This window comes from Amblyraja radiata, chromosome 9, assembly GCF_010909765.2.
Source record: "Amblyraja radiata isolate CabotCenter1 chromosome 9, sAmbRad1.1.pri, whole genome shotgun sequence".
NCBI lineage: Eukaryota > Metazoa > Chordata > Chondrichthyes > Rajiformes > Rajidae > Amblyraja > Amblyraja radiata.
Window position 1 is genome coordinate 37581276 of NC_045964.1, and position 72089 is coordinate 37653364.

Below are 72089 nucleotides of genomic sequence, written 5' to 3' on the forward strand. Positions count from 1 at the left end.
GCAGAACGATCTCTTTATTTATTTTCCTTCTAGTGAAGAACATTCTCCATATTCCAATTAGTCATTCCCTTCTTCACTGTTTCCATATCGTTTAACTATTGTTTCTACGTAGTCTATTCCTATTACAGATTTTAGTCCACCCAGTGGCCAAAGTTCGTTTCTCAAAACTCCATTTAATTCTCCAGATAATCCTCTTAATCTGTTTGCTTCATGTGGAAGCTTCTCGCAAATTATTCTTATCGGGCTTCCAGGTCAATATGATAAGTCCTTCTCTGAGACATTCCCCATTTTCTGCACAATAGTTACAATACAAAATAAAATTGCAGACACTAACACCTATTCAAACTCACTCCGAAGTTCTATCTACACAGAATTCGAATTCTACCGTACGGGCAGAACTTCAATGTGAAATTCTGTATTTGGAAATTTGATTCTGCAAATCTAGACTCGTTCTCGGACTCCTAGTTTTGGTGCGTACCACTCCACATACACGGGCTCTCGAATTCAAACTAAATTTCCCAATTAAATTTCGAATGGACTAGAGTATTCTCAGCCAATCTATACTCTATCCACCGAGCCCAGTACCTTTACGAGATTCCTCGTCCATCACTCCAGGGGGGGACAGATAGCTTCACGCAGACACCCCTCTCTGCTGGGCACTGAGGGTTCAGCACCTAGCCTCTTCACACTGGCAGTCGATGCCGATTTTCGGAACGCACCTTTCCAGTCAGCGGTCCCGGCAAAGATAGATCAATACGTAGACCGGACCTGTGTTTCAATACCCCAACATTTGGATATCAAATCTGGACAGTGGGCCACCCCTCGCCCAATGAAGCGCGTCAGGCTCTCGTTAAGCAGCTGCAGTCTGCCAACTTCAACCAAGTTTTGGGCCACTCCACGCCCTCTTTTATGGGCCCCTAACCCAAAGGAGTGCTAACCACCCCCACCCCCCCCCCCCCCGTGCTTGCTAGACTCTATTCTAATGATCTCGCTTGGACTCTTTCCCAAGTCCGCGAATGATTGATCCGCTCTGACTAGCGGAGTGCCGAAAACCAATGCGAAAACAGCACAGTGGGCCCAAGGTACACAAAATTGCTGGGGAAACTCAGTGGGTGCAGCAGCATCTATGGAGCGAAGGATATTCGATATTCCAGCATCTGCAGTTCCCTTTTGAACACAGTGGGCCCAATTTCTGCACTCGCGATCGAAACAGCTCAACACCCTTGATCGCAAACTTATGTTTGGGGGTCCGTTGAGATCCCGGACGAGCCCCCAATGTAAATAGCTTGTTCTAGGCTTCCCCCCAGTCTAATTTCAGTCAAAAGTCACTGAGTCAAGCACTTGCGCATCTAAACTTTATTGTGACAAAACACAATTACAGTTGAACTACTATACCTAACCACCGCGGGTTCGATCCTCGTATCTGCGTGATCAAGCCCTCTTGGCCTCGCTCAAACCGAGACACTCCAGAAGGTCACGCAGTCCTAAGCGCTCTCCCGAAGACCAACACAGGACCTCGTGGTAGTGGACTTTTATAGGTCCCCGGACCTCGAGGGGCCGAACCACATGGGGGTGGTCCCTTTACAATCCAATAACAAATATCGTTTAACCCCATACATGACTGACATTTCCCTAACCCAATAACACAGTGGCTAATACATTGTATTCAAACAGTGTTTCTCAGAGGAAATTAACATTGCAACATGTGCCCTGATATGCAAGAAAACCAGAAAAGGCTCAATACTTAATCCAATCAACATCCAGCAAAGTAAAGCCTTGCAACATTATTTACAATGTGTATGTATGGTTTGCATTTGTCCAATCCATTCTATGCATTTTGCACCTAATTGTCAGGGTCTGCAGATGTTCCCATTCTCTTCCTGCAGCTCGGCTCTAGACAAACTGGCACCATTCTGCAGCTTGTCCCATTTCTACAGAAAGCACTTTTTAAACAGACCAAATGGCCTAGCAGCCCAGAAGCCTTTACTCAATTTTAGGGTCCTAGCCTCTCCAATTTGGCCAGGATTAACACAGGAATTTTGAGAGAAAATAAACTACTGGTGGATATCAGCAGATCAGACAGCATCTGTGGAGGGAAATGAACAGACAACATTTTGGATCAGGATCCTTCTTCAATTTTATTCTTATACTGTGCTCAAATATTTTACAAGCCTGAAGCCACTTTGCATCATTACTATTCACAGTTCCATTTATTTCATATCAGTAAATTTTAGAATATTATGTTTGGTCCCATCAGCTAAATAGACAATCTGAAGAAGGGTCTCGACCCGAAATGTCACCCATTCCTTCTCTTAAGAGATGCTCCCTGTCCCGCTGGGTTACTCCAGCATTTTGTGTCTACCAGCTAAATAGACAATATGGTTTGTGAATAATTGGGGGCTAATTACTGATTCTGGCAACCCATTTGTCACAATCATCAAATGTAATATTCTAATTTTAAGTAATTACTAAAGCATGTTAATATATTGCCAACTATTCCATGTATTCACCAACTCTTCTGTGGGCTCTTATGAAAAACCTTAAAAAATCCAAACATATGATATCCACTATAGGACAGAAAGTGTTGCAGTAACTCAGTTGGTCAAGCAACATCTCTGGAGAACATGGATAGCTGATAGTCAGGACTCTTCAGATTTCGGTGTGAAGAATGGTTCTGACCGGAAATGGTGGCTATCCATGTTTTCCAGAAATGCTGCCGGACCTGCTGAATTACTCCAGCACCTCCTGTCCTCTTGTAAACCAGCATCTGCGGTTCCTTGTTTTGACAGCATCCACTAGATTACTCCTCATCTACTCTATTAGATACATCTTCAAGGAAGTCCAAGATTTGTCAAACATGATTTTCTTTTCATACATCCATCTTGACCTTAATGGATGTATTTTTGTCTTCTAAGTTATTATCAGTTTATGATTGTGACGTGCAAAATATTTTGCTTTGTGAAAAAAAGTAACAGAATGCAGAATTACAGCTGCAGAGAAAGTGCAGGTAAAAGAATGCAAGGGCAGCAACGAGGTAGATTGAGAGATCAGGAATTCATGCTTAACATAAAGAGTCTGATAACACTGGGGAAGAATCTGTCCTTGAATCTGGTGGTAAGTGTTTTCAAGCTTTTATATCTCCGGCCAACGGGATAGGGGATGGATAAAAGCGAATGACTGGGGTGTGAGTGTCCTTTAGTTATGTTAACCTCTTTTCCAAGGCTGCATGAAGCGCAGATGCAGGTGATGGGTGAGACGCTGATTGGCGTGATGGACTGGGCTTCATTCATAACTCTCTACGAGAGGGAAAGTACAAAGATGTGCGGCCAAGTTTTAATATTGAGAATATAATGAACATGTTAAACATTGAACTTCAGTGAGTAAAGTGCATGTTACTCATTGGAGGGAGCATATCCGAGATGAGATGTGAAGGGAGGTTTGCAGCCCACCTGAAGCCGAGGGAGAGATGCCGCTTCTCGATGTCGGGCCGCGCTGATGCAGCGGAGCAACTCGCCCGGTGTCATGGTAACGGTGGCAGCGCGGCATTGTGGGGTAGCCCGCCCGGTGTCATGGCGACCGTGGCTGAGCAGGCCGCGCTTCTGCAGCTGGATGGGGCGGTGGGCGAGAGTGTGCGCTCTGTGCTTAGTTCGCTCGGCCAATTCCATCAGCAGGTCTGTCGATTGCATCTTGTTTTTTCCCCCCTCTGACTCGGATTTGAAAAGACAGCTGAAGTTTCGGTCATGTGGGCCCAGGGCTGGAGCCTGGGGCTGAGGTAGCAGCTTCCTCCAGACATTGGGTTAAGTGAACGCGGTTTGAAAATGTCCCAGACAAACGTTTCTCTGAATTAATTAGCCGAGAGTGCACTGCCTGGTGCGAGGTTTCCAGGATTTATGTTTACAGTCACCGGGGATGGCAAATAAATCTGCCAACTAAGAGAAATCAACAAAACACAAAGTGCTGGAGGAACTCAGTGAGCAGTATCTGTGAAGGCAAGGATATAGTTACCGTTTTGGGTTGAGAATCTGGATCAGGACTCTGATGGTGTATCTTGACTCTATCTGTACGGATGCTGCTTGATCTATTGAGTTACTCCAGAGGTTTTGTTGATTTTTTTGTCCCCAACTCAAGATCTGAAAGCTATCCAAGATGGGCATTTGTCTGGATTAGTATGAACAATAAGACGTGGGAATTTAAGATTAAAATAAATTGGCCAGGTAGTATCTGTGAAGCCATGCTCCCATTTTAATGTATTTTTTAAATGTTCTTAATTTATTTAAACCATTAAGCATGGTTTCTAATTAAAATGTATGATTATGTATTGAAGCACTCTGGGACTGGTTGCACCTCAAGAGAGAGAAAGAAGAGTTACCTTTCACTGTACATTTCACCAAAATAAGTGTACAACATGACATTTCGACATCAATACTGTTTGCTAAGTAAATCTTCATGCACCACTTTAGTTTAGAGATACAGCACGGACACAGGCCCTTCAGCTCACTGATACCAACACAATCCTACACACACTCGGAACAATTTCCAATTTTACGAAGCCAATTAGCCTACAAACCTGTACGTCTTTGGAGTGTGGGAGGAAACTGGAGCTCCCGGAAAAAACCCACAGTAGCCACAGGGAGAACGTACAAAACTCCGTACAGATAGCACCCGTAGTCAGGATCGGACCTGGGCCTCTGGTGCTGTAAGGCAGCAACACTACTGTTTTTAGAAAATCTTGTCGTCAAGTTGGTGATCCAAAGTTATCCATTTTTAAAAGTGACTTACAATTTGTTTTAAATTGTCCTAATAAATATAATGGGGGGGGGGGGGTTGAGGGCACTCTCTCTGTCTCTGTCCCCGTCTTTCCGCCTCCGCCTCGCCCCCTCCCCATCCCCCTCTCCCTCTCCCTTTCTCCCTCGATGGCAGCATGCAGCATTCTCCTCCCCCCGCGGCGACCAGCGTTGATGGAAGGCCTCCAGTGTCCCCGTGGACACCCCGCTTTCCTCTACAGGTACACGTGAGCACGGACGTAGGCCCGGAAAAGGGGCAGGCAGCCGACTGGTGTGACCATCGATCGCCCGCTGCCTGGACCCGCGAATGCAACCAGAACTTGAGGAGCAGCCCCTTTAGATATTGGTACAGGGTCAGCAACCTCATGCTGTGGCTACCGTTGGCTACGTCCCATTGTGATGTCATTGTGGTACTCGGCAGCTTGAGAGCCCATTGTGATTGGTGCACTGTGAGTTGCATTGTGACATCATCGGTGGAACCTCCTGGGGTAAAAAGGATGTGAGAAGCTGCGGTTACCGTTCGCAACATTGTGATGTCATTGTGGCACCGTGGCTGTTTGTGAGAACCGTTTTTTTCCTTTTTTAAAAACTTGAATCATCGATAACTTGTGAAATATAGGATGAAATCTTAAGTGAACCTGAGGACAGGAAAAATGTGTTAGAATATGTAAATATTTAAGCGCTAGCGCATAGCGTTTGGAGGAAGATACGAAACACACACACACACACACACACACACACACACACATACGCGCGCGCGCGCATACACGCACACAAGATGAGACTTTTATAGGTATAAAGATGAATCAATTGCTTCATTTGTAACAATGATGACAAAGAAACTGTACCTGCTGGCAATCTGAATTAAAACCAGAAAATGCTGGAACCACTCAGCAGGTTAAGTGTCATTTGTGGAAAGAGAAACAGTTAAGACTCCAGGTCTAGGATCCTTCATCAAAACTGAGAACGAGAGAAAAATAATCAAAAAATGAAGGGCACTGTACCTGAAACTAACTTGTATAGTGCCTCTAAGTGTCTAGGTATTTCAGGCCATTGTAATTAGAGACAATTTGGCAGAATCAAAGGAGTGAATGGATGACAAAATATGTCAGGTTTTACAGAGAAGAGAGCATTTAAGTGAAGAAATTACAGGTTGGAATTTACAAAAAACTAGTGGGGAATGAACATGACAAGGGAAGTGTGGAGCAGGTGAATCGTAGGACTGGGGATGTTTACAGAAAGTAGATTCAGATTTGTTTAAGGGGGTGTCCCACTTGGGCGACCTAATCCACGAGTTCTGGCGAGTTTGCCCTCGACTCATACTCGCAGCATGGTCGAAACAAGGTCGTAGGAGGTCTTTGTAACTTTCCTTCATGCTCGAGAGTAGTCCCCGTGTACTCGAGGCCTCAGCTAGGTTGCGGCGTATTTTTCAACATGTTGAAAAATGCCCGCGAGTAAAAAAAGGTCGCCATGGAAAAAAATGATACTTTTTTTACTCGTAGCTTTAGTCGTAGTAGGTCAGCATGTTAGTCGTAGGTAATCGAGTGTAGTCAAAGGTAGTCGTAGAAGTCTTCATCATAGTCGAAGTGAGGTAGAAGGAGATCGAAGGAGGTCGTCTTCACTCCCCACTATTCGGTGCCCAATTTTCCCGAAGTTAGTCGTAGCTAGTTGAAGCTCGTCTTCAACATAGTCGAAGGAGGTGGAAGGAGGTCTTCTACATAGTCGAAGGAGGTCTTCAACATTTTTTCACACACTCCTAACCTCTTCTAAACTCGCCAATTAGGTCGCCCAAGTGGGACAGCCCCTTTATTGTCTTTTATGTTGGGGTGCAATGAGGTCCTTTGTTCATCTGAAGCTCATGGTGTAAACACCATATGTGTTGTGGGTCAGAGTGGAGGAAATGTGGAGGAACAATTCTAACTAACTGAATGAAATCTGCCAGTCAGGAAGTCCAGAAGCCAATTGCAGATGGAGGCCCAGGGTCAAGGTACAGAGGTTTAGGGATGACCTTATTCGGTATTATGTTGTAGAAGGCTGCGTTGTAGTCAATGAATAACAGTCTGACATTGGTGTGTATCAAGTGCTAAATTTTTCCTGCACACAAATTGCAAGCCGTTTAGATCATCCAGAAGATTCGAGCAGATGTGGGCCATTTCAATATTTGAAATGTTTCATTTTGGTTGATGTTACTATGATGATGTTACTGTGCAATAGTCATTGAGGCAACTCACTTTATTTTTCTTGTGGACGAGAGATTTCCTGGAAGCAGATTGGGACAATGTGTTACTGAAATGAGAGGTTGAAGAAGTCAGTGGAGTCTGTAGCCAGTTGATTGGCAGAGGTATTTGGAGATTTGAACATTGATATGTTTTTTTTCTCAAGAGGCTGCTGAGACTGGAAGCCAGTGTATGTTAGCAAGCACTGTGGTGACTAAACAGAAATTGGTGCTATTTAGGGTGCAAGTAGTAAAGATCAGAATGAGCTTGTGTCTATGGAAAGTAGTGGATGGGAGATGGTTACAAGAAAACACTAGAGAAGTTAATCAGTAGTTTGCTGGTTGTGATATGCAGTGGCTGTAAGTGCTCCATTTAATGAAACTTTTATTGTATTCCATTATTGCCTTGAGCATCACTTCGTGCAAGTGTTTGTAATTAAAGTATGATTTGTACAATTAGCCACATTGCCAAAAAATTAACTTTTTTTTCATCAAGAACAGTGAAGAAAATGACTTGGAAATTTCTGAAAGCAATTTCGTTATGGTGCGTGAGTGGGGTAGTAGTAAGGGTAAATAAGCATAGATGGCGATATTTTGCAATTTGAAGTATAGACTGATTTCAAATGTAAGAATTATTGTAAAATTACCTGTTTTCTTGAGATAGCCTAATTTGTGGATCACATTAAGTCAGTTGCACAATTTTGAGTAATCCAGAATTCGAATCCAAATCATGAAGCTTGTTGTAATATCTTGTATCTTTTCTTTTAAAGCTTAATGTTGGAGATGATGTTCTAAACGTTACTGTTGATTTATGCAAGCTTCAATGTCTGCCATATGACCTGGACCATTTTAGCAACTTGCTCCAACAGCATATACTTGAGTTACAGGTGAGGTTTTTTATGAACCTACTGAGGAAATTGCATGATAACCCTGTTGTGATGAAGCTTAGGAAATTTATTACTAAAATGAACCTGAATATTAATGTTTGCATCCATAGTCTTGTATGTGGAATGTGGTCTTGGTGAATGTGGAGTGGTGTATTTAAGCTTTGAGAAGTAGCAAAATTCTAGCGTTAATGTATGCAGAAGCTTTCCTGTTAGATGCTGGAAACTGGCTTGTGACAACAGCAGAAACTCCATATGAATGTTTTGTTTAGTTAAGAGATACAGTGCGGAAACAGGCCCTTCGGCCCAACGAGTCCGCACCAACCAGCGATCCCCGCACTACGGACAATTTACACTTGTATCAAACCAATTAGCCTAAAAATCTGTGCGTCTTTGGAATGCGGGAAAAAAACGAAGATCTCGGAGAAAACCCACGCGGTCACGGGGAAAACGTACCGGGGAAAATCCATACAGACAGCACCCGTAGTCAGGATATAACCCTGGTCCACTGCCGCTGTAAGGCAGCAACCCTACCGCTGCACCACCTTGCCACCCTTAAATGATTAGCATCGTGTTTTCACCATGCTGAGGGAAGATATTCATTGAAAGACAGAGATTTGGATCAAAAGCTTCTGGAGGATTCTATCTTTTAACTGACCAGGAAGTGACCTGGAATAAGTTCCGGTAACAAATGGACTTTGGATGTAGCTAAACTCCTGAATAACAGTGAAGGATGACAGTTTCCAATTTTATGTTGAATTACACAGGTTGGCAGCTGTCCCTGATGAACGCTTTTCAACTGTCATCATTATGGTTATTGGATGAGCAGTTCAGAGATGCAGTATGAAGATCCTGATTTCAAATTTCGCCATGACAGCTAGGGTATTGAAATTCAGATTGTTTGGGTTAAAGTAACCTGCAATTTAAAAAAAAAGTAGTATCAGTAAAGATGATCATGAAAATCCATTTGAACCTCTAGGAAAATAAATCTACCCCTCTTATCTGGTATGGACTATATGTAGTTGCATGCACTCTGAAATGGCCACCAATGTTTCAACTGCACTGTACTTTCACCACAAGAACTACATTTATTCAAAGAGGTTAATTGCCACCACGTTCTAAAGGCTCTTTGGCAATAAATGTTGATAACCATAATCCCTTGACAGTATAAAAATAATTCAATCTCATATGTTATTGTTGGCAGTTTTTTTCCTCGCCTATCCTGGAACCAAATAGCTCTGTAAGGGTACAGAACAAAATTAGTTGTTCAGTATCAATTCAAGATTCAAGAGAGTTTTTTTGTCATGTGTCCCTGATAGGACAATAAAATTCTTGCTTTGCTTCAGCACAACAGAACATAGTAGGCATGACCAGAACAGATTAGTGTGTCCATATACCATTGTATAAATATACAATTATACCATTGAATAAATAAACTGATAAAGTGCAAATAACAGATAATTGGTTATTAATGTTCAGAGTTTTGTCTGAGCCAAGTTTAATAACCTGATGGCTGTGGGGAAGTAGCTATTCCTGAACCTGGTCGTTGCAGTCATCAGGCTCCTGTACGTTCTACATGAAGATAGCAGGGTGATGAGTGTGTGGCCAGGATGAAGTGGGTCCTTAATGATGCTGCCAGCCTTTTTGAGGCAGCGACTGTGGTAGATTCCCTCGATGGATGGGAGGTCAGAGCCGATGATGGACTGGGCAGTGTTTACTACTTTTTGTAGTCTTTTCCTCTCCAGGGTGCTCAAGTTGCCGAACCAAGCCACGATGCAACCGGTCAGCATGCTCTCTACTGTGTACCTGTAGAAGTTTGAGAGAGTCCTCCGTGAGAATCCGACTTTCCATAATCTTCTCAGGAAGTAAAGGCGCTGATGTGCTTTCTTAATAATAGCATCAGTCTTCTCGGACCAGGAAAGATCTTCAGAGTTGTGCACGCCCAGGAATTTGAAGCTCTTGACCCTTTCAACCATCGACCCGTTGATATAAACGGGACTGTGGGTCCCCATCCTACTCCTTCCAAAGTCCACAATCAGTTCCTTGGTTTTTCTGGTGTTGAGGGCCAGGTTATTGTGCTGGCATAATATGGACAGTCGCTCGAACTTTCTTCCATACTCTGACTCATCCCCATCAGTGATACGTCCCACAACAGTGGTGTCGTCAGCGATCTTGATGATGGAGTTCGCACTATGACCGGCTACGCAGTCATGAGTATAGAGTGAGTACAGCAGGGGGCTGAGCACGCAGCCTTGAGGTGTTCCCGTGCTGATTGTTTCAAGGCTGACACATTTCCACCAATATGAACAGACTGTGGTCTGTGAATGAGGAAGTCGAGGATCCAATTGCAGAGGGATGCAGAGACCCAGTTCTGCGAGTTTGGTAACCAGCTTGTAGGGGATGATTGTGTTAAATGCCGAGCTGTAATCAATGAATAACAGCCTGACATATGAGTTTTTGTTGTCCAAGTGGTTCAGAGCGGAGTGGAGGGCCAGCGAGATCGCATCCACCGTTGATCTGTTGTGGCGGTAAGCGAACTGCAGTGGGTCCAGGTTTTTGTCGAGTTAGGAGTTGATTTGCTCCATGATCAACCTCTCAAAGCACTTCATCACCACAGGCGTTAGTGCCATTGGTCGATAGTCATTGAGGCACGTCACCTTACTCTTCTTGGGCACTGGCATAATTGATGCCCTTTTAAAGCCGATGGGGACCTCAGAAGCGAGAGGTTGAAAATGTCCATAAAAACTCCAGCCAGTTGGTCCGCACAGGTTTTTAGAACACGCCCGGGTATACCATCAGGTCCAGGTGCTTTTCGAGGGTTCACCCCTCTGAAGGATTTCCTGACTTCGGCCTCTGTGACTGAGACTTAAATACCATCACAGAGAATGGGGGCTCGGGAAGGCACATCAGTATTCTCCCTATCAAAGCATGCGTAAAAAGCATTGAGCTCGTCAGGGAGTGATGTTTCGCCGACATTCCAGCTGCCTCCTGGTTTCACCTTGTAGGTGATTGCATTCAGGCCCTGCCACAGCTGCTGAACATCTGTCTCATCCTCCAGTTTGGAGCAAAAATCCCTTTTGGCCTTTTTGATGGCCTTACCAAGGTCGTATCTGGACTTCTTGTCAGATTCTGGCTAATGTATAGAGTTTGGAAGAGAAGATTGCTTTGTTAAGAATTTTGAAAACTCCCCATAATCCTGCAAGCCAGTTTCTTATTGGTGGGAGCACAGACTATAGCACCAATTTCTATCTCTATAAAATCTTCTAAATTAATTGTAATCATAAGTGAACTAAAGTCAGTGACTCTCCAGGCCAACATCCCAACCAATAAGGCCATAATCGTACTTGCCAGCTTCTACATTGTTGATATACCAGACACAGAATCCCAAAACACAAACTATTTTCTGTGCTCCATATTGGGAAGAGATTTCAAGCATGTTTTCAATTAAGAAGCCCTGTGTAAATAGAATAAAGAGCACACAACTTGTTAACGTAGCCACCTGCCCACCCCGTGAGGCACTCCTGTGGAAGAATCTGTAATTCCCCTTTTTGTATCAAGTCTGAAGAAGGGTCCCGACATGAAACGTTACCCATTCCTTCTCTCCAGAGATGCTGCCTGTCCTGCTGAGTTACTCCAGGTTTTTGTGTCTATCTTTTGTTTCAAAAGTCACTTTAAAACCGGAGTGCCCTAGGATTTTTGAGCATTTGTAACCATTTGTGCATAAACCCAAAAATTGAGAAATTGGTATGTAGGCTAAGAATGGATGATTTATATTGAGCCAGAGGAACTTGATTTCTGTTTAGTAGCCTAGTATCAAGACTTACAAATGGTGATTGAATTTCCACATGTTGAGGCATTTACCTGAGCAAAAATACTGAAGTGGTAACTGAATATTGAAGTTGTAACTACTTTACATTAATCATGCCATATCCTCAATTTGTTCTTCAAATTGTTTAGGAACATATTATTGATAGTGTGTTTCAGATAAGCTGAAGTTATTGGTAAGAAATGACACATCTGGGACAAGAAATTCAGGAGAAAAGTTTCTCTCCACAAAACCTGATAATGACTTGAACTCAACAGCAACTGGCGATAAGCACATTTTGAATGAATCAAGTAATCCAAGAACAAAAATGTTCCAAATTGCTCAATGCAAGTCTGAAGGACAGGATGAACCAATTACACAAACAAGAACAGAATTGGTTCAGATCAAGGCAGGCAAAGATGAAGTAAGATTTAATTTAACATTTCCACTTTTCCAGTGATAAAATGACGTAGAAATTGTTGTATTCGAACCTTAATATGTTAAGCTTTCTCCAATGTCACCTTATTTGTTATTCAGATTGAAAGAAGAATTTTGGCATTCATCGAGAGAAAACAGGCAGAGATCAATGAAAATAATATCCGTGAATTCTGTAATGTTATTAATTGTAATCTAGGTTAGTTTTCAATTAATAATGAACCATATCTGTGTTGTTTTTGAACTGAAAATAGAAATGACAGTTTAAATTGAGCGCTCATTTATTTTATAAATGTGAGGATAAATCTATTTTCATATTTGATTTTGCATTTCCACATGGTAACATTTCTGATTAGGAATAAAATGCATTGGTTTTGTTCCATCAACCTTTAACTATTTCATAATTAGTAATGTAAATATTTTTTTTATCATATTGACTTTCTGATTAGCCTTACTTGTCTAATAATTTTATTCTAAACTAGAAAACAGCTGTGCTAGAACAGATGCCGTTTTTACACCACATCCGGGTTTTAAAAGTCATATAAAAGGTTTGTTTATCTCTGTACCTTTTTTCTATTCTTCTGAAACTGAGAATTCATCCAGAAGATTAATTAAGTACACATTTGTATGACATAACTGTATATTAAATGATCTTGGGTACGTGGAAAACCTATGTAGCTATGACTGAAATTTCACTCCTCGGGGTGTTTAATTGAAATTATTACAGTATTTTAAGTTCCAGTTTTTCGTGTATGTATTTGGCTAAAATAAACAAGAAATCGATACTTCTCAGTTCATTTTCATAGAATTACTTAGAATGTGATGTCTATTTTCCCAAATAATAGATCCATATCCGTGTTTACGCCCCAACTCTTTCCAAACCTCTCCAATGAACTATTTTACCATAATCCAGTTAGCTTCACCGTTTTATATGTCATTCAGTTCAACTATTCCTGCTAGTTAGTCGAGGAAAATAAATTTCACCTGGATTCTCAATATTTTTAAAGACCGTAAATTTATGGCGCCTAGATGTGGACATAACACCTAATAAAGTTATTCCTTTCATCGCCAATAAGATTTTGTTCTTCTAAAGACAGGATGCTCTAAAATGCTTGTACTGTTCCAAGTATATTAACATCAGCTCTCTGCAAAATAGACTTTGAGGTTCATGTTTAAAAATGGAAAATCTTAAATGCTCACCACATCAGGTAGCATCTCTGGAGAGGGTGATGTTTTTAACATTTCAGAATAATAATTTCGCATCATTTTTGATTCAATAAATTGCCAGGTTATTGTAAAAATCTGCCCAACATGTTTGCAGATCAAGTGCTGTAAGGATGGAGGTGCATAGCTTATCTTTGACCGATGCAGACAAAGTACCCAACTACCCATGATGTAAATCATAGCAGCACGGTGGTGCAGCGGTATAGTTGCTGCCTTACAGCACTTGCAGCGCCGTAGACCTGGGTTTGATCCTGTCTACGGGTGCTGCCTTTACGGAGTTTATACTTTCTCCCCGTGACTTGCGTGGGTTTTCTCCGAGATCTTCGGTTTCCTCCTACACTCCAAAGACGCCCAGGTATGTAGGTAAATTGGCTTGGTAAATGTAAAAATTGTTCCTAGTGTGTGCAGGATAGTGTTAATGTGCAGGGATCGGCGGGCCGAAGGGCCTGTTTCCACACTGTATCTCCAAACTAAAACTAAACTAAATCATCTATAATTCTGTTCATCAGCAGCCTTTCCTCAAATAGGTAATACCCTAATGTCAACAGAATATATAAAGGAATGGTTTGTACCCAAATTATATCGTTTTCTACAGTTCTCATGGCAATGTGCAATTTATAACCCATTATAAGCATATTTTCTACTTTATTATGGTAAATCTTCCATCTTTAAATCCATTTACATTGGGCTGGTTACAGAATCTCACTTGCAGTTGTCACTCACTACAATATTGAAGAATATTATTAATACCAGTATGTTTAAAATAATCCATAAAGCATATTGCAAGGTATACAGAGAGAACATTTAATTGCCTTGTTGTTTAAGGCTCCTTACTGGTCACCGATCACCTAAGTATTTACATTAATTTAATTAGATTGACGTTAATTTTGATATCTTCACCAAAATTTATATTTAATCTTTGCATGGATTCAGAATAACTTGCTCAGCCACAATTGGTCTGTATATTCTACTGTTTAATTAATTATTTGTCAAAATATGTATTTTCCTGGTATTTTGTTATTATTTACCCCAATTTGCCAATTACCATTATTTTCAAATAAATCATTTGTTCAGCCATTTAAGAGAATATTGAATTAAATGTGTTATTAGAGTTATTTATAATAGCAGTCTGATGGAAGTGTTGGTTTCTTTCCCTGCATGTTATTGCGGAACAAGGTGGGTATTTACAACAATTTATCAACTTTCCTGTTTTCTTTTTCTTTTTTGGCTTTGGCTCTCGACTTGCCAGGCTTATTGGATTTCAGGATTATACAATTATTGTAAACTAAGAATAAGGTTTGTGTTTTTAATTTTTTTAAATATATATTCCTTTCGTTCCAGCCTTCAAACTAAAATTATCCTAAATGTTGCAGCGAGGCAATTGGGCAAAGACAATGCATTATTTTTAAAAAGTATCTTGCAGGTCTTTAACTTGAGCCAAGGCTATGTTTTTTTGACAATTAAGGAAACGAACAAGAGTTCATGAAAAATTATGTCTTCAAGGGATGATTTCAAATAGATTTTGAAATGCATTTCACAGATTAGTTATTTGGTTGTACTATATGAAATTCATTCCTTTCACAGACCAAAAACGAAACCTAAATATTTTGTATTTTTCAAATTTTTTTTAATGCAGTCTCGAGAGTTGTGAATATATATGGGCCTCAAACACGAACTGAAAGTGATGGGGAATCTGCCCCAAAGCCGAATACTATGACACAAAGCTGCGGTAACCCAGCTATTGAAGAGAGGCTTCAAAATATGGAAGCTCATTTGAAGCTTTCAGCAGGTGCGTAGTATACTTTGTAATCTTTCACGGGGTATCATCATATAGTTATTAAAGCTCTGATCTTGTACGTGTCTGTGTATATGTGGTTGTGAAAATCTTCGTGAAAATACTACGTGGTAACGATAATATTTTTACATATTCCGGTTGCCATTTTTCCCGGCGAGGCCGGGATCACCTTATGTGAACATTTCATGCTTTATTTATTGACATTACTGATTAATGTTTAAAAATGTCAAAAGACTGAATTTTAAATTATTTTTGTCGTTAAAATCATTCCTCACATCTTCCAACACACTTCAATTCAAAGTTGCAAGTCAGGAACACTGAACTTTTCACCTCAATGGCATATCACAGCAAGTGCACCCGACATTTGCAACAATGGTGCCATCATAGCTCCTGGCAGGACAGGAGGTGGAGGGTCAATTGGTATTGCAATTGGGGAAGTGCAATTGGGGGTGACCAGTGCTGGGGGAGGCTGAGGAGTGCTGGAATCTTACGTTCGGCAACGGGTTGAGTTGGAGGACCAAGTCTCCCGTGGGGGCTACGGGTAGGGAACGGGTGCGTTGGGGGAGCAGACCCAACGGGTCTGCGCTTGGTCCAAAATCGAATACTATGACACACAGCTGCGGTAACCCAGCTATTGAAGAGTGGCTTCAAAATATGGAAGCTCGTTTGAAGCTTTTAGCAGGTGCATAGTTTACTTTGTAATCTTTCACGGGGTATCATCATATCATATACTTATTAAAACTCTGATCTTGTAAGTGTCTGTATATATGTGGGTATCTTTGTAACTTCGCAAAAGAACTATGCGATAACGATAACATTTTTACATATTCCGGTTGACATTTTTCCCGTCCAGGCAGTGATCAGGTTCACAAGATTTGATCCTAAATTTCACAAGCTATTTGCGATTAAAGCTTTAAAAATGCCAACTTTCACAAGATTTTTACTGTTAAAATCATTCCTCACTGCTTCCAACCCACTTCGATACAAAGTTGCAAGACATGAACACTGAACTTTTCACCTCAATGGGATATCACAGCAAGTGCACCCGACATTTGCAATAATGTTGCCATCATAGCTCCTGGCAGGACAGGAGGGGGAGGGTCAATTGGTATTGCAATTGGGATTTTTTTTCAAGTCCAGGCACAGGAGTGCTGGAATCTTACGTTCGGCAACGGGTTGAGTTGGGGGACCACATCTCCAGTGGGGGCTACGGGTTAGTGGTGCAATATTGCATTTGGGAACGGGTTACATTGGGGGACCAAGCCTCCCGTGTGACAGGGACCCAACGGGTCCCAGTTGGTCTAGTATCACAAAGTTCACAATAGAATGATTGTAAATCAATTTAATGATATTCATAGAATTAGATAAACAAGAAGGAACGCATGGTCTCTTTACCATGTATCTAAACTTTAGAATTGATTCTCTTAACTTTAACTTTTTATTGTTTCATATAATTAACAGAAAAAAATTGCACAGAAGGTGACCGTTTGTCTACTTGAATCAGTGTACTGGCTTGATGCAAGATTCAAACTGCCTGCCTTCTCGCCATGGTTCTGCAAATTATTTTTCTCTTTGGTCAGTGGACTGCAGGTTTTTCCCTGCCATGTCCATGTATCTACCTTCTGAGTATTTTATTCTGAAGCAAAGCAAGTTAACTTCTATAGACAAAAAATTGCTAATTTTCTAGTATATGCATCAATAGGATAAGACATGATCATGCTTTCCTGCAGTCGCAGCTGTGTCGTAACACGTTGTTTTAAATACCGAGCGGGGCTCGGTGGTAGGTAACAGGGCTTCTTTATTTGCAGTTTACCAGTATTACAGTTTCAGAACAAAAGTTAAATAAACTACAGAGCAAAACTGCAAAGCAAAGCTACAGCACAAAACTACTGAACTTACAGAACAAAGAAATGAAAAACAGGTTTTCTTTTGTTCACACGTCATTGGTCTTTAATGGTCTCCATATGTTTGTGACATCCTTCAGTACTTATGATGGGTAAGCCTTAATAAATCTACGTTTCACTAGATATAGGAAACTCTTTTGTGGTGCAAGAAGGAGCGGCTAGAACCTTGAAGAGGTCTAATGTTAGCCAGGGCTTTTCCATTTGTATGCAAAAACACTTTAGATTAGATTAGATTAAACTTTATTAATCCCCTTATTCAGGGGAAATTCTGATGTCCTTGCAGCACACTAATAAAAATACAACATAGCATTCAAAAAGAAGTTCAACACAAAAACATCCCCCCACAGTGATTCCCACTGTGGGGGAAGGCACAAAGTCCAGTCCCCATCCTCTTGTCCACCCAAAGTCGGGCCTATTGAGGCCTCCACAGTCGCCGCCACGGCGCCCGATGTTCTCGCCGGGTGATGGTGCTCCGGCGTCGGGAGAACCCCCAGCGGCTTGGGGTGCCAGGAACGGCCACCTTCCCACCGGAGACCGCGGCTTCCAAGCCAACAGACTGCGCCGCACGGAGCTCCGCACACTGGCGATCTCAGCAAGAGATCCCAGGCTCCGGGATGTAACGTTCAGCGTCGCAGCTGGCCGCTCCACAGAACCGCGGCTCCACGATGTTCTCATCGGCGGTCCCAGCATACTGGAGTTCCAGCGCGGCGACCCAGGAAAGGCATCGCCCGTTCCGCAATAGCGCTCCAGCGCTGCGCCGCCGCCAAAGCCGATGTTCTGCGCCGCCGCCAAAGCCGATGTTCTGGCCAGGTCCCCTCAGGGAAATGTCGCTCCAGGACCCGCTGGTAGGCCGCAAGGACAGGTCGAAGTCGCTGCTCAGAGGAAGGCAACCCCTCCGACCAGGTAGGGACTCGAAAAGCAGTTTCCCCCTTCCCCCCCACCACCCCCCACACATAAAAAGATTAGGCCCCCTGACTGTACACTCAACGTATTAAAAATAATAAAAAAGAAGGGAAAAGAAACGGACAGCTGCAGGACAGGCAGCCGTTCAGGACAGCGCCTCCTCCGGTAATAAGAAACAGAGATTAAACATGAATGGTTTGGACATATTGGGAAATAATAATTGTCCTTTCAGCTGATGGGAGTCTTAATCTCGTGATGCATGTTTCACGTGAGAGGTGTGCATCCAGGCCTTTTTCCCTTGCACCTTAACTGCTGCTTGAGTGGTCAGTAGCACCTGGAAAGGTCCTTCCCACTTAGCGCCGAATGGTTCTTTTTGTATTTTTTCACGTAGATCCAAACTCTGGGGACCATGTCAGTGTCCTCCTCGTAGGTCACCCCTAGCTGCCACTACCTACCAGTTGGGAAGCAGAACTAACAGCTTTTGTTCGATCGTGACAATATTTTAATAAAGCATCGATCATCAGATAACGATCAGCCTTTCACAAATCAGTAGGCCCAGGTAAGGACTTGGGTCGACCGATAGCTATCTCAAATGGGCTCAGACCCATGATTGTGGGTAATGAAGGCTGTGCAAGTCCCAAGACGTGCAATTCTAGACGACACACTTCCAAGCAAAGCTCCCACCAACTTTTCTCGGAATTGCGCTGTCATTTGCTGCAGGGCAATATGATCCCACGGGTGAATTTGTTGGACAAAGAATGGCATTAATGCCTGTGGTGCGACTGGGTTTTCCATGTCTCTGTCTCCAGATACCATCCTTGCGTAACTTAATGCCTGCTTCACTCCTTGTCCATTTTTCTTATCTTTGATGAATCGCTTTGCGATCGGGTATCAGGGGTCATAGAGAGAAGGCAGGAGAATGGGGTTAGGAGGGAGAGATAGATCAGCCATGATTAAATGGCGGAGTAGACTTAATTCAATTCAATTCAATTCAATTCAGGCCGAATGGTCTAATTCTGCTCCTATCACTTATGAACATCTACTATAGGTCTTGTTCTATGTTGCTCGTCTTCAGGGTGTACACTTACAGTTCAGTACTGATGCTTATATCTTTTGATGCTGCTTCCTTAGCTGCCTGGTCAGCTAATGCATTCTTCTGTGCCTCTCACGTATTTTCTCTCGTATGGGGTTTGCACTTTAAAATATCCACTTCTCATATAGTATCCAATGTCTTGAACTTATTTTCCATTTTGAATAGGTGTACCAAGCCAGTGAGAAATCTTCTTTTCTTTCAGAAGTTCACTTAGCGGTTGAGTCAATTGTGTAAAAGAGTCAATCCACTGTCAGTTAAAATTGCATAAGCCTAAGAAGGATCTAAGCTCTTTAATAGTAGTGGATTGTTTAGCTGTTTAGATAGCTGTAGTCGTGTCTTGGATAAGCTCCCTCTTCCATTGGGAATTTTTTTTATCCCACGTACGAAACCTCTTGGGCAATTTGCGCTTTGTCAATGCTGGCCTTGCGGCCCTCTGATGGAGGTGGGCGAGCAGGTAATGAAGATCTTGTTTGTATTGTTCTGTGTCTGAAGCCAGTAGGATATACGGTACAATAGAACTTTATTTATCCCTGGAGGGAAATTGATCTGCCAACAATCATAAAAACACAAAATACATGAAACATGAAATTAAAGCGACGAGTGTAAAGGATTGGGGATGAGCACAGATTGGGGGGGGGGGGGGGGGGGGGGGGGGGGAATCGTTCATGTACTGAATAAACAGAATGCATATGAGGTAATTCACGCAAATGGTTTTGTTAGGCCATGTAGAAAATGATAGGACTATTATGGAAACCGTGTGGGAGTTCTGTCCAGGTACAGTATATTGCTGTTGGTGAATAGTGAAGGCAAACCATGGTCGGATCTCAAGTGCAAGTGGCACTGACCAGAACCGGTTAGCCATATCAATAAAGGAGAATCATTGGTGTGCTGGAGTAAAGGCAGTAACATTCGTAGCATGTCTGATTCATGCTATTCTGGTAAATGCCATTAGCTCCATTTGCAGGAGCCACAATCATTCTTATCTCCATATTGGGTGGTTCTGTAATTCTTCTTTAGCCTTCAAATATACCAGGTCACATGACCATTTCAAAAATGCTGCAAGGATTTCAGCGGATTGAGGACGTCCATTTCTAAAACGGCTTGTCCCACGGGACCTATCCAGACCAGTTGTCGCCTGTCCATCCGGAGGAAGAAAATCCCCAAACTTTAGAGCATGCCATTTCAGCTCCTGTATCCAGGAGAAGATCTATGAGATGACTGCCGACCCTCACTGTTACGTATACTCCGTCCCTGAGTTGATTAACAAATGTCAAGAGCGGACTGGGAGTGCGAGGGTGGGCCCCATTCATTTTTTCAGCAGCTCGTAGTTTTCCTTTTGCTTAGGGTCGAGTTGCATAAACTGTTTCCATTCCTCTTATTCAGTGGCAGTAGAAACTTTCTAGAGGGGTGGTTTGCCAGAGAAATCCTTGGCCTATTGTTCGACCGGCACACCTTAACTCAACGCCCCTCTTTTCTGCAATAATGGCACCTGGAGGTCACCTGTCTGGTGCTTCCATTGTCCCAGGTTGGCTTGGTTAATCATCCTGCATGCAGAGCCAGAAGTTTCGCCCCATATTTCTGTTCAGCTGCAGGCAACAGGCCACTACCATGGAAAATGATATATCGTTATTCTCCCAGTGGGGCCATGTTACCTTTAGCATTTTGGACAGTTCTGGCTTTATCCCCGCCACAAAGGCTGATTTCAGGGAACTGAAAGGGCTGGAGTCCATCTTTTCCGATTCGATGTCTGCCCCCAAGTGTTTCTGCAAAACAACCTGAACCGTTTATTGTAGTCAGAAATGTCTACTGTTGTTTTCAGTTGGCAGGCCGTTAAATTTCCCCAGGCGATTTGAGCAGGTCTCTAGGCCCTAAGCCACATCTTTATCTTCTTCCATCCTTCGTCCAGGATCAGCTCCTGTGCTCCCATACTCTATTGTACCACCGTTTTGAGCCTCTGAGAGTCTCTGCGGGCGCCATAGCCGTCAAGATCTGTATTCCATCCTATGGATGTAGATGGTATATCCCTCGCAATCAGTCCAGTTGTTCCCATGTCTTCATTGCTCCTTTTTGGGGTATTTTCTAAGTCAATCATTTGTTGGTCTGCAGCTATGTGTTTCCACCGTAGATCGTAATCTGATCATGATCGTAGTCTTGGGAAATGTGAGGTAATATTCATAGAATCAAACAGCACGGAAACAGGCCCTACAGCTCAACGTGTTCATGCTGACCAAGATGCCCCATCTAATCTAGTTCCATTGCCCAAGTTTGGCCCATATCTCTCTCAACCTTTCCTTTCCAGGCACTTGTCCAAGTATCTTTTAAATCTTGTGATAATATCTGCCTCGACTACCTCTAGCAGCTTGTTCCATTTCCCCACCACCCTCTGAAGCGAAAAGGTTGCCTTGCAAGTTTCTATTAAATCTTATCTCTCTCATCTTAAACATATTTCCCTGCTCTGGGTAAAAGACCAGGCATTCACCCTATCTATTCCCCTGAGTTTAATGTAATTATACATTACAGTGATTTTAATTTATTTTATATGCAAAATGACCTTATTTTGTTTTAATGTTCATGAGCATGATGTTGTTCCATGAGTTGAACTATGAATGTAATTTTTCAAGTAAGTAAGTAAGTTTATTGGCCAAGTATTCACATACAAGGAATTTGCCTTGGTACTCTGCCCACAAGTAACAACATGACATACAGTGACAGTTACGAATGACTCCGAAAACACTAAACATTAATAATAATAAAACATTAATGAAAAAACACCATTGATCAAGCACGCGAACCAACAAAATATCAGATCAAAGGGAGGCTACAGATTTTTGGCTGTTGAGTAGAGCAACTACTCGTGGATAAAAACAGTTTTTATGTCTGGCTGTGACAACTTTGACAGTCTGGAGTCGCCTTCCAGAGGGAAGTGATTCAAAGAGTTTGTGGCCAGGGTGAGAGGGGTCAGAGATGATCTTGCCCGCTCTCTTCCTGGCCCTTGCAGTGTACAGTTCATCAATGGAGGGAAGGTTGCAGTCAATAACCTTCTCTGCTGATCGGATGATTCGCTGCAGCCTCCAGGTGTCGTGCTTGGTGGCTGAGCCAAACCAGACCATGATGGAAAAGGTGAGGGCAGACTCTACGATGGCCGTGTAGAATTGGACCATCATTGCCTGTGGCAGATTGTGCTTCCTCAGCTGCTGCAGGAAGTACATCCTCTGTTGTGCCTTTTTGACTGTGGAGTCGATGGTAGTCCCCCACTTAAGGTCCTTGGATGGTTCCCAGGAACTTAAAAGACTCCACAGATGTGACTGTGGTATTGTTGATGGTGAGTGGGGTGAGGGGAGGGGGAGCTCTCCTAAATCTACAATCAATTCCACTGTCTTAAGAGCATTGAGCTGTAGGTTGTTGTGACGGGACCAGGACGTCTGCTGTGACACTTCCTGTCTGTAGGCAGATTCCTCCCCATCCTGGATCAGTTCAATCAGGGTTGTGTCATCCGCAAACTTGAGAAGCTTGACAGAGGTGTCTGTGGAGGTGCAGTCGTTGGTGTAGAGAGAGTAGAGGAGAGGAGAGAGTACGCAGCCTTGCGGAGCTCCTATGCTGAGTGTTTGCGGGTTCGAGATGTGCTTTCTCAGCCTCACATGCTGCTTCCTGTCTGTCAGGAAGCTGGTGATCCCTGACAGAGGGGTTCAGGCACAGTCAACTCGGAAAGTTTGGAGTGTAGTAGCTCTGGTACAATGGTGTTGAATGCAGAGCTAAAATCAACAAACAGGATCCTCGCATGGGTCTCCTGGCGGTCTAGGTGTAGGATGAAGTGCAGGCTCAGGTTGACTGCATCATCCACAGATCTATTGGCCCGATATGCAAACTGCAGAGGGTCCAGCAGGGGGTTTGTGATATTTTTCAGCTTGGCCAGCACAAGTCTTTCGAGTGTCTTCATGACTACAGAGGTCAGTGCGACAGGCCTGTAGTCATTAAGACAAGTAATCCTTGCCTTTTTGGGTACAGGGACAATAGTGGTGGCTTTGAAGCAGGCAGGGACAGTACATGTTTGTAGGGACTGGTTAAAAATGTCTGTATAGCCAGCTGTTTGGCACAGAACTTAAGAGTAGATAGGGAAACATTGTCAGGTCCTGGAGATTCCAGCTTTTTTGTCCTCTGAAAAGCCTCTCCACCTCCTTTATTTTTATTGTTGATATTGGATAAATGATGTTTTGCAGCACAGAGGGTGTGGGTGATTGGGTGTGAAGTGGTGATTGGAGGGGGGTGGGTGTAGAAGGGCCCAGTCTTTGCAGACTGAGGTCAGGCTGTGAGTGGGTGTGAAGTGTTGGTTGGGGTGGGAAATGGTCCAGTCTTTTCATACTGGAGTCTTGCCTTAAGTAGGTGTGAATTGGTTAATGGGAAGGAGAGGGTGCGGGGTCCATTCTTTGTAGACTGGGGTTTGACTTTGTTGGTTGGGGATGGGTACCAGGGTTACGTTTCTGATTTTCAAACCTGCAGTAAAACTCATTCAGGTCGTTGGTCAGCTGACGATTGTCCAAAGAGCGGGGGGCTTTCCTCTTGTAGCTGGTAATTTCTTGCAAGCCCTTCCAAACTGAAGAAGAGTCACTAGCTGAGAACTTGCTCCTCAACTTCCTTGGCAGCTCCTCAACTACCTTTCCTTGGCAGCTCTGATTCCTCTTCTCAGCTTGTACTTGGCCTGCCTGTAGAGGTCTGCATCCCCGCTCCTGTAGGCCTCCACTTTAGACCATCGGAGCTGTCTGAGTCCTGCAGTGAATCAGGGCTTGTTGTTGTTGAACCATGTCCGGGTCTTAGTTGGAATGCAACTGTCCTCGCAAAAGCTGACATATGATGATACAGTGTCCTTGTACTCATCGAGGCTTGTGGTTGCTTCCCTGAACACATTCCAATCCGTGCAGTCAAAGCAGGATTGTAGGTTCTCAATGCCCTCGTTTGTCCACCTTTTCGTTGTTCTGACCACAGGCTTAGCAGCTTTTAGTTTCTGCCTGTAGGTTGGAATAAGGTGAACTAGACAATGATCAGAGAGACCCAGACCCACCCGGGGAATAGAGCAATATGCGTTCTTGATTGTCGTATAACAACGATCGAGTGTTCTCTCCCCTCTGGTGGGGCAGGTAACATGAAGTCTGTATTTTGGAAGGACACGGCTGAGGTTAGCTTTGTTAAAGTCCCCCCAAAACAATGACCATGGAGTCCGGCAAGTCACTCTCTATTCTCATTACCTGGTCAGCGAGTTTGAGAGCATTTACATTGTTGGAGAGTTAACCTTTTGTATTGTGTAAAATACTTACCAACCAATGAAAGATTCATTTTTTATTTATAGGTGGTCCTGTTCCAATTGACATTTACCAAAGGATCAAAAAACTTGAAGACAGAATTCTGCATTTGGAAGGTCTTTCTCCGGAATATTTTCAACATGTGGTAGGTTTTTTACTCAACCAATGTGTTCTTAAATCTAACTTTTTATAAAATATGACTCTGGCTTTGTCATATGGTCTATTAGTACAGTGTGGTTTGTGGAATGAGTTATCCACTTTCTTCAAATTTTTTTCAACGATTTAAATTATTTACTTCCCAATAAAAAAGCTTTAATTAATTCTACATTCAATGACTCAATAAACATATGTAGAAGTGTCAAAGGCATCATAATTTAAAGCTCATGCCAAATTATGTTACAGTGCCCTCCGTAATGTTTGGGACAAAAACCCGTCATTTATTTAATTTTTATCTCTGTACTCCACAATTTGAGATTTGTAATAGGAAAAAATCACATGTGGTTAAATTGCACTGTCAGATTTTAATAAAGGCTGTATTTATACATTTTGGTTTACCATGTAGAAATTCCAGCAGTGTTTATACATAGTCCCTCCATTTCAGGGCACCATAATGTTTGGGACACATCAATGTCATGTAAATGAAAGTAGTCATGGTCAAGAATTAACCATTTTATAGCTTTGAAAAACTCCTTTGTTGCTTTAACAGTATGTTTGGGATCATTGTCTTGCTGTAGAATGAACCGCTAGCCAATGAATTGAGGCATTTGTTTTAACCTGAGCAGAAATAATGTGTCTATACACTTCAGAATTCATTACTACTACCATCAGCAGTTATATTATCAATGAAGATAAGTGAAACAGTACCTTCAGCAGCCATACATGCCCAGGCCATAACACCCCTACCACTGTGTTTCACAGATAATGTGGTATGCTTTGGAACTTGGGCAGTTCCTTCTCTCCTCCATACTTTGCTCTTGCCATCACTCTGATATGTTAATCTTCGTCTCATCTGTCCACAAGACCTTTTTCCAGAACTGTAGTTGCTCTTTTAAGTACTTCTTGGCAAACTAACCTGGCCATCCTATTTTTGCTGCTAACCAGTGGTTTGCATCTTGCAGTGTATTTGTATTTCTGTATTTCTGATCATGAGGTCTTCGGCAGACAGTGGTCATTGACGAATCCACACCTGACTCCTGAAGAGTGTTTCTAATCTGTCGGACAGGTGTTTGAGGATTTTTCTTTATTATAGAGAAAATTCTTCTGTCATCTGCTGTGGTGGTCTTCCTTGGCCTGCCAGTCCCTTTGCGATTTGTAAGCTCACCAGTGCTCTCTTTCTTCTTAATGATGTTGCAAACAGTTGATTTTGGTAAGCCTAAGGTTTGGCTGATGTCTCTTAACAGTTTTATTCTTGGTTCTCAGTCTCATAATGGCTTCTTTGACTTTCATTGGCACAACTTTGATCCTCGTGTTGATGAATAGCAATAAAAGTTTTCAAAGGTGATGGAAAAACAGGAAGAAAGACTTGTTCTGAGAGCTTTCTTATACCTGCAATAAGGAGGTAGTTAAACACACCTGAGCAATTACAAACACCTGTGAAGCCATGTGTCCCAAACATTGTGGTGCCCTGAAATGTGGGGACTATGTATAAACACAGCTGTAATTTCTACATGGTGAATCCAAAATGTATAAAAATGGCCTTTAATAAAATCTGACAATGTGCACTTTAACCACATGTGAATTTTTCTATTACAAATCTCAAATTTTGGAGTACAGAGGCAAATAAATAAATGATGGTTCTTTGTCCCAAACATTATAGAGGGCTCTTAATGTTAGAGGAAAAAATGGAAACCGTTTTTAATGATGTTTTCTTTCATTGTTTATAGAAAACCATTGTTTATAAATGTTCCCGATCATCTGGCAATGGTTATTGTAATTTAGTTAGTTTGTCGGAAAGAGGTGAAATCTTATTAGTTTAATGTCACTTTGTACACTTGCTGGAATATCTACCGCAATAGGAGTTAGAATTTCTGGTGCAGTGTGGGATCCAAGTTGTAGGAACATGGTAGAAATGAAGCATTAGGACCCAGGCTTCTCAATGTCACGCCATGTTTAATTCTATTCCCGAGCTCACGTTAAAATAATCCTTAATATTTATTTAATTTTCTACATCTCTACCACCGACCCGTTGATGAAGACAGGTTCGTGAATCCTCGGCCTTCTTATCAATCGGCTCATTGCTCTTACTGATGTTGAGAGCAAGGTTGTTATTCTGGCACCATTCGATCAGATGATCAATCATAATTAACCGTAATTCATCTAACAACAGAGGTGTTGGCGGTGAATTTAAACATGAAGTTGGAACTGTATCCGGCTACACAGCCATGGTATAGAGTGAATAGAACAGGGAACTGGCCATACAGCCATGTGCTGATGGCCCTATGCTGATGGTTATTGAGGAGAAAGTCTTATTGCCAATTCGTACCGATTGTAGTCTGTTGATGAGGAAGTCGAGGATGCAGTTACAAAGGGATGTACAGAGACCTTGTTCCCTGAGATTGGTACAGGTTGATCACAGACTTGCCGGCAACTGATGTTCCTGCCACCCCTACAATCCAGACAAAATTGCGACAGCTCAGTTGAAATTTCCTGATGGCCACAGATGGCATTGCGAGTGGCGAGCGCTCTTTCCGGTGGTGTCCCTCCATCATGAAAGAGTTATTTGTTTACATCTAAACATTGAAATCCCTCTTTGGGCTGGTCTAATTCTATCTCTGCTGGCTTAATGTCTAAGTTTTTCATGTTTCAACTCTGCCTGGTCCCCACGCACTACCCCACAACCCGTCTTCCCACCATTCTGTTCAATTTTCCTCTTGCCCTCTGAAACTCTGAACTTCCTGTCATGCCTTCTCTGATTTACTGGGCACCTTTAAAAGGCTGCTTCCTAAAATCTTTTTTCAGTTATGCGCTTAATTTTCTCTCCCAACTGTTTTGCAAAGTCAGTACAGTAAACCCTCATTTTTTCCCATTATAACGGATTTTGGATATAGCAGACAGACCTGCCCACGTCACCCCCAGTTTGCAGTCTCCCCAGCCATTTAGTTGATGAACACCAACCTGACATGACCTGTGTTTTTATTGTCCAAGTGGTTTAATGCAGAGTGGCAAGCCAACAAGTTCGCATATCCCGTTGATGTATCGTGGCAGTAGGCAAATTGTAGTTTGTCCATGGTTTTGCCAAGATACGAGTTGATATGCACCATAACCAACCTGTTAAAGTACTTCAACACCACAGACGATAGCCATTGAGCTTTGTCACCGTACTCTTCTTGAGCATCAGTATTATTGATGCCTTTGAAAAGCAGGTGGGAACTTCAGACTTCAGTATGAGAGGTTTAAGATGTCCGCAAAAACTCCAGCCCGTTGGTCCGTGCAGCTTTTGAGAATGCGACCGGCTATACCAACAGGTCCAGAGCTTTCCAAAGATTAGTTGTTTGAGTCAGTTACACTTAACATAATGTGCATACATTTAACGTTTTATGTTACTGTAAGCACCATATACCAAATCCTTTTTACTAACATTTCACAAGATCCTTGTGAAACACTAGTGATTTGAAATCTTTGAACTGACTAATAGAGGTGTTTAGTTTTCCTTTAAAATTCGTTTAAATTATGACAGTTGAACATTCTTTAATAGTTTTATAACTGGAATCGCTTAATGTTTGTTCCATATTTCAGCTTCGTGATTAGTGTAACTCATCATAACTAAGCTTTTACGTTTTCTGAATTGTACAAAATTTAAACAAACTTTCTTCTCTAGAATTTTCCAAGTAAAAGGCGTAAAGTTCAAGAAACAGCTCAGGTATTTTTGTTTTTTTGTTTTCTGCATATTCATGAACGTACAGCACATATTTGATACTGTTATAGTGCTTCACATTTTTAGGGATCTTCTATTTTTCTGTCCATTAGTTATTTCTTCTCCCTGTTCTTCGCAAACTTTCACCAGTCAAATGGGAGCCACCCCTGACTTAATTAGGTACATGTAACTCTTGCCTTTTGTAGGACCAGGTTGTAAATTTTGGAGTGTATGAAAACTAGTACTTCATTCGGGGATGTAATTGCAACCTGGTGACTTTATGCAATGCTATTTTTATTTATGTGGGTTCTCAATAATGTCATTATTTGTGCCATGCAGGTCAGGTAGCTTATACAAAATTATGCCTGAGTAAAAATTGTTGAAAATAAGTTGTCCACACTCTCTTTTGCATATATTATATATACACGTTAAATAAATGAACACTTTGTGCTTGGTGTAGAGTTTGTCCTGGTGAAGATCTGCTTTCACAAAGTTTATAAAGGTTGGCAAACAAAACATATGGTCCTCTTTGACAGTAAAATACCTACTCGTAGCACTATGATTTTCAGTTCTCTAAGTACTATTAACATATCTTCTCACAGCTCTTCCCCCACATCTACCACATCCTCCCCCTTGGTCAGATACTCCGCCACTTCAACCTGGACTTCCACTGTTACGCCGATGACACCCAGATCTACCTCGGCACCAAATCCCCCCCCCACCCCCCCCCCCCCCCCTCTCCCATATCAACTCCTGTTTGTCAGCTATAAAAACCTGGATGCAACATAACTTCCTCAAACTCAACAGCGATAAGACAGAATTCCTCCTCATAGGCTCCAAAGCCACACTCAGCAAAATCAATAACCCCATTCTCACCATCGACGGCACCACTGTCTCTCCATCTCCCCAGGCCCGCAACCTTGGCGTGATCTTTGATTCCACCCTCTCCCTTGAGCCTCACATCCGCCATGTCATTAAAACCTCTTCTTTCACCTCCGCAACATCGCCAAAATCAGACCCTCTCTCACACCTCCCGCTGCTGAAAGACTCATCCATGCCTTCATCTCCTCCCGACTGGACTATTGCAACTCACTTCTCCTTGGCATCAGCTCCACCTACATCAACCGACTCCAACTGGTCCAGAACGCAGCCGCCCAACTCATCACCCACACCAAATCCTGGCATCACATCACTCCAGTCCTCAAACAACTTCACTGGCTTCCCATCTCCCACCGGATCACCTACAAAATCCTGGTCCTCACCGACAAAGCCCTCCACCATCTGGCCCCCCCATATCTCACTGACCTCCTCTCCCCCTACCAACCCTCACGGTCCCTCAGATCCACATCAGCCGGTCTCCTCTCCATCCACAAGTCCAACCTCCGCAGTTTTGGGGACAGAGCCTTCTCCAGGGCAGCTCCCAGGCTCTGGAACTCCCTCCCCCAACTGATCCGCAATTCCGTGTCCCTCACCATCTTCCAGTCCCGCCTCAAGACCCATCTCTTCACCTCTGCCTATCCTTAGCCCCACGTCCCCCTCCCTTTTCATCTGTGCATTAATTGCCTCATATTGTGTTTTGAAATGTATTCTGTCTTTACTTTGTGTACTAGTCATGTCTCTACTATTTATTTCATTCCCCTTACATGTTTTTCCTCTACCTGCTAAATTTTTGTAAGGTGTCCTTGAGACTCTTGAAAGGCGCCCATAAATAAAATTTATTATTATTATTATTACTATTTTGTTTTCTGAAGAACTAAGAAAATAGCTGCTAGAATTTGTTCATTATAGGGATCCTATGGCATCTATTATTTTCAGTCCTCTACCCCGGGAAAAAGACTGTTCACTTCATCCGTTCCCTCCTGATCTTATGCACCTGAATAAATCCACCCCTCAGCTTCCTGCGCTCCAAGGAAAGAAGTCCCAGCCTATACAGCCTCTCACTAAATCAACAAATATTGTTTAATTTGGTACACAAAAAAGATGGAGAAACTCAGCGGGTGCAGCAGCATCTATGGAGCAAAGGAAATAGGCAACGTTTCGGGCCGAAACCCTTCTGTTTAATTAGGTATTTGGAGGCATTGATTAATTTTCTACATCCATGTTGTACTACCAATAAATGTTTTTCATCCTTGACCCAAATACACCTTTGTCGTTAATGGTGACTTTACTTGCATTGATAAGTGAGTGTACCTAGAAAGCTATAATGAGCAGGAGAACAGAAAGTGTCTTAGTAAAATCTGTCTTGTAGACATGGATAAAGGATAGGATCTTCATTATTCAAATATAATAGGACGGGTGATTTACTGTATATGGAAAAAGCAAAGCTGTATATTCATATTGTCACTTTAAAGTTTAATTTGCTGCACAGATTGTGTACAGTGGAGGAAATACTTGGAGTTCATATGTTTTAAAAAAACCTGTCAGGCATTGCAATTGTGTTATTTTCCATTGAAATGTTTGTGTTGTGTCATGCTGCTTCCAAATGAGAAGACTAATTACAGTTGAGCTTATGAACTTTTAGTCAGCTGCAGAACTTTTGCAGTCAACCATCTGGCACATCATATTTCAGTGTGTTACACATTTAAATACGTGAATTGATTTTTGTTACAGGGCTACAGCCTAATAGAAATCGATGAGAAGATTAATGCATTGAAGGCAGTGCTACTGCAGAAAGCAGGTGACCAAGCTCAGTCAATAGACGCAAACAAGATGTCCATTTAAGGTCCATTTTTGAGCTTTAGAACTAACCAAATATAATCAATAAGTGATGCCTTTATTGTTTTTTTCAGAAATAATTTCACTTGTCAGCAACAAACTGTAGTGTATTTCAGTGTCTGATACTCTTCTGATGTGCATAATCCAGACTGCGCAAAATGTCTGGATAAAATGAGAATGCATACTAGGTTTAGCAGTCAAATGTATGAAACCAAATCAGTACAAATAGGCAATATGAGCAGACCATTTTGAGAATTTGTCATTCAGAAAATTGTCAGAATCCCATAAAATCTTTGCCATTGTTAGTTCCAAAGAATAAACAAAATCTGTATTGGTAATGGCAACTGATTTAATTATTTTGAACAAAATACCATTTCTGTTGGTTCCAAATTGCTTTAATGTTGGAAAAAAAATCAAATTATTAGCAAAAACAATGATTTGAATACACATTTTACGTGTACAGTGTTCGTGTAAATACGTTTTGTGTGGAACTTTGGTACAATAAAAGTTTGATATTATTCTGTACTGGTTTCTCATTGAACATTTTCTGTGCCCCACCATTTCTGAATGTAAACTGTATTTACATTTCTGAATATAAACTATTACTGATAACTTAGAAAATTATCTTAGTTGTTAATTGGTGTATTTCAGAGTAGGTAATGGCAACCTGGATTTCTGAATCCACTTTGAATGGCAAGTAGCCTGCCAATGAATGAACCAGGCTGAAAATCAGTTGATGAGACAACAATCATCTCCTCAGATTCCCTGGGTAAAGGTGTTAGCCTTCAAATTGAGTGGTACAGCTATGTTATATAGGTTGAGTAGGGTGGAGAAAAGGATGTGTTGACCAAGTACAGATATCACTAACATTGTTGCAAATCTGCACCAGCATCACTGTATTGAATTGTTCTTTGGGGAAAAAAACATAAGCCTACATTTAGCCTGCTTAGATATTGCTTCAGTTGAATACAATCACATTACCAGAAAATGCAAGAAAGAATTGCATGTCCCACCTTTTTACCCATTGTGATTGGTGGCAAATTACTGAAACCTGGAGGAAGTTTTAAAAATCATCAAAAGGAATCGTATTTGTTTTAAATACATTACTAAAAGTTAACTGGCCATTAGTCCAATATCTTAATTGCTTCATTACTATTCAAATGTATTAAATAATTAATTTGCACCAGTTTTATTGAATGAATCCTTGTGTAGTATTCACCCATCAAGTGATTTCTATCCACTTAAGCATTATTTAGAAATTAAAGGAAATCAAACAGGACTGGTACGTTTTCAGTATCATTTAATATGGTTGTGTGGGGTTTGTTTCACATCGCTTAAAGCCATTACCTTTTGCCTAATGGGATATATTTTCAGGCATCCAATGGAGAAGGTAAACAGTGCATGCAAATAGTGTGCTGATGATGATTCCAAATAGTTCTTCCCTGACAACTAATAGCTTAAAGCTACAATTATTCACTATTTTTGCTGAAAAATCAATATTTGGTATTTGAATCGATTGCACAAAATCCATTCACTTTCATGAAGTGCTACACTCTTTTAATAACATTTAAATAAATACTGAATCTGAGCCCTGACTCAAAACATCACCTGTCCATTTCCCCCCTTGATACTGCCTGGCTTGCTGAATTCCTCCAGAACTTTTCCCCCCCCCTAAGATTTGAGCATCTGCATTCCCTTGAATCTGAACTTGGCTTTGTGTCCAAGTTGGCTCAAAGCTCCTTTATAATTTTTGTTTTCTCCTTTCACCTTATTTAGGAGGCACACTAAATTTCTTGGCATTACTGTTTTGTTGGTAGAAATAATAAGCAACAAAATCATTAATATCTTGCTCATGCCTCCACTAGATGAACATAATGGATAGTAAGTACTTCTGGTCTTCCACTTCCGGAATAGTACATTGGTCAGAGGCCAAATGTTCTGATTATTAATTACATTTAGTTTAAGAAAAGGTAATTTCTTTAGGAAGAATAAATAAAATAGCTTACGTGTTGACCAAGGAAATAAAATAATTGAATTGGAATATAGTTTTACACAAAGTTTTGCAATCTAGACAAAACATGGAATATTTGTACTAACCTTAAGGGCCTGTCCCACTTTCACGACCTAATTCACGACCTTTTTTACTCGTGGACATTTTTCATCAGGCTAGAAAAAACGGCGGGACCTACTTGATGCCACGAGTACCTACGACTAGCATCATGACCTGCCACGACCTACCTACGACCTCGTGACTACCGTGCTGCGAGTATGAGTCAAGGGCAAACTCGGCAGAGGTCGTGAAAGTGGGACAGGCCCTTGATCCACTGCACGGTATTCTCCATGTGGCCTCGTTTACATCAGCGAGACCAAATGTAGTTTTACGCTCAGTCCACATTTGCTCAGTCTACCTGGCAGGAAATAAACTAATTTTAAAAGTTTGTGCAACAATTTAGTGAGTAGATAAGGATAACAATTAGCAGGCATAGCCATCTCTCAATGCGAGGAAAGCAATGGATCAGATGGCTATATTCTTGTTTCGTAAACGTGTGGCACCCAGGTAAATTCTGAAGGCTTGACTATTTACTGCAGGCGGAAGTGCGGTGTTCTGTGATTGGAGACTTCTGTTTAGCCCTATCTTCTGAATTAAATATTAAACCAACGTTTGGTCATATTTTTCAAGGTGTCTTGGAAAATAGTTCTGCACCAAAAATTAGAAAAATATATTATCTTTAAGAAAGAACTGCAGATGCTGGAAAAAAATCAAAGGTAGACAAGATACAAGATACATTTATTTGTCACATGTGCCAGTTGGCACAGTGAAATGTGATCACCATACAGCCATACAATAAAATAAAGAACACACACACGATAGAGTTCAACATAAAACATCCCCACACAGCAGAATCAAAAGTTTCCCACTGTGAGGGAAGGCACCAAAGTCTGTCCTCTTCCTCGATGTTCACCCGTGGTCGGGGCATCCGGAACCCTCCGCAGTCACCGCTACGGGCAGCCCGCCGCTCAGGCCCGCTCGCCGGGATGTTGGAACTCCGACGTCGGGACTGGAGGGCAACCTCAGCGGCTTGGACCTCCGAATCGGCCGCTTCCTACCAGAGTCCGCGGCTCCCGGCATCCCCAGGCCGTGTCGGGCGGAGATTCACGCTGGCGGCCCTCGGCAAAGGGCCCCAGGGACTCTGCGATGTTGTAGTCAGCGCCGCCCCCGTTGGGAGCTCCGCGAACCACAGCTCCCCGATGTTGGAGCAGCGGGCCCAACGCTCCGGAGCTCCAAACGGCGATCCAGGAAGGCATCGCCCTTTCTGTGGCGAATCCAGCGTCGCTGCCGAAGCTCTGGTCCGGTCCCTGGTCTCAAGTAGGAAAGGCCGCTCCGATCCAGTGGTAGGCTGCGAATAGGGGGGGCGAGGACGCGACTCGGAGAAATAGTCGCATCCTCGCCAGGAAGCGACTAGGAAACAGTTTCCCCCTTACCCCTCCCCCCTCCCCCACATAGAAAAACTAAAGAATCCCCAAAACAAACAGTTTAGACAAACTAAAATTAAAAAAACAAGAGGGCAAAAAACGGACAGGCTGTAGGCAGAGGCGCCTTCAATGCAGCGCCCCTAGCTGGAGAAACTCAACGGGTGAGGCAGCATCTATGGAGCGAAGGAATAGGCAACGTTTCGGGTTGAGACCCTTCTTCAGACTGATGACCACGGGGGGGGAGTGAAAAAGAAAGGAAGAGGCGGAGAAAAAACATGGACCCATGGTCTCTGAGATGTGTTTGTGTGATAAGACTGAACTATAGGTTTTCAACTTCAGCAGTCTCTGCAGGTAATCAATAGGCAGAGGTGAACATCATCTTCAGAATGTCAAATAAAATTAGAAATCAAGCAAGATCTGGATATGCCAAAGATCTGAGTAAAAACAAGGTTAAGATGAGCAAAAAATCTGAAGTACTAAGTTGCATTAAATAAAATAACTGATTTGAAGTATTATACATTTCATGTGCTTTTACTTGCCAACTTTATTTTCACATTTAAAATATTTAAATTGATAATCTGTGCTTACAGTACAACAACTTTGGTTAATTTGCTACCGCATCTCTTAAATAATCAAAGTATCCCAATTCATTATATTCTATTGTATATATAATGTCTCGCACGTGGGTGCTCCACGAACTGATTAATTTACCCCACAATGCATTATATAATATGGCCAAGCAAAATAAATAGTGAACAACATTGTTGAGGTGGTCGAATGAGGCAGGTTAAGCATGAAGATTACTAACAAAGAGTTGAACATTGCCTGCTATTGGAAATGTGATATGTAGTAATTATTGTTTGCTCTGGAGAAGCAAGCCAAAGTCTTCAATAACATTGTAACCTGCTCTGTCTTACACATTGTCAGTCAAAGGAGTATAGATTTGAAGAAAATTGGGGAAAGAAGGAGAAAATAGCCAATCTGACCATCAGAAGGAAGTTTGGGACAGCCCAATTGGCTAGTGTGTTCGTACAATATATATTACAATATATATTAACGGTTTATTAATGATTTAGATGAGGGAATTAAATGTAACATCTCCAAATTTGCAGATGACACAAAGCTGGGTGGCAGAGTGAGCTGCGATGAGGATGCAGGATGACTTGGATAAGTTGGGTGAGTGGGCAGATGCAGTATAATGTGGATAAATGTGAGGCTAGCCACTTTGGTGGCAAGAACAGGAAGGCAGATTATTATCTGAATGGTGTCAGATTAGGAAAGGTGGAGGTTCAAGGAGACCTGGGTGTCCTTGTACACCAGTCACTGAAAGTAAGCGGGCAATGAAGAAAGCTAATGGCATGTTGGCCTTCATTGCTAGAGGATTTGAGTTTAGGAGCAAGGAAGTCCTACTGCAGTTGTACAGGGCCCTGGTGAGACCACAGTTGGAGTATTGTGTGCAGTTTTGGTCTCCTAATTCAAGGAAGGATATTCTTGCTATTGAGGGGGTACATTGTAGATTCACCAGGTTAATTCCCGAGATGGCAGGACTGACATATGATGAAAGAATGGGTCGACTGGGCTCGTATTCACTGGAATTTAGAAGGATGAGATTGGACAGGCTAGATGCAGGAAAAATGTTGGGGAAGTCCAGAGCCAGGGGTCAAAGGTTTCAACGGTCTTTTCTTGTCACGTGTACCAATTAAGGTACAGTGATATATGAATTACCATACAGCCATACTAAAAAAAAAAGCAACAAGACACACAAGTACATAAAAGTTAACATAAACATCCACCACAGCGGATTCCCCACATTCCTCACTGTGATGGAAGGCAATAAAGTCCAATCTTCTTCCTCTATTCTCCCGTGGTCGGGGCAATAGAAGCTCCCGCAGCCGCCAGCCGAAGCCACCGCATCGGGGCGATTGAAGCTCCCTCATTGGGGCGATCGACGCTCCTGCGGCTTTGAATTTAGGAATAAGGGGTAGGCCATTTAGGACTGAGATGAAGAAAAACCTTTTCACCCAGAGAGTTGCAAATCTATGGAATTCCCTACCACAGAAGGCAGTGGAGGCCAATTCACAGGATGTTTTCAAGAGAGTTAGATTTAGCTCTTAGGGCAATGGGGGAAAAAGCAGGAACGGGGTACTGATTTTGGATGATCAGCCTGATCATATTGAATGGCGGTGCTGGCTCGAAGGGCCAAATGGCCTATTTTCTATGTATAAGATCCAAATGACTAATCATAAAGTATACATGGCTTTCACATACAATATAGAACAATATAGCACAGCAACAGGCCCTTCAGCCTACAATGTCTGTGCTGAATGTGATGTTAAACTAATCTCATTTGCCTTCACATGATCTAGATTCCTCCATTCCCTGGATATCCACATGGGAATGTCTGGTATGAATTTTAATATTGTACTATCATTTGGTTCAGCTTACTGAAGTCACTGCAGTGAAAATACTAGTGTATTTGAATATTCCCCAGTACTTGGATATTGGGTATGCACCTTCTTAACTGTCATTTTACGTCTGATGGAATTTGCAGAATTCTATAATCGGCGATAACATGAAAGAGCACATTGGTTAGATTGAACTGCCATAGAGAATCAGTGTCTTTGTAAAATAGTTCATGTCCTGGGTGATTGTTATCAAAATGAGAGTACGTGAAATTGGACAAATCCTCGTGATATGGCAACGGACTTGTTCAGGAGATAGAAGGTAGTGAATTGGGATAAATTGATTGAAAGAATTCCCCAGGGATTCATATGGGGACTTGGACTCTGCATCATGCATATGAGCAGGAAATTATAGAGGAACATAGATAGATTAAGCGAGGGGAAAACAGCTGAATGTGTGTTTCGAGGATTACTGTCTTTAATGGAACCTTGTATTATCTGATTAGCCAAGCTTCTAAGCCCACTCCCAAGTAAGTGAAATAAGCATACTTGAATCAGGAAGTAAACAGCTGTGGAGGTGCTCACAAATTTCCCGTGGGCTAAAAACTAATGTGAATTGCAAAATTTGCACAATTACAATGGTTTTCTTTTAAGTTCCACCTAATCAGTTTTCAGAATGTTTTTTTATAAGCCAAGTATATAAAATTAATACCAAATTCCATTCTGTTGTGTGAATCAAACATACTCACTGATCTGGTACAACAGGATTGAGCAATGCAAACACCATGTTACTTCTACTGTGTAGCACTGACTAGCAGCACATGTCGGGTTGTGATAATATGAATAGTGTGGTAGTAGGTGGAGCTTATAATAATAAAGCATTACATTGGTTAGTAAGTAAAGTAACCCATCTACATCTTTCCATGTAAGAATAAAAAGTGAAACACATCTAAAATAAAGTGATATATGAATAAGCACATTACTAGATGCTGACTGATTAATACAGTAACCAAAAGGCTAATAGCGCATACAGGGAAGTACAGATGGTTCAAACAAAATCCCCGTATCTAAGGGGCAGCCAACAAACCCGTCCCGCGCGCGTACGGTACAGATCCGTATCTCCTCCCTTCACTGGCGAGATTGCCGGAATCCCATGCGGCGGGAGGACTGGTGACCCAGGGGACAAACACGGCGAGGCAGGCGAGCGGGGCATCGAATGTGGTGGTGAGGGAGCTGGAGACACAACCAATGGTTGGTCTGCAGCTGCAGGGCTGGAGGGAAGAGAAAGTCCGTCAGTAGATGGTGTTGCATCAGGATACGAGACAGCAGGACGTGGTTCCTTCACAGGAAGGAGATGTTGGCGGTTGCATCTGTAGATCCCTCTGTCGGCACTCACCAGGTATGAGCGTGGCTCTTTTGTGGGACTGTGGATGAAACCCAAACGGCCATAGCCCTTGTTGGTGTGAAGGCGAACAAAATGCCCACTGGAGAGAGGTTTAAGTGGTTTGCTGGACTTATCGAAAAATCGCTTTTGGGGATCGTGTTTCAGCTGGAGTTGTTTCTGTACAGCAAGTGGTGAACGAACCTGTGGCAGTTGTTGGGGCACGGGTAGTGCAGCACGGGTCTGTCGGGACATCAGACGTTGGGCAGGAGACTCCAGTATTGGGTCACGGTCGATGTTTCTTAAGTTGAGCAGGTCCAGGTAGACATCGAATTTGGCAAGGTGTGAGCGCTCCATTAATTGCTTGGCGCTCCGGACAGCCCGTTTTGCAAGTCCGGTCGTGGGAATTCTGGACTGCTGGTGACATGGCGAAAATCCCATAGTTGAGCAAAGTGTTTGAAACACTGGCTAGTGAACTGACTGCCATTATCTCACAAGAGGCATGCAGGGGCACCGTGCACGGTGAAATGGTGCGACAGCTTTTGTTTGACTGCATCGGATGTTATGCTTTGGAGCAGGTCGATTTCGAACCAGCCCAAATATGAGTCAACGAGAACCAGATACTATTTGCCACGCCACTCGAATATGTCAGTAGCAAGCGTGGACCAAGGCAGAGGAGGAACGGTGTGAGAGCAGGGGTTGCTTCTGTTGGTGTGGCATCAGGCTTTTGCAGACGGCGCAGGCTTGAACTTTCTTGCGCACAAATTCGGTTATTCCTGGCCAAAAAAACATGCTCTTTGCTCATAGTAAAGTTGCTTCCACGCCGGGGTGACCCCTGTGGACGGCATCAAAGTATTTGTCCCGTAGAGCAGCTGGGATGACTGCTTTGTGACCCTTGATTATGACGCCGTCCTGCAGTACCAGTTCATCGCGAACCAGGTAGTATGGGTGAATAGGAAGTGGGGCTTGATATTGTTTATCCAGCCAGCCACACCAGATGACTGAGGACAATAGCCGTAGAGTTGTATCCGCAGCCGTGTGCTCTGCCAGGTTGCTTAGGCATTCTGTAGGTACGTACGACACCATCATTATTGTGAACTGGTCATTTTCAGATGGCTGTTGTTCACAGATTGCTCATGGGGCTCTTGATAGCTTGTTAGCCAGATGCATGTCCTTGCCCCTTTTGTAGATTGGGGTAAAATTGAAACTCTAGCTGCATCATCATCCATTGTAGGCGAGCAGGAGCAGCATGAATGGGTTTGTTCAGAATGGTGACCAGCGGCTGGTGGTCTGTTTCCATAATCACGGACTTCCCAAAAATAAAGTACTTGAATTTTGTGCAGGCAAAAACCATGGCTAGTAATTCCTTTTCTATCTGCGGTATCGCTGTTAAGTCTCAGACAGGGTACGGGAGGCCTAAGCAATAGGTCTGCAGTCTCCTTCGGCGGAAGTCTGTAGGCAAGCAGCTCCGAGTCCATATTGGGAGGCATCAAACGTGAGTGGTACTGGTAGGTTTAAATCAAAATAAGCTAGGGTAGGGGCACTGGACAATTGTAATTTAAGGATTTCGAAAGCCCTCTGGTGTTGTGGGTACCAAGACCATGCAGTGTCCTTGTGAGTCAGTTGTCGTAGGTGGGCAGATATTTTGATGAGGTTGGGAATGAATTTCCCCAAGCAGTTAACCATTCCCAGGAATCTCTGCAAAATTGTCACGTCAGTGGGAACTGGCATCTCGTTGATGGCAATGGTCTTGGAGGGGTCTGGTCTGAGGCCATCACTGGTGAATACGTGTCCGACATAATGGACCTCCTTGACCCGAAATCTGCACTTCAGAGAGTTGAGCTTGAGATGGATGTCTTTTGCACGGTCCAGTATTTTTTTCAAATTGACATCATGTTCAGCCATGTCACTTCCAACAACAAGAATATCGTCGACAACGATGGCACAAGGATACCCCGTAAATAATTGTTCCATTGTGCGCTGGAATACTTCGCTGGCAGAGTTGATGCCAAAGGGCATTCGCAGACATTTGTAACGCCCAAAGGGGGTGCAGAACATGGTGATATTTGACGAGTCGGGGTCCAGCGGGATCTGCCAGAATGAACTTTTGGCATCTAGAACGGGAAACAGAGGCACTGCCTGGCTGGCAGCAACTTCCTCCACCGTGTGCATCGGGTAGTGCAGGCGTTTGATCGCTGTGTTCAGGTCTCGGGTTGATACAAATTTGGATTTCTTCTTTGTTTTTCTTTGTTGCAACCACCATGGTAACCGTGGCAATGACACCCAGGGACACCATCCGCTGGAGCTCATTATGTACTCTGTCACGCATAGCATGTGGAATGCGGTGTGGTGCTCGTACCACAGATAAGACATTTGCGTCAGTGACTATATTGTATTTGATGGGTAGCTTCCCAAGCTTATCGTCAAATAGTTCCTTGTACTGGGAAAGTATCTGCTGGGTGGAGCCCTTGGCAGGAGATATTTGAAGAAACAGCAAGCCCAAAGGTTACCAGTCCTAGGACCTGGCACGCGTTAATGTCAAGCAGAGTTGCAACTTTCCCATGGATAATGAAAAAGTTCAGCTTGTGAGCTTATGATGCTAACTTCAGCTCAGCTTCTCCAATTGGGTGCACCTCCCTCCTCCGTAGGCTAACAAAGTGGCCGAAGTGTTTACAATACGTTCGGCATTTTTGATCCGTTCAAATTCGGATAATGACATGACGTTGCATTTGGCACCGATGTCGATCTTTACAACAGTAATGCTATTGTTGACACGAAGTGAGACTTCAGGGTCGACTTGCTTGTTAATAGAAGGAACCAGGGTGTGCACGTTATGACTGTTATCTTCAAGCTCGGGAAGAGCAACTGGAGGAGGTGCTGGTAGCTCCTGGTACTCGATATTTGAATCTTCATGTTTTAACAGGTGTACAGACTGCCTTGGGAGTGAGTGATTCCCATGGGCATGGCAGCATTTAAAGAAATGGTTTCTCCTTTTGCAATAATGGCATAATTTTCCAAAGGCAAGGCACAGTTCGCGATCCGTGGGGTGGGACCCACCACAGTTAGAACACTTTTCAATAAATCTTTGAGATTGTCGGATGATGTGTGGGGCTTGGAGTGCTGGTTACGGTAGGTGGTTTCGGTAGCATCAACACAGTATGAGGAATGGGATCCGAGCCCCATTGATTTAGTGTGAGAGGTTGTGATCTCAGCAATACGACAAGCATGCTCAGCTCAGGCCAGGGTTAGTTCAGCATCGCGGAGTAATTATCATATACTTTATCGCTGATGATTCCACCCACCAGTTTATTACGGATGAGTTCATCACTCAGATTTGCAAAACGGCAGCGTGCAGCAATATGTTTCAGATCGCTGATGTAGTCTTCCACAGGCTCACCTTGTTGCTGGTTTCAAGCAAAAAAATTCAGTACGTTCCAGTATGTGGTTGGCGCGAAGTTCACATAGCTGTCAGAATTTAGTGAGCAGAACCTTGGGATCATCAATAGTTTCAGCAGGTACCACGATCTGATTGTTGCGATCCAAAACTGCAGGAGTATAGTCGAAACGCTCTGCTTGTTTGATAGCCTCTGGGCCAGCGACGTTGAGATGTATAGGGGCACGGTGTTCTGGTGGAACGTTACGATGAGCAGCACGGATGTAATGGTTGAAATCACGCTCGAAAATCCGCCAACGTTCAGCAAGGTCTGAGTCAAAAATCAGAGAATCAGGTTTACGGAATGAGCTGGCCATGGCAACACTGAGAAGAGGAACAAAACAGGTGAAAACAAAACACTGGAAATAAATAAAAACCTATATACTTAAATGCGGAGTGGGTCAACCACGTCTGACATCATGTTGAGTGGATCAAACATACTCACTGATCTGGTACAACAGTATTTATTGAGTAATGCATACAACACACTAGAGCATGTTACTTCTACTGTGCAGCAGCACTGACTGGAGGCACATGTCGTGTTACGATAATATGAATAGTGTGGTGGTAAGCGGAGCTTATAATAATAAAACATTACATTGGTTAGTAAGTAAAGTAACAATCTACATATTCCAAGAAAAAAAGCATAAAATGTATCACTGAGGTATAGGATGTTGGCACTAATGTAGGGGGGAAAGAAGAAAAAATAGTAAACAGAGAATAACAGGTGGTGGGGTTCTTAAATGTGAGCACAGAGACAGAGGGGTGTAAAGTGAGGGTAGAAGCAATAGGCAGCAAGGTGAAAAGTAAAAGGGGCAGGCAGACAAATCCAGGGCAAAAATCAAAAAGGGCCACTTTTCAACATAATTGTATAAGTGGTAAGAGCGTTGTAAAAACAAGCCTGAAGACTTTGTGTCTCAATGCAAGGAGCGTTTGTAATAAGGTGGATGAGTTGAATGTGCAGATAGCTATTAATGATTATGATATAAGGTACACAAAAATGCTGGAGAAACTCAGCGGGTGCAGCAGCATCTATGGAGCGAAGGAAATAGGTGACATTTCGGGCCGAAACCCTTCTTCAGATTATGATATAGTTGGGATCACGGAGACATAGCTCCAGGGTGACCAAGGCTGGGAGCTGAACATTCAATATTCAGGAGGGATAGACAGAAAGGAAAAGGAGGTGGGGTAGCATTGCTGGTTAGAGAGGAGATTAACACAATGGAAAGGAAGGACATTAGCTTGGAGGATGTGGAATTGATATGGGTAGAGCTGCGAAACATTAAGGGGCAGAAAACGCTAGTGGGTGTTGTGTACAGGCCACCTAACAGTAGTAGTGGAGTTGGGGATGGCATCAAACAGGAAATTAGAACTCCGTGCAACAAAGGTAAAACAGTTATTATAATGGGTGACTTCAATCTACATATAGATTGGGTGAATCAAATTGGCAGGGGTGCTGAGGAAGAGGATGTCTTGGAATGTATGCGGGATAGTTTTCTAAACCAACATGTAGAGGATCCAACGAGAGAGCAGGCTATTCAAGACTGGTAATTGAGTAATGAGGAAGGGTTAGTTAGCAGTCTTCTTGTGCGTGGCCCCTTGGGCAAGAGTGACCATAATATGGTTGAGTTCTTCATTAGGATGGAGAATGACATTGTTAATTCAGAAACAAGGGTCCTGAACTTAAAGAAAGGTAACTTTGAGGGTATGAGACGTGAATTGGCCAAGATTGACTGGCAATTGATTCTTAAACGGTTGACGGTGGATATGCAATGGAAGGCATTTAAAGACTGCGTGGATGAACTACAACAATTGTTCATCCCAGTTTGGAAAAAAGAATAAATCAGGGAAGGTAGTGCATATCCGTGGATAACAAGGGAAATCAGGGATAGTATCAAAACAAAAGATGAAGCGTACAAATTAGCCAGAAAAAGCAGCCTACCAGAGGACTGGGAGAAATTCAGAGTCCAACAGAGGAGGACAAAGGGCTTAATTAGGAAAGGGAAAATAGATTATGAAAGAAAACTGGCAGGTTACATAAAAACTGACTGCAAAAGTTTTTATAGGTATGTGAAGAGAAAGAGATTTGTTAAAACAAATGTAGGTCCCTTGCAGTCAGGAACAGGTGAATTGATCATGGGGAACAAGGACATGGCAGACCAATTGAATAACTACTTTGGTTCCGTCTTCACTAAGGAAGACATAAATAATCTGCCGGAAATAGCAGGTGACCGCGGGTCAAATGAGATGGAGGAACTGGGTGAAATCCAGGTTAGCCGGGAAGTGGTGTTAGGTAAATTGAATGGATTAAAGGCCGATAAATCCCCAGGGCCAGATAGGCTGCATCCCAGAGTACTTAAGGAAGTAGCCCCAGAAATAGTAGATGCATTAGTGATAATTTTTCAAAACTCTTTAGATTCTGGAGTAGTTCCTGAGGATTGGAGGGTAGCTAATGTAACCCCACTTTTTAAAAAGGGAGGGAGAGAGAAAACGGGGAATTACAGACCAGTTAGTCTAACATCGGTAGTGGGGAAACTGCTAGAGTCAGTTATTAAAGATGGGATAGCAGCACATTTGGAAAGTGGTGAAATCATTGGACAAAGTCAGCATGGATTTATGAAAGGTAAATCATGTTTGACGAATCTTATAGAATTTTTCGAGGATGTAACTAGTAGAGTGGATAAGGGAGAATCAGTGGATGTGATATATCTGGACTTTCAGAAGGATTTCGACAAGGTCCCACATAATAGATTAGTATAGAAAACTTAAAGGGGGTTCAGCTTAATTGGAGGTTCAGTATTGATGTAGATAGAAAACTGGCTGGCAAACAGGAAGCAAAGAGTAGGAGTAAACGAGTCCTTTTCAGAATGGCAGGCAATGACTAGTAGGATACCGCAAGGCTCAGTGCTGGGACCCCAGCTATTTACAATATATATTAATGATTTGGACGAGGGAATTGAATGCAACATATCCAAGTTTGCGGATGACACGAAGCTGGGGGACAGTGTTAGCTGTGAGGAGGATGCTAGGAGGCTGCAAGGTGACTTGGATAGGCTGGGTGAGTGGGCAAATGCATGGCAGATGCAGTATAATGTGGATAAATGTGAGGTTATCCACTTTGGTGACAAAAACAGGAAAGTAGACTATTATCTAAATAGTGGCCGATTAGGAAAAGGGGGGATGCAACGAGACCTTGGTATCATGGTACACCAGTCATTGAAAGTAGGCATGCAGGTGCAGCAGGCAGTGAAGAAAGCGAATGGTATGTTAGCATTCATATCAAAAGGATTTGAGTACAGGAGCAGGGAGGTTCTACTGCAGTTGTACAGGGTCTTGGTGAGACCACACTTGGAGTATTGCGTACAGTTTTGGTCTCCAAATCTGAGGAAAGACAGAGAAGGTTCACCAGACTGATTCCTGGGATGTCAGGACTTTCATATGAAAAAAGACTGGATAGACTCGGCTTGTACTCGCTAGAATTTAGGAGATTGAGGGGGGATCTTATAGAAACTTACAAAATTCGTAAGGTGTTGGACAGGCTAGATGCAGGAAGATTGTTCCCGATGTTGGGGAAGTCCAGGACAAGGGGGTCAAAGTTTGAGGATAGAGGGGAAATCCTTTAGGACCGAGATGAGAAAAACATTTTTCAAACAGAGAGTGGTGAATCTCTGGAACTCTCTGCCACAGAAGGTAGTTGAGGCCAGTTCATTGGCTATATTTAAGAGGGAGTTAGATGTGGCCCTTGTGGCTAAAGGGATCAGGTGGTATGGAGAGAAGGCAGGTACAGGAAACTGAGTTGGATGATCAGCCATGATTATATTGAATGGCGGTGCAGGCTCGAAGGGCCAAATGGCCTACTCCTGCACCTATTTTCTATGTTTCTAATGTGTACAAACCTGACAGAAAATCAAAATAATTTTGAAACTTTGCCAAATATAGCATTTTAGTCCAAAATCCTAATGAAGTTCTTCTTGCGTATGGCGTGCACAGCCTAAAGTTGTAAGACAACTTGTTCTGTTTGACCTTCGGTTTGTGCACGCCAGGTTGATTGCATTTGTCGAAACATGGTGGACCACGTGAAGGTTGGAATCTCCCACCCCCTAATGAAGTTGTTATATTGACTAAGAAGGATTTGGGTTGTCAAAGAATTGAACATTAGCATAACAGTGATGTAGTTAATGCTACAAACCAACTAAAAGCCTGCTGGACAAATGGAGTAATAAATGTATAGGAAGGAACTGAAGATGCTGGTTTGAACTGAAGATAGACACAAAAAGCTGGAGTAACTCAGCGGGACAGGCAGCATTTCTGGAGAGAAGGAATGGACGATGTTTCAGATCGAGACTTAATTCCTTCTCTCCAGATGCTGTCTGTCTCTCTGAGTTTCTATAGCTTTTTGTGTCTATCTTTCAGCAGTAAATGTAGTTTGCCAAGGATTTAACACTCTAGTGATATAGATAACCATTATATAAAACTGTAGATTTTCAATTATTAGAAACAACATGGAATATATTTTTTAGGCTCACTTAATGAAATCAACTGACCATTTGTTGCCCATATTATTTTGCCAGAATCATAAGAGTAGTACAACAGGCTAGTTTCTACAAAGTTTTAACTCAGTGAATGGAGATGAATAAATGTGAAGGGCCTGAACTCAAGAACCCCTGTGAATATGGTGGAGCTGGCCTGAGGTGTTACTATTCATGTTGCCTCATCTGGAACTAAGATTGCCAAAGTTTTACATATACATAGTCTTGAGTTTTGCTCAGAAACTATGGTGGATGAGACTGAGGATCAATAATACAGCCTAGCTTCGTATAATGAGCAGCAGGTGATGACACCCCCCCCCCCCCCCCCATCCTATCTTCTCTGGACCTCTCACGCAACCACTCATTTTCATAATATCCCCCCCAGCCCAGTATCACACTTTTTTCGCTTCCCCATCTACTTCATCTGCTGATCACCCCACACTCCTCCCATTAAATCTCTTCCTCCTCTCCACTGCTCATCCCTCCTCTCCCTCTGTTCTTCCCATCTGCCACCATCCCTCCTTATTTGGTTCCCCTCTTCAACTTTTCTTATTGGATTCCAGAAAACAGAAATGACAGCTTTGTCCCCCAAATTTTACTCCTGTTACCAACAGAAGTGTGCACATGATCTTTCTGATGCCAGGGTGAAGCAGTGAGGTGCAGTGGTTTTCGAGCATAAACAAAGCAGAAATATGTCCAGCATCGTACCTGAAGCGAATAGGAAGCAATTGCAATCTGAGAGTAACGAGAAAGATGTGAATAGCTGGAAATTCACTTTTCTTTTTAATGTAGCATAGTGCTAGATGAACTCAGTGGGCCAGGCATAATCTGTGTAGAGACAATGTTTCAAAATAGCACCTTAATGGGTGGAATGGCCCCATAGCAGAAGCATCCACGTCGCGGGGCTGGAAACTGGAAGTCTCCTGAGCTAATTCTGCTACCACCATCATCTATTGCGACAAGTGATGGCTTCCACTGATTGTCGCCGGAAACTTGCGTCCTTTTCAGGACGGACGATGACAGCGAGTTCAACATTTGTAACAAGATGGACACGAAAAGAAGATGGGTGGAATGTGTCCTATAACTGGATGATAGATTGTGTCAGAACCCTTGTGGTCTCTGGCTATTATGTATCTTTTTTCAAATGGCCAGATGTTTTGGGGTGAGAATTTACCCTAAAAATGAAGGCTGCATGTCTCAACAAATGATCAAATTTAAGGAATAGGTAACCTGTAGATCCAATTGGTTTTCTTTTTCATCTTTTGTTTATGGCATGTCGTGCATCGTCCACAATTATAGGAGACATTCCAGACCATTAACCTGTGCTGTTTCTGAAATCTTGTGTCATATATTGTTATTAACCTAATAAATATTAATATTTTGCTATTCATGGCTAGTACCAACTATGCAGTGAAATTGTTTATATCACTTTCCCCTGTCGATTATTCCGCACATGCAGCAGTACCTTCTGACTTCCTTTGAGATCCAATTTTAATATTACTTTAATATTATTTCCATTGAATTTTAAAAAAATATAACGTACCATTTTCCCTCCAAAGTAGGTACTCAATCACCATCATAACATCACATCAGTCAGTGTCTGTTGCTGCTCTTAGCTTTATTAGTTACAGTTAATGGAAACTTTACTTATTACATCAGAATGTTTGAAAAAGATTGAGCACCAAAAGCTATATATTCACATATAAAAGAGTAACACAGCAGTGGATCTCATTATATATAAGAAATTGGCAAAAGTTTAAATCATGCAAAGCTATTTGCATTCTATTAGAAAGCTCATTATTAGACAGAGTAAAAAGAATTCTTGAACTTTACCTTAAATAACCATTTTATTAACCAAGCAGTTGTCATACATATTAAATAATTTGGCATTTGACAATTCATAATTTCCTAATTTCTTTGGAGTTTTATGACTATTAACTGTCATTCATTCAACATGGGTTCACGGCCTCATTTTTCACTAGTAAGAACCCCCTGGTTCTGACAAGATGTCTCACTGACTGGTCATTCTCAGTCAGCATCTATTTATGGAAAAAATGTCAAATAAGAATGTTCCCACATTTGTGATTTGAACAATACCTGACATTGCAGAATCTAACAATTAACAAAAGAAAGTGGTCTTTGCCAGCTTTAGAACATTAGATTCTGACATATTCATGGTGGCCTGGTTTTCCTGATTGTTAAAGCTCAGGAACATAAAAAGACCACCTATTGAGCAGAAGATTTTCATTATTTTAACTGCTACAATCTCATGAAAAGAAGTCCTTCACCACATAAAAAATGATTTATTTTCTTTATTTAAATTGTTAAGCTCTTAATGTCTTTTGCAGCTTGTAGCATGGCATCCATTCCTTCAACATTATGGACAATGAATAAAGATCATGAAAAGTCTCACTGGATCCCCTTCACTGCACAACTCAAGCCTCACAGGTTTATGATTTGGCATTACCAGCGTTTACGATAGTAATGAGAGATCTACATTGGTTAGATTGTTCTGAATTTGTTTTGCAGATCTTTTAAAAGGAACTGTGACAGTTCTGTTTCAGGCACAGTTTCTGGGAATTCTATAGATTGGACAGTTATATCAGAACTTGAAGTTCAAATTGCTCATTTATGGATTTATGTTTAAATATAAAGTGACAAAATGTCAATTTCACAGGGCACTAAAAATAATAATTGACAGGTTTGTTTTTGATGCAATCATCATTAAAATATAGTTAAAATATGGATATCCAACATTTATCACATTGTCAAATCACTTCAGGAATGTATGGAAACTTCATAAAATCATTTTTTGGAGTTATATGTTCCCTCAGTTCTCAGAGAGTTAACCTTGAACTGCTGTTTATTGCATATTGGTCTGTGCTTCTGAGCAGCAGGAACAGATTTGAGCAATTACAATCAAGTCAGGACACATACCACCGCACACTGGTGTGATCATGATGAGGATACTGATGAGGCCCTCATCAAACCCACATCAATCCCACACATCGGCCAAAATGTGTCGAAAAATGATGCATTAGCCACCAAGAACGTTCATTCTTTTGTGTTCACCACTTTCACCAGCCCGTTTTTGATTTGCTGGCATGGCTCAGTTCAAACAGCAGCCAGCTCTGAGTACCTCCGCTAGCTTTAAGTTGCAGATCATGTTTGTACTCAAGTGTCCAGTCTAGAGAATACTTGTCACTGTCACAGCAATAAAGCATAAGAAGTGACTTGTGAGTGGGAGACTGAAGGAATCCATGAAATTTTACCCCTTGCTGGCCTAACACCTGAAGCTTTAACCCCTATCTACCATTCTATTCACATCAATATTTGCCTTAAGAGATTTGAATTGCAACTAAGGATTCTTTTTGCCATTTGATTGCACTAAGAATGAAAGTGCCACCGGCAAATGGTTTACATATTTCCCTCTCAACCTCTTCCAGAAGAATCTACGTGATAACTATTAACAAATGTTAATTAATTGCTTACCGAATTACATAACCCCCCTCCAAGAGTGCTGAACTGCGGAAATTCACACTTGATGTCATCAGTTGTCAAGTATCTTCATTGTTATTTATCACTCAGGCATATGATGGCTGTACATCATTGTGGGGCTTGTTTAAGATGCTGGTATAGTATGTTTTGAGGGAACATGCATTCTCTTATTATATATATTAAAATGAGTATCACTACCTGAATAGGGGGATCTCATTCGACATATAAAGTTGCTTGCACAAAGTAAATAAACAATGGTAACAAACACATTCTGTTAGCAAACACATTCTGTCAGTCTGTGGACAAAAGTTGTTAAATATCATTTTGATAAAGGTAACAGATGACAAAGTACTGGTGTATCTAATCAAGATATCCAACCCCATCATTTCATATACAATAGAATAGTGATAATTGTTTCATATGCCCAATACATTTGGTGGTACACAGATTTAAAAAGAAAAGTAAGTTATGGAATAAAACACAAAGTGCTGGAGGAATTCAACAAGCCAGGCAGCACATAGCGAGAATGGAAAGGCAATGTTTCAGCTTGGAACCCTTCTCCAGCAATTTGTGTTTTGTTCAAGAGTCCAACCTGCAGTTTCTTGTGTTGGAATAATGGAAGTTATGGAATAAGTCTTTACGTGGGTCACAATGTGTTGCAGATTTAAAGTGGTGTCTTTCCTCCTCTATTGGAAATACCTGAATAATTCCAAGGTCAGTTTTCAGACAACATGAAAACATGGCATTCGGCCCAACTGGTCCATGCCCACCATGATACCCCATTCAAACTAGTCCCATTTGCCTACGTTTGATTCATCTCTATAATACTAATACTCTTCCAATTGTTTGTGTTTGTGCCGCCGATGTCAATCTGCTTTTCCTATCTTCTTCCAAACGCTAGGCCACAGCCTTCCCATTTTCACATATGCTACTCACATTTTTCCCGTCGAGGCGATAAACATCTTCCGATTGCATTCCCACCTATATTTCCCAACTTATGAATTGTTTAAAGTTTAATAAACAGCACGAAAATTGACCCATTTCGGGAAAAAACCAGAGTGACGTCACAATGCACTCGCAAGGCAGGATGGGACACTCCGGGAGGGAGGGGCACTCCAGCGCTCGCGGTGAAAGTGGCAGCGGCTGCCGGCGCCCGACACCTGGTGCGGAGGGTGGTGCCGTGAGTCCTGGCTGGAGCCGAGCCTGGTTCTCGAGCTGGAGTGAGAGACGAGCCCGGGGCTTGGGATGGGGCCATGACCGGGGCCGAGAACGAAGCCGCCGCTGGAACCAAGGACGAGCTTGGGTCCGGGGTCAGGGATGAGCCCGGAGATGAAGTCGGGGCCTGGACTGCAGCTCAGGCGGCGGCCGAGCTGACGGCTGGTGTCTACAGCCAGGGCCGGGCCGATTACGAGAACCAGGCCGAGTTCCAGGCCCTGGCGCTGCTCTACGACCTGGGTAGTCCTGTGGCAGTGAATGGGAGTGAGGGGAGGAGGATATCCACCCTCACTCCCACCCTCTCTACCCCCCCTCCCTCTCTACCCCTCCCTCTCCCTTCCTCGCCCTCTCCCTCTCTACCCTCCCTCCCCCCCACTCTATCCCCTCCCTCTCCCTCTACCCCTCCCTCTCTCTCTCTACCCCCTCCCTCTCTGCCCCTCTCCCTCCCAGGTGGAGGGAGTGCTGGGGGATGAGGAGAAATGAGCCGTGCCTGCGCAGTTGGGGGCTTTGCGTGAGTGGTGCAATTTTGCGTTGAGGGAACGGCTTGCGTTCAGGGAACGGGTGAGTGGAGGAGTCTTGCGTTCCAAGGTCAGTTTTCAGACAACAGGTCAATAATTCCAAGGTCAGTTTTCAGTCAACATGAAAACAGAGCTTTGGGCCCAACTTGTCCATGCCCACCAAGCTAGTCCCATTTGCCTACGTTTGATCCATATCCCTCTAAATCTTTCCTGTCCATGTAGCCATCAAAATGTCTTTTGAATGTTGTCATTGTACCTGCCTCAACTACTTGAATGCAGCTCATTCTGCATTCCCACCACCCTCTGTGTGAAAACGTTGCCCCTTGAATTCCTATTAAAGATGGAAGTAAACAAAGCAATAATTGTGTAATAGGTGTGCTGGAAATAACAAATGTAAAAATACAGGGGAAGGATATATAGTGAAAAGAATGAAAGAAGGATACAATAAATGGTGTGGTTCATGAGTGAAGCAACAGTATTGGTGAAAGTCTATGTTTGATCTCACCGCTATAAAGGCCACATCAGGAGCACCAAAAGCATTTATAAGGTTAGAGGAGGTGCATGTCAACTTCCATCTCACCCTGAAGGACTACTGAGGTTCCTGGATGGATATGAGTGACAGGTGTTACATCTCCTATGGTTGATGGAGAAAGTATCTGGTTTGGGTGGGAAGAGATGAGTCAAGCAAGGTGTTGTGAAGGGAGTGATATCTGCGGAAGGCAGAAAGAGATGGTGATAAGAAGATGTGACTGGTGGTGGAATCACGTTGAAAGTGGTGGAAATCTTGGAAAATGATTCGTTGGATGAGAAGCCTGTTGGGGTGAAAGGTAAGGACCATGGGAACTCTGTACTCAATCAAACACATAAGCATCTTGTCAGAAAACATAATTTTAATAGCTTTTGGATAGGGACATTCATATGTTGGGAATGGAGGGTTACGGATCACGTACAGGGAAACAGGGTGAGGAGATTACCCTGCTCTATGTTTTATGGAAATGTTGTCACCACATCTTAAGTTCTGAAATGCATGAAAAGCACAAAGAGTAAGTTTGCAGTTCGTAGGTCAGCAAATTAGTAAGTAACTGATTTAAAACATGAGGTGTTTATCATATTAAATGGACACGCTAAAATACAAAGAAGGAAATACTGATAGAATCTGGAAGAAAACCCTGCTGATATAGTAGTGGCCAGAGGATCTGGGGTGACGGAGGAACTGAAGGAAATCCAGGAAATGGTGTTGGATAGACTGATGGGACTGAAGGCTGAGAAATCCCTAGGGCCTGATGGTCTGCATCCCAGGGTACTTAAAGAAGTGGCTCTAGAAATCGTGGATGCATTGTTGATAATTTTCCATTGTTCTATAGACTCAGGATCAGTTCCTGTGGATTGGAGGGTAGCTAATGTTATCCCACTTTTTAAGAAAGGTGGGAAGAGAAAACAGGGAATTATAGACCAGTTAGCCTTACATCGGTGGTGGGGAAGTTGCTGGAGTCAATTATAAAAGATGAGATAGCCGAACATGCAAATGGTATGTTAGCATTCATAGCAAAAGGATTTGAGTATAGGAGCATGGAGGTTCTACTGCAGTTGTACAGGGTCTTGGTGAGACCACACCTGGAGTATTGCGTACAGTTTTGGTCTCCAAATCTGAGGAAAGACATTCTTGCCATGGAGGGAGTACAGAGAAGGTTCACCAGACTGATTCCTGGGATGTCAGGACTTTCATATGAAGAAAGACTGGATAGACTCGGCTTGTACTCGCTAGAATTTAGGAGATTGAGGGGGGATCTTATAGAAACTTACAAAATTCTTAAGGGGTTGGACAGGCTAGATGCAGGAAGATTGTTCCCGATGTTGGGGTAGTCCAGGACAAGGGGTCACAGTTTGAGGATAGAGGGGAAATCCTTTAGGACCGAGATGAGAAAAACATTTTTCATACAGAGAGTGGTGAATCTCTGGAACTCTCTGCCACAGAAGGTAGTTGAGGCCAGTTCATTGGCTATATTTAAGAGGGAGTTAGTTGTGGCCCTTGTGGCTAAAGGGATCAGGGGGTATGGAGAGAAGGCAGGTACAGGATACTGAGTTGGATGATCAGCCATGATCATATTGAATGGCGGTGCAGGCTCGAAGGGCCGAATGGCCTACTGCACCTATTTTCTATGTTTCTATGTAACATTTGGATAGCAGTAACAGGATCGGTCCGAGTCAGCGTGGATTTACGAAGGGGAAATCATGCTTGACTAATCTTCTGGAATTTTCTGAAGATGTAACTAGGAAAATGGACAAGGGAGAGCCAGTGGATGTAGTGTACCTGGACTTTCAGAAAGCATTTGATAAGGTCCCACATAGGAGATTAGTGAACAAATTTAGGGCACATGATATTGGGGGTAGTGCTGACATGGATAGAGAAGTGGTTGGCAGACAGGAAACAAAGAGTAGGGATTAACGGGTCCCTTTCAGAATGGCAGGCAGTGACTAGTGGGGTACCACAAGGCTCTGTGCTGGGAAGACAGCTATTTAAAATATACATCAATGATTTGGATGAAGGGATTCAAAGTAACATTAGCAAATTTTCAGATGACACAAAGCTGGGTGGCAGTGTGAACTGTGAGGAGGATGCTATGAGAATGCAGGGTGACTTGGACAGGTTGGGGGAGTGGGCAGATGCATGGCAGATTAAGTTTAAAGTGGATAAATGTGAGGTTATTCACTTTGGTAACAAAAACAGGAAGGCAGATTACTATTTAAAAGGTGTCAAGTTGGGAAAAGGGGAAGTGCAACGGGATCTGGGGGGTCCTTGTACATCAGTCTATGAAAATAAGCATGCAGGTACAGCAGGCAGTGAAGAAAGCGAATGGCATGTTGGCCTTTATAACAAGAGGAATCGAATATAGGAGCAAATAGGTCCTTCTGCAGCTGTACAGAGCCCTAGTGAGACCACACCTGGAGTATTGTGTGCAGTTTTGGTCACCTAATTTAAAGAGGACCCTCTTGCTATTGAGGGAGTGCAGCGTAGGTTTACAAGGCTAATTCCCGGGATGGCGGGACTGTCATATACTGAGAGAATGGAGCAGCTGGGCTTGTACACTCTGGAGTTTAGAAGGATGAGAGGGTATTCTCTTTGAAACCTATAAGATTGTTAAGGGTTTGGACATGCTAGAGGCAGGAAACATGTTCCCGATGTTGGGGGGGGGGGGTCCAGAACCAGGGGCCACAGTTTAAGAATAAGGAGTAAGCCATTTAGAATGGAGACGAGGAAATACTTTTTCTCACAGAGAGTGGTGAGTCTGTGGAATCCTCTGCCTCAGAGGGCGGTGGAGGCAGGTTCTCTGGATGCTTTCAAGAGAGAGCTAGATAGGGCTCTTAAAAATAGCGGAGTCAGGGGATATGGGGAGAAGGGAGGAACGGGGTATTGATTGGGGATGATCAGCCATGATCACATTGAATGGCGATGCTGGCTCGAAGTGCCAAATGACCTACTCCTGCACGTATTGTCTATTGTCTATTGTCTATTGATGTTCCTCCAGCATTAAAAGTCCACATATTTATGAAACTCTCTCTGGTTTTTGATAGTCGACACATTTAAATTGGTCTTTGATAGTCAACACATTTATATTTGTATGAGGACTGCAGGTAGCTTCTCATCTACAATAGTTCTCAATCTTCACATGTAAGAGAGAAGAGAATATGTCTGTGACAGTTTCTGAGCTGTTTGGAAGATGTGCTCATCATGCTTAAATCTCATGCAAGGGAAGTGGTGAGAAGAATTTACTGATGGCTGGTGACCAATTGAAGAGTGTGCACTATTGCCACTGTCATATTTCCAGCATGAACAAAAATCTAGGTCTATATAAATGCAAGAAACTGCAGATACTGGAATTTTTAGCAAAACAGTTGTGCTGGAGGAATTCAGCGGGTCAGGAAGCATCCAGGGAGGGAATGGAGAGGTGAACTTTTCAGTTGGAATCATTGATCAGACTGGGTCTCTGTGAATGCAAAGGGGCAGAATTGTACTAGCCCTAGTCTAGGATAAGGTCTATTACTTAAGTCATTTGATTCTGTGAGGTTTGCCTTTCTGATTTTTAGATACATTCTGGTTGGAGAATTTAAGTAAATACCAAATGCACAAAGACGGAGCCTAGGTTTAATCCATCCACCATATAGGCTTAAGATAGAGGTATATTGCATATGACATTCACAGTAGGGTGGTAAGGGACATTAGACTTGAATATAAATGCAATAGTTCATCACTTTTATTATTGTACTGATCCACTCAGCTTTGTAAATATTTTTGTTGATTTATTTTCTCTAAATTTTGTCTGTATGTTTTAAAGTTTTGATTTCAGTGTTTATTTTATGCATTGAAAAATGTCCTAATTTTTGAAGTTTACTTAATTGTTAGATTCCTTGTTTTGGATTAAAATGTGACATTTATGAATTTTGAGTTGAATATCTCAAACCAAATATCTTCATCCACACTAAGGCATTTTCTTATCACATGTCAATTCTATTTGATGGAAAAGTTGGACTTGCATTTAAATAATTTTATTAACATTATCCTCAAAGCACTGCAACCAATGAAGCTTTTGTGAAAATTTCAGTACGTGGGTTGAGAGGTACTCCTGACACTGATGAAGGTAGACAAAAATGCTGGAGAAACTCAGCGGGTGAGGCAGCATCTACGGAGCGAAGGAAATAGGCGGCGTTTCGGGTCGAGACCCTTCTCCAGACTGATTTGAGGTTGGGTGAGGGGGCGGGGGGTGGGAGGCGGGAAGAAGAAAGGAAGAGGCAGAGTGGGCTGAGGGAGAGCTGGGAAGGGGAGGAGAAAGTAAGGACTATCTGAAATTGGAGGTCAATGTTCATACCGCTGGGGTGTAAACTGCCCAAGCAAAATACGAGGTGCTGCTCCTCCAATTTACGGTGGGCCTCACTCTGGCCATGGAGGAGGCCCATGACAAATGAGACTGATGAGATCGCTGGTGCTCTTCCTTGAAACAATGTTAAAGGGTTTTTTTTACATTCACATAAGGGAACACAAAGGGCAGAGTTTCAGGAAAGCAGAGTCAGAAAAGACAAATTGGGGCTAGGTGGAGACTGAGAAGTGGGCGATGAAATTGATGGGAGATAAAAGGAGAAACAAGTGGAAGAAAGAAGATGGAGGGATTCGGTGGAACTCAGCTATGTATGGTTTGGGCTATAAGACATGAAAATGTACTCATAGGAGGAGGATGTTGAGGACTTAAAAATTACATCAGTGAGATGTGGAGAAGAATTCTTGGTCCACGCTCATGAGATTTAATATGTTTAGGAAATGACTTAAATCAATCAATTTAATTGTCATTTGCACAAGTATGTGTAGGTACAGATACAATTAAAAAATTGTTTGTCGACACGTGGATTCAGACACAAAAAACATAAATTGTATGCAAGTTAACCATAAATTACACACAAACTATGAGACATGACAAAAAGGAAAAGACGACAAAAAATAAGACATTAGTGCAAAAAGGCTGAGTCCATTATTCTCATCAGCCTCTTGCATTCCTGTCCATTGGAATTGCCGTAACATGCTATGATGCAACCTTTTCTACAGGATACTTTTAACAATGCATCTGTAGACGCTTGTTAGAGCATCCGGTAACATGCCAAATCTCTACATTTAAAAAAAAAGTCAAGGTGTTAGCTGCCTTCTTCATGATTACAACTATGTGCTGAACCCAGATTAAAAATGGTGAATTATGCCATTCTGTATTTCATAATGGGAGAGACAAACCTAAAATCAGCATTCTTAGTCATGGCATTCACACAAAGGTGGTGAGGAACACTGCATTTTTGAATGTAAATGTAACAGTTCATACTCATTGTAATATCAAAGTGATCCTCACAAATGTATAAATATTTTTGTTGAGCAATTTGCTTTATATTTTGTTTGCAATTCGTCTAGATCCTGTTGTAATCTAAGATAACCTTCTTTACTGTCCACTACACCACTTATTTTGCTGTCATCCAGAAACATATGAACAATGTTAACAACATTGTCATCCAAATTGTTTATTTCTATGACAAACAGTGGACCCAGTATCAATCCTTGTGGCACGCCACTGATCACAGACCTCCAATCTGAATAACAACTCTCCACCACCACCCTCAGATTCCTTCCACTTACCCAATTTTGTATCCAATTGGCTAGCTCACCTTGGGCCCCATGTCAGCCAACCCCCCCAAGTGGGACCTTGTCAGCCTTCTAAAGTCAATGCAGACAACACTCTGCCCTCGTCAATCCACTTCATCACCTCTTCAAGAAACTTATATTAAATTCGTAAGACAAGATTTTTTGTCATGCACAAAGCCATGTTGGCTATCTAACAATGGCCTGTTTCCTTTATCATTGTTATATTTTCATTCATTAGTTTATGTCTCTGCATCATCGTCTAAATCTCTCGTTTCCCTTTCCCGTGACTTTCAGTCTGAAGAAGGGTCTTGACCCGAAACACCTCCACAGAGATGCAGCCTGTCCCGCTGCGTTACTCCATCATTTTGTGTCTACCAGTCTTTTGTTACAGTCGTACAACACGTTGGTTAAGCTGCATTTGGAATGTGTGTTCAATTTTGGTCACCCTGCTGTAGGAAAGATGCCATTAAGTTGAAAGTGTTAAAAAAAAAATTTACGAGGATGTTGCTGGGGCTAAAGGGCCTGAGCTAAAGGGAATGGTTGTGCAGGCTGAGACTTTATTACTTGGAGCACAGGAGGCTAAGGAGTGATCTTATAGAAGTGTATAAAATAATGAGGGGAACAGATTGTGTGAATGCACACTTTTTCTTAAGGTAGGGGAATCACGAAGTAGAGGGCATAGGTTTAAGGTGAGGGGACAGATTTAATAGGAACCTGAGGGGCACATTTGTCACACGGAGGGTGGTGGGTATGTGGAATGAGCTGCCAGAGAAAGCAGTTGAGGCAGTACAATAACAACATTTAAAAGACATTTCGATGGGTACATGGACAGGTACGATTTAGATGGATTTGGACCAAATATGGGCAAATGGGACAAATTTACATGGGGCAAGTTGGGCCGAAGGACCTGTTTCTGTGCTGTGTGATTCTATGACTATTAGTAAAATTATATCATATTTTACGATTACAAAACAGCTCTATATAAATGAACTTCTATCTCTCTTAAAAAAAAACAGAACCAAAGTCATTGACATTGATGCTTAATTTATTCTTAACAGCAAGAAGTTAACTCTTGTAACGTGCTAAAATGTAGTGATAGCAACACTAAAACTTGCATGCAAAGTGAAAGCTTTTCAATGTACCTCAGTACACATGACAATAACAAACCTAAATATAAACCTAAACATACCAAAAGAATAAAAATGAAAAATGCAAAGGAAATAAAGTACTTTGGAGGAACAGTAGAGAGTCATAGCAATGTGCAAACATGCATTTTTAGATCGGCCGGTAGTTGAGAATTATTTAAAAGAAAAGGTGAGGGAAAAGCAATGTGAAAAATTATCAAAAAGAAACACTGGCAGTTTTTTTGGACTAACTGAAATCAATGCTCATGAATTTTGTTTGTCAGTCATGACAATCTGTTCAAGCAAGGTTTCTGGCACTGATTATACTACTGCACGTGCCCCAGCAAACAATTCTGAAATTCCAAATTAAGAGACCCATCATCATGGCAGCTCAAAAAAATCAATCCCATAGATTCTGTAACAGTTAGACTTTCCAATCCCTACTGTTTAATACAGCATTTCTGTGTTGGTACTTAGGAAGAAAAGCTGAGCACAATAAAATTCATGCCTTGGCATTGACTATTATCCAACAGAACGATGTTTCAACTACATTTGAAAACTGAAATCAATAACATCTGTGGCATAATGGTTAATTAAAGAAGCTCTTCAGCACGGCTTTGGACGAGAGGCTCAGCCCCAAATAGAGGCAGCTGAAGTCTGATTACAAAGACAGATGAGAATGAGCGAGAGAGTGTGAATGGTTCCTTAGAAACGAGCAGAGAAACCAAAAGCTGAAATGTGCACAAAAGAAAATAGAAGTGCCCTAACTTTGTCTCCATTCTGTAATACATGTTGCAATATATAATGATTGATTAATGGGCTAATTCTCCCCATTGATCACCATTCAGGGACCTGGGTGGCCCTTCCGGATGAGGCAGGGGTTCACTAACATCTCTTCTAGCCTGGTCTGCTGCTTTCTGTACTGGCAGTAGTGACATTTCCTGCAGAGGTGGAGACGGGCGTAAACTTGCCGACTGTTTTGAGGGGTACCCGTCCTCTGCCTGCGATGGGCATCTCGGGATTCTGTTTACATCATTTTGGCCCTCTTCCCACTCCCATACTGGCCTTCATGTCCTCAGCCTTCTCCGTTGAAGCGGAGAAGCCAAATGGAAGTTGTTGGGGGTGGGGGTGGGGGGTGGGGGGGGGGGGGGCAGTATCGTGTTCCATTAACTGGCTTGCAATACAGTGAATATTGTCAGGAGTGTTTAATTGTCGTATGTACCGAAAACAGAACAATAAAATTCTTACTTGCAGCTTACAAAATACTTACAAAACAGGCCTGTTTGTCCATTGTCCATTGGGAATATCAACCAGAAAATTGAGCACGTCTGCATGTGCTTTGAGAAAGTCTGCACTGAACATGATGCCACGTTAAACCGATCTCTTCTGCCTGTACGTGATCCATATCCATCCATTCCCTACTTATCCATGTGCCTATCCAAAAGCTTCTTAAATGCCATTACTGTATCAGTCTCAATCAACACCTCTGGCGGCGCATTCCATAGGAATGGATTGTTCAACTCATCGTTTATTGATCCTTTCAGGTATAACTACAACCTGTGCCACTCACCTACTATGCTGAACTACATATGGAGTCTGGTGGTCTTCCACAAAGGCAAAGCTTTTGCAGCACTGCCCTCATCAGCTCATGTGGGAGACTACAGAGGCAGCGTTAGTGTGGGTTGGTCATGGCATTTGCATATTAATCCATCATTTCCTATAAACAAGTACAAGTATATTTTGCTTTTAAACTGTTTCAAAAAATCTTGAAATTTAAAGTTTAGTTTAGTTTAATTTAGTGAAACAGTGTGGAAGCAAGCCCTTCAGCCCACCGAGTCTATGCTGACCAGCGATCCCCGAACACTAGCACTATACTACACACTAGGGACAATTTACAATTTTTACTGAAACCAAGTAACCTACAAGCCTGTACGTATTTGTAGTGTTGGAGGAAACCAGAACACCTGGAGAAAACCCACGCAATCATGGGGAGAACATAAAACTGTACAGACAGCACCCGTATTGAATCCGTAGTCAGGATTGAATGCGGGTCTCTAGTGCTGTAAGGCAGAAGCTTTATGGCCATGACACTGTGCCGTACTTCTAATATTAATTCTTCTAATATTAAATTCAATATTAATATATTCCAGATCTTCTACAGGAACACTGTGGAAGTCATGCTATCAGGTTGCATCACAGCTTGGTTCAGAACTGCTCCACTTAAGACAGTAAGAAATTGCAGAGTTGTAGATGTAGCCCTGTCTATCAACACAAACCAATTCCCCACCATGGACTCCACTTACACTTCATGCTGCCTCGGAAAAGCAGCCAAAATAATCAAATAATCATTTTTTTCACCCCAGTCATTCCCTCTTATCTCTTCTCTCATTGGATTAGATTAGATTAGATAGCCTTTATTGTCATTCAGACCGAAGTCTGAACGAAATTGAAGCAGTCATACATACAATACAATACAATAAAAAACAACATATAAACACATATTAACATCCACCACAGTGAGTCCACCCAACATCTCCTCACTGTGATGGAGGCAAAAGTCTTAGGTCTCCAGTCTCTTCCCTCCTCTTCTCCCTCTGCGCTGAGGCGATACCCCCCGGGCGATGTTACAACTGTCCCGCGGCTCAATCACCGCGGCCCGGGGTGGTCGAAGCTGCCGCCCACCAGTCCTGCTGACGCAGCCGCTGGCCCGCGGCCGAACCCCGGACTCAGGCCACCGCCGCCAGAACGCCATCCCAGCCACCGGAGCACCGTTCCAGCCCCGAGCCGGATCGCCCTCACGTGAGTACCGTTACCGTCTCAGCCTCGCGCCAGGCCGCCCCGACATGGGCGCCACTCCTCCCTCGGGCTGGGCCGCCCCGACTGGGCGCCGCTCCTCCCTCGGGCTGGGCCGCCCCGACTACGCACCGCTTCTCCCTCGGGCTGGGCCGCCCCGACTGGGCGCCGCTCCTCCCTCGGGCTGGGCCGCCCCGACTGGGCACCGCTTCTCCCTCGGGCTGGGCCACCCCGACTGGGCGCCGTTCCTCCCTCGGGCTGGTCCGCCCCAACATGGGCGCCGCTCCTCCCTCGGGCTAGGAGCGCCGTACCTCCCCGAGCTCGGCCACTCCGACGGGAGCACCGTTCCTTCCTCGGGCCGGCCGTCCTCACGGGAGCGTCACAGCCCCTCACGAAAGCATTGTCCAGCCCCGAGCCGGGCCGTCCTCACGGGAGCGAGCCCAGGGTGAGTCCTGGCGGGCTCTGCCTCCTGAGCCTCGAGGTCGCCAGCTCCGCCATTAGGCCTCAGCGCAGACGGAGGCAGAGAAGGGGAATATGACAAAAAGTCGCATTCCCCCGCAGGGAGAGACAGCAAGCCCCGTTTCAACCCCCCCCCCCCCCCCAAAACAGAAACTAAAAACCAAAAACTAGACTAACCAAAACGAAAATAAACAGCACAAAAAACACAAAACAAACAGGACTGCCGGAGTGCCGCTGCAGCCAGAGCCGCGCCACCACTGGATCCACTGGGAAGATGGTACTAAAGCTTGAAAGCACATACCACCAGACTCAGGACCAACTACCACCCCTCTGTATCGGACTACTGAATGGTCCTCTCAGCTACAGTATAGTCCTGATTTGCTGGGCTTGTATACGCTGGAATTTAGAAGGATGAGGGGGATCTTATTGAAACATATAAGATTATTAATGGTTTGGACACGCTAGAGGCAGGAAACGTGTTCCTGAGGTTGGGGGAGTCCAGAACCAGGGGCCACAGTTTAAAAATAAGGGGTAAGCCATCTAGAACAGAGATGAGGAAATACTTTTTCATACAGAGAGTTGTGGAATTCTCTGCCTCAGAGGGTGGTGGAGGCCAGTTCTCTGGATGTTTTCAAGAGAGAGTTAGATAGAGTTCTTAAAGATAGCAGAGTCAAGGGATAAGGAGAGAAGGCAGGAACGGGGTACTGATTGTGGATGATCAGCCATGATCACATTGATTGGCGGTGCTGGCTTGAAGGGCTAAATGGCCTACTCCTGCACCTATTGTCTATTGTGGATATTGGACTTTTTCTCTGTAACTATAATACTACATTGGTGTAAATTATACTCTGCGGTCTGGTATTTTACTCCTTGCACTATCTGTTGTTCTTGTGTATGGTTTGCTTGTACTCATGTATAGCATGATCTGATTTAATTGAATAGCACACATACAAAGGCTTTTCACAGTATCTCGGTGTATATGATAATAACAAGCCAATACCAATACCAATCCTGAGTACTGTGCAATGAAATGAGTGGAAGACACAGAATCAATAATCCATAATTAGTAAAAAGGAAACATAGAAATACCGGGACAGCATGGATTGGCAGCAGTTGGGACCAAGTACCAAAACAAGGGCTGGGAGATTTCAGGGGGATTGGTAGCACAAGCATCAAAGTGACAAACTGGTTAAGTTATTTGACTCACAGTCAGAGATCTGGACCATAAACTCGGCAAACAATGCAACTTAATCTGAGGCAGATGGGAATTTAAGTTCAAATAATTAAATAAAACTGGAATTTATCTCAGTGGTAGTACTCAGTGGAAGGCTGCACACCTTCTGTGAACATGTTTAAGAAAGAACTGCAGATGCTGGAAAAATCGAAGGTAGACAAAAATGCTGGAGAAACTCAGCGGGTGAGACATGCAAGGATTGCATGAGGCTGCCTCACCTGCTGAGTTTCTTCAGCATTTTTGTCTACCTTCTGTGAACACGTGATTTGAAGCCTGCCATCCGGGGCCGGATGGGGGTGGGATATATGTGTACACATGATAGATGTGGCTCGCCATCCGCTCACAGACATGCGTCCCGGCCCCTGTGCAGAACAAGGTTGCCGGCCCCTGATTTAATGGGTCTGACTGTTATGCTATGAAATGTTTTGCACTCTGTATCTTTTCCTCTACCTATTGTACTTGAGTTTGGGTTTATTGTGTTTATGTACAGTATAATCTGATATGGTTAAACAACATCCTCACTGAGTCCTTGCCAACCAACGATTACCCCTATACTAGATACTAGAGGCAATTTTACAGAGGCCAATGAACCTAGTAAATTTGGAATGTGGGAAAAAAACAGAACACACGCAGTCAGATGGAGAACATACAAACTCTGTACAGATAGTACATAAGTTAATAAGTCTGTGTCCATGATTTCCGTATATTCACCACATTCTGGCTAAAGAAATTCCTCCTCATTTCCTTTCTAAAGATATGTCTTTTTTTATTTTGAGGCTGTGCCCTCGGGTCCTAAAATTTCCCTCCAGTGGAAACATCCTCTCCATATTCATTCTAAACAGCACCAGTAGTCCCGGTCATACCCGGGTATGGCAGCACCTCTACCACTGCATTACATTGCCGTTACAAATCTAGTTATCTACCTGTGGCTAATGTCTAGATTTACACAAACTTTACCAGGCTGTGATTGGGCAAGTCTGATTCTCTGGAGTCAGATTTTCTATATAAATATGTAATTAATGGTGAGTTTAACAGAAAATTCTGAATTTACTGCAGGGTATTTGGGTTTCCTGAACCCCTGGAAACTGGCCAGTGAAACATGACAAGCAGATAGCTGCAGTTGATAGGAGCTAACGAACGTACCATTCAGACACAAGGAATTGCAGATGCTGGAACCTTTTGTAGAACACAAAGTGCTGGAGTAGCTCAACGAGTTAGTCAGTATCTCTGGAGGACATGGATAGTGAACATGTTAGGTTGGGGCACCTTCTTCAATCCAATCAAACAATAAATATTGCAGTCTCACAACTACTGTCTGATCCTTCACATAAATTGTGTTGGTGATCTTCGGAAACTTTGGAGAAAGCCCTGAGGGGACTTTATACATTTTGCACTATTATAAAACACAAATGTTGTACATGATGTTTCTTCAATAGATGGACGGCACAGTGGCACAGCGGTAAAGTTGCTGCCTTAAAGCGCCAGAGACCCAAGTTCAATCCTGACTATGGGTGCTTACTGTACAGAGTTCATATGTTGTCCCTGTGACTTACTCCGGGTGCTCCGGTTTCCTCCCACACTCCAAAGATGTACACGTTTGTAGGCTAATTAGCTTGGTAAAATTGTAAATTGACCCTTGTGTGTAGGATAGTGTTAGTGTGTGAGGATCGCTGGTCAGTGTGGACTCGGTGGGCCAACAGCCTGTTTTCACACTGTATCGCTAAACAAAACTAAATTAAACTAAACTAAGATTGAAGTTTTGTAAAATATTTACGTGCAGCTCGACTTTGATTACTTACAATCAAAGAACTTGTTTCTCACAATTTATGTGAGACCACATAATATATATATTTTTTTTTAAAGTATATTGGAATTACTATTTCTTCTCTCTAACAATAGGTCTCTTGTTGTTTGCCTTTCGTTCAATGCAACAGCAATCCTCTATTCATGCTTACTGGTAAGAGGAGTTCAAGAATATTTCCTAATTGTTGTCTTGCTACATACCAAATGCAGATGTGTCATCTTGTACACAATCAGATCATCCACACTGTCATGTGTAGATGAGCTCAATCACCATCGAGTCTTTATCATCACAATTGCAGCTCACATGGTGATACTGAACTCGGTACAGGTTCTCTTCATTAAGGTGCAAAAGCTAATCTGACAATGGAGACTACAGAATTTGGCTCAGATCCAGATCCAGATCCACATAGGGAGTTTGCAGAGAAGGAGCCATTCAAATATTGAGATCAATTTTACTCATGTAAAATCAGCCTCATGGCATAGCTTCTCATATATAGCCTCAATGACATAGCTTCTAATAAGAGCAGGATATCCTTGCTGCATTTACTTCTGCTAGTGCAAGTTACATGCTGTATTAGATTACAAATGGCAGGAAAATGTTTGGTCACCAAAGTTGAGTTTATTGTCTTATGCACAAGCACTAAAGTACACGTACAATGAACATCCGGCTTGCAGCAGCATCACAGGCACAAAGACTCAGACAACATACAAAAACATAAATCATACATATATTACGCATAAATTCTACGAGATAATGAAACGAAAAAGACTGAAAAAAAGCAAGACATTAATGGAAATCCTCAGTTAGTAAACAAGTCCATGGTAGTGCGTGAGGGCCCCATAGTGTTATGATGTTGAGGTATGATTAGGGTTGTGCAGGTCGTTTCAAGAACCTGATAGTTGTAGGAAAGTAGCTGTTCCTGAACCTCATGGTGTGCTGCTTCAGGCTTCTGTACCTCCTGCCTGATGTTTGCGACAAAAAGAGAGCATTTTGCTCTCTTCTTGTCGCAAGGGTATTTTGCTACACAAAAGGGTATTTTGTGTAAAGACAGGTGCAAACACTACTGAGTATGACATTATCAAATGTATAGACACCAAGAATATACGAATAGTTTTTGCATTAATTATGAATTCAGTTTATTTTGGGGCAAAATGAACAGATCAGTTACTGACCTTTAAGCGACATTGACACACGGTTCTCATAGCAGTTAGCAACATATTTTACTGAGTGAACTTACCTTCTATGGTTTCATAGAGGTCTGTGGGGACGCAGCGAGCTGGCAGCCCAGCCGGCAGCGTGTTAGTTTTTTCTACTTTTTTTGTATTTTTAGTGTGTCTCAATGTGTGTTTTTAATTTCATGGTGTGTCGTGTGTGGGGGGGGGGGGGGGGGGGTAAGCCCTCGTGGCCTAACATAGAGGATCGGTTCGCTGGCCTGCAGAGCTCCAGCTGGCGCGGCGTCCGGAGCCTGGGATCCCTCGTTGGTGACCCCGGAGAAGAGCTCCGACCGCTGGCCCGTGGCCTACTTCTTACGGAGGGCGCGGCGGGGACTTCCATCCGGAGCGGGATCCCTCGCCGGGGATCCCTGGAGAGGAGCTCTGACTGCCGGCCCGCAGCCTACATGATCCAGAAGCCGCGGATTGAGGTGCTTCCAGCTGGGGCGGCGTCCGGAGGCTGGGATCCCTCGTTGGGGACCCCGGAGGAGATGACCTCTGACCTCCGGCCCGCGGCCTACTTCTAACCGAGGGTGCGGTGGGGCCTTACCATCCGGAGAAGGATCCCTCGCCGGGGATCCCTGGAGGGGAGCTCCAACTGCATGCCCTGTGGTATGCGGTGCTTCTGGCTGCGGCGCGGCGGGGACTTTAGATCTTCGACCGCCGGCCTGCGGCCTACACCATCTTGAAGCCGTGGTCTCCGGTGGAGAAGCACCGATTCAGGACTTACCTGGACGCCCGCAGTGGCGACTGCACTTTATGGCGTGGCTTTAATGGCCGCGGGACAATTCGCCATCGCCAGCCGGGGGCTTTGGTTTTGACTTTGACTCTGACATCGGGGGGGAGAGTGCAGTGGAGAGATAAGATTTTTTGGCCTTCCATCACAGCAATGTGATGGATGTTTATGTAAATTATGTTGTGTCTTGGGTCTATTTGTTTGTAATGTATGGCTGCAGAAACGTCATTTCGTTTGGACCTCAAGGGGTCCAAATGACAAATAAATTGTATCGTATCGTATCGTATCGTATGTGCAAGTAATGAATAAAACTTTTCATCAGTTTTAATCCCACCACCAAGTCGGTTAATTGGTGTCTGAAAGTTGCTCATAGTGTGTAGGGTGTGGATGTGAAATAGAATCACATAGAACAACTGTAAACCGGTGATCGATGGTTGGAGTGGACTTGGTGGGCCTTAGGGCCTGTTTCCATGCTGTTTTTTTCAATTGAAGATGATTTTATAAATCTATGAAATTCTCTCCATGAACCACTTTGCCTCTCTACCTGCTTTATTTATGGATTTTGTATTAACTTCCTCTTGGATTAAGCTATCAGCCGTCTGTCCATCCATCTTGTTAGGTAACTCTGTTGATAATTCTCTAATGATATGGACCATTTTACTATGTTAATGGTATCAGATAAATACGAGTTAATTTTATTACCTGAAGAGTCAGGTGCAGGGGAAGTCATATTTCATAAATGTGTTGCAATATACATGGGATCTACAGTACATGAAATATCTTAAAATGCCTTCAGTTGTGCGATAAAGTCAATCCTCCACACCTGTTGCATTTGATCCTCATGAGTTCGAATAATAACCCTAATCTCAAACAATAACTGTCCAGGCCAAACATTATATATTTCTCACCAGTTCTTCTAAGTTGGATTTTTCAAGTATGGTAGAATAAATTCGGGTATTAGGTTCTTGCTCCTAAAATGTAGGATTAGGCAAAACAATAATATGACTCGTCTGTTTGAACAGTTGCTTATCTCCGCTCATTGGATTAGCGATCAGTCATTGAACTCCCTAGCAAACTACTACAACATCAAGTGTTGAACCCACTCAGTATGAATAGCTGTGTTTTTCCTAGACTGAGATCATATGGAGTCATAGAGTGATACAGTGTGGAAACAGGTTCTTCAGCCCAACTTGCCCACACTGGCCAGCATGTCCCAGCTACACTAGTCCCACCTGCCTGCGATTGGTCCATATCCCTCCAAACCTGTCCTATCCAAGTACCTGTCTAACTGCTAATGTTATAACAACAGAATAATTCTCATTTCCCGCTAGCCTGAGATAGAGATAAAGTAAGCAAACATATACACCTCAGGTCAACCACCTCCCTCTTTATTCTCCCCCTGTTTCCCCTGTGCCCCACCTTGATATGCACCCATTTCTTCAACCATCCTGCTCCTTCTTCCCCTCCTCCACATCCCCTTCCACCTACATCCATTCCTCTGGCCTCAATTCACGCAGCTTCACTCCTTTTCATGATGGAGAGACACAGAAAGTCAAGAGTCAAAAGTGTTTAATTGTCATAAATACTGAAAACAGAATGCGATGTCTCACGGTATCTGTGGAGGGAGAAAAATGGAGTGAACATTTCAGTTTGACACCTTTCATCAGACTGATACCCTTCCTTCAGCTCCCTCTTCAGAAAAGGTTGCCCACATTTCAGCAGGGTTACCTGTCCTCCATTACTTCCCCAACGGTTTGGTAGGAATCTCCAGCTGTCATGTTGCGTGTGCTTTTCCTAATAAACACTTCCATGTCTGTGCCATCCTTATCACTTAGGCCTTACACTGGGTCTTCTAAATGTTGTAACTACTTTTCCAGCAAAGGTAAACAATTGCAGAATGAAAAAATATTGGAGTTATGCTCTCAGTTGTTATTGACAGGTCTCTTTTCCTAATTTACCCAATCGATCCTCAGAACTGAACACTTATTAGATCTCTTCAACCTTTTCATATGGCAAAAGAATCCTTTCTCTAGTTACTCCTCATTACTAAAGCTTATAGTGCTTATTAACAATATAATACATCTCACATATCTTGGCATGCGTTCTGAAACATTGTGGTCAGAAAGTGATTCGATTTCCAGTTGTGGCTAATCCACTTCAGTTTTTATGCTTTGACAGTATTTATCAAAGCTGAGCTCCATTGGCTTTATTTCAGCTAGTCAACTCCCTCCATTCACTGGGAAAACCTGAATCAAATATCCCAATGTTTCACTCTGTGCTTTAAACTGTTAGAATTTAGTGTGTCCTGCATATATTATTATTATGAAGTGCACTACTCACAATTCTCCACATTGAATTTCATACACAATCATTCTACCCAAACAATATCAGCCTTCAATGTATTCCTAAAAAAGTCAGCTAGATATCCCGCCTTTGTCAATATTTTGAATTTTGTGATTCTGGTACCAGAATCTACTTCGGAAGGCTGGGCACTGGGAGATAAGAGGATGGTGGTGGTTCTGGGTTTAAGTTGCTGAATCCAAAAACGTTGGTGCTTGTGGAATTTAAGTTCAGTTAATTATCTGGATATTTAAAGAAAAATATTCATTAGTATGAATGATTACAAAGCTATTGGACTATTGTAAAACTCCATCTGATTCACCACTATTCTTCAGAAGTAGAAATGTGTCATTTTTTACTAGTTTGACCTATATTTGATGCCTGACCACTAACATGGTTGAAATAATCTGGTCAAGTATTCAGTTCAAGGGCAGTTAGGAATGGGTGACTAATGCTGTCCTTGACAGCAATGCCCATACTGTCAAAATCAAATGAATAAATACAAATATTTACATTTCTCTGACCCATTAGCCATCAAAACTACTTTCAATCCCCAGCAAAAGACAAACTGCTGCAGAAGCTCAATGGGTCAGGCAACACCTTTGGAGGGAAATGGGTAGACAACGTTTTTGACTGGAACCCTTCTTCAAGACTGGAGTAGAGGGGAGAAAGTTGGTAGAAAGAGGTGAGGGAAAGGGCTGGGGCAAGAACTGGCAAGTGATGGATGGACTGTGGCAGGGATTGATGGACAGATGAATCAGATGTGGAAGAGAAGGAAGGATGGGAAGATGGGATTGTCTGAAATTGTAGAATTCAATGTTCATATCATTGGGTTGTAAGCTACCCAAGTAGAATATGAGGTGTTGTTCTTCCAGTTTATGTGTGGCAACAGAAGAGACCCAGGACAGAATGATCGGAATGGAAATGGGAAGGGGAATTGAAATGGCTTGCTACTTAACATAGGTTTACATGCACCTCCTCCAACCTCGTCCTTTACATTTGGTGCTCTCGATCTGGCCTTCTCTACATCGGTGAGACAAAGCGTACACCAGGCACGTGCCGTCAGGGTAGGCAAGGTAGGCACTGCCTACCCTGATTAAAATTATAATTATTAAATATAAATAGTCAAGGCACGGGAGAAATATGCCTACCTAAGAAATCGATCTCTTAGGTAGGCATAATTCTCCGTGCCTTTCATGCGCAGTACGTGTAATATGGGAAAGTCTATGTAGCTGACATGCCGTCGAAGCTGCTTCAAGCCGCCAATGACAAGGGGAGCTGAAGGCATCTGAAATTCTGCCTTTGCAGCGTGGACTGTGTACTTCGCATGCGCAGCACAAGTTTCACGGTGGGTTTTTCAAATATGAGTTGCCATTATTGAATTGAATTGAATTGAATCCTTTATTTGTCATTCAGACCTTTCGGTCTGAACGAAATGCTGTTGCCTGCAGCCATACATGTAATAATAACAACACACAATAAACACAAATTAACATCCACCACAGTGAGTTCACCAAACACCTCCTCACTGTGATGGAGGCAAAAGTCTTAGAGTTACTGTCTCTTCCCTCCTCTTCTCCCTCTGCGCCGAGGCGATACCCCACCGGGCGATGGTAAGTCAGTCCGCGGTTCAAGCTCCGCGGCCCGGGGGGTGGTCGATGCTGCCCGCAGCTGTTGCAACGGGTGCTCCGGAAAACAGGCACCAGCCTGTGACCTGCGAGCTCCCGACATTGTCCTCCATTGGCCCGCGGCCGAGCCCCGGATCCAGGTCGCCGCCGCCAGAACGCCGCCTCAGCCGCCGTAGCACCGTCTCCGCCCCGCACCGGGCCGCCCACAAGGCAGCGTCTCAGCCCCGCACCGGGCTGCTCACATGGGAGCGCCTTCCAGCCAGTAGCCGTGCCGGCCGCACAGGAGTGTCTCAGCTCCGCACTGGGCTGCCCCCACGGAAGCACCTTCCAGCCGGGAGCCGGTCCGCCCACACGGCAGCGTCTCAGCCCCGCACCGGGCTGCTCACACGGGAGCGCCTTCCAGCCGGTAGCCGTGCCGGCCGCACAGGAGTGTCTCAGCTCCGCACCGTCCGCCCTCACCGGAGCGCCGAGTCGTGCCGCTACCCGGACGTCGCCACAGCTCGAAGACGGCCAGCCTCGCGTTGGTGAGTCCTGGCTGGCTCTACCTCCGGACCCTCGAGGTCGGCCGCAGGTTGGAGGCCGCCAGCTCCGCCATTAGGCCTCAGCGCAGACGGGGGAAGAGAAGGGGAATACGACAAAAAGTCGCATTCCCCCGAAGGGAGAGACAGAAAGCTCTGTTTCACCCTCCCCCCACACACATAACACCACCTAATAACCAAAAAATGTACTAAACTAGACAAAAAAAAACAACATATAAAGTAAAAACAGACAGACTGCAGGCGAGCCGCAGCTGTATCACAGCGCCGCCACTTCCGGATCTTATCTTGAGTATCTTAGTAAACAAAGAGAGAAGAATGGAGTTTGTGTACAAATAATGTGGTAAGTAGATTTCTTTGAGCTATATGTTTTTAAATACCGAATTTCCCGGCAATGAAGACGCTATTTTTTACCCCAAAATAAGACATGAAAATTTACATTTACAAGAACGATGTTGCTGTACTGAGGGACAGCCAAGTCTGTCCCTCATTGTTAGCAGCTGATGGGAAGCGGCTATAAAGTGGGAAGCAGTTGTAAAAGGACAGCGCCGCTGGGGGGGGGGGGGGGGGTTCCTTGTGGGGAGTCTGGCCAGGGGTAAAGTTGCGGGGAGGGCAGGAGCGTTGAGAAATAGGGAGTCAGGGATCATGCCAGCAACCAGCTCAAGAGCGGGTCAGCGGGCAATGGATAACAGGACAGC

General features: G+C 43.1%; 1 protein-coding gene and 1 long non-coding RNA gene across 2 annotated transcripts; one reads left to right on the plus strand and one right to left on the minus strand.

Moving 5' to 3' along the window:
• The first annotated feature begins 3531 nt into the window (after window positions 1-3531).
• On the plus strand, window positions 3532-31429 carry LOC116976985 (MAP3K12 binding inhibitory protein 1). The gene is made up of 9 exons (XM_033027139.1): window positions 3532-3671; window positions 7770-7886; window positions 11858-12112; window positions 12226-12322; window positions 12606-12671; window positions 14984-15136; window positions 24384-24481; window positions 28154-28195; window positions 30800-31429. Exons 1-9 carry the CDS (start codon window positions 3570-3572, stop codon window positions 30908-30910), a joined length of 1041 nt encoding a protein of 346 aa, XP_032883030.1. The 5' UTR covers window positions 3532-3569; the 3' UTR covers window positions 30911-31429.
• Window positions 22197-38280, minus strand: LOC116976987. Its single transcript, XR_004413088.1, has 3 exons — window positions 38100-38280; window positions 37728-37729; window positions 22197-22209 (listed from the first exon to the last, which is right to left on the minus strand). It is a non-coding gene; the product is annotated as an uncharacterized LOC116976987 (long non-coding RNA).
• Window positions 38281-72089: the final 33809 nt, after the last annotated feature.

Coding starts and splice junctions, on each gene's coding strand:
- LOC116976985 (XM_033027139.1), top strand. CDS start 3,570: ATGGCGACCGTGGCTGAGCAGGCCGCGCTTCTGCAGCTGGATGGGGCG. Junction 3,672..7,769: donor TCGGCCAATTCCATCAGCAG/GTCTGTCGATTG, acceptor TTTCTTTTAAAG/CTTAATGTTGGAGATGATGT. Junction 7,887..11,857: donor AGCATATACTTGAGTTACAG/GTGAGGTTTTTT, acceptor TATTATTGATAG/TGTGTTTCAGATAAGCTGAA.